This window comes from Lissotriton helveticus, chromosome 11, assembly GCF_964261635.1.
Source record: "Lissotriton helveticus chromosome 11, aLisHel1.1, whole genome shotgun sequence".
Taxonomy (NCBI): Eukaryota; Metazoa; Chordata; class Amphibia; order Caudata; family Salamandridae; genus Lissotriton; species Lissotriton helveticus.
The window spans coordinates 487,641,973-487,714,061 of NC_136072.1; the positions used below are offsets into that span (position 1 = coordinate 487,641,973).

The window sequence follows — 72,089 nt, forward strand, 5'->3', positions numbered from 1 at the left end:
GCCCCAGGCAGCCACTGGATCTAGCACCCACTTTTTTCGTAACTAGCATTGAAGGGCCCGTGAGGAAGGGCCCACTTCTAGCCACTCCGGGGAGGGTGGGTGCCTTAAGGACTGAGCCCCGCGGGGGGCCGGCTGAGGAGGCTCCAGTTTTTAGGATTCTTAGCTGGAACATCGCAGGCATCACTAGAAAGTTGGATATCTCTGACTGGAATTCGTTAGTGGAGGCTTATTGAATCTGCATATTCCAAGAAACTTGGAGCAAGGAGCCCTGCCATAAGGTGGGGTACTCATCGTTTTTTAAACCAGCAGTTCCTCCCTCTTCAGGGAAGGGTCGCCCCTCAGGAGGTCTCCTTATATGAGTTGATGTCACGCTTGGGTGCCAAATTGTGCAGCACGAGACTAATTCCCCTGACCTTCTTAGCATTTCACTTAAGGGGCCTAGGAGAGGGCTTACCCTGGATATTTTTAACATCTATGCTAGGGGCACGAAAGGAGGATCCCAGTCCCCCATAGTTGCAGGCCTGGAGGATCTTCTTAGGCAGTGCCCTGATAGATCACATGTCCTGGTCGCCAGGGACTTTAACTGCACGTTCCAGCCCCTGGCGACGGAGGACATCCTGGACACTGTCAATGAAGGTGCTAAGAGAGGAATACCTACCTTAACTATCCCGCCTATCCGGAGGTGGTCCCAACGGGTTGTACAACTTAACTCCCTGGCCCTGGAATTTGGTCTGAGGGCAGCGAATGGGAGGACGACCTCAGATCCCTCCGGAGCCCATACTTACAATAGGCCAAATCACACGTCGAGAATAAACTATATTCTCCTCGACTTTAAGCTCTGGACTTTTGTCTATGATATGGTACTCCTTCCCTCAGCCAACAGCGACCATAACCCTCTCTCTTTGGCTCTGCTCCCCTTGTGGGGTGGGGAGCAGGGAGTGCACATGCTGCTAAACTAGGCTCCTACCTCAGAAGTACGTACCTCTAAATGTGGGAGGCGCTTGAAATGGAGCAAAGTAGCTATGGATGGGGAGAAAATGATAGCTATGGGGGCTCTTCTAGCAGCTTCTCTGTCTACTCTGGATTCGTCCACCCTGACGAATAGTGAAGTGTCAGGTCTCTTTTGTAATACAATCAAGGCCTTGGCTAATCTCTTCCTACTTCCAAATAGGGACCTCCCAGCAGATGGAGTTAACAGATCCAAGAACCAACCAGGCTGGTTCACCAAGAAATGTAGGGAGAAAAAATCTGCCCTGATTTCAGCTGTTAAAGGCAAATCCCCGGTGGAGATCAGGCTTGCTAGGAAGGAGTACAAACAGACCATCAATGCAGCAAAGAAAGAATGGGAGGACAGGTACTGGACTGACCTAATGGAAGCAAGTGAAGGTAGAGATGCTAGAGGGTTCTGTAATTTGATAAGGACAAGGAACAGACCCGATTGCACCCTTATCATGTGTAATATTCTAGCCCACAGCTGGTACAATCACTTCCTGTCCCTCTATACCTCTATGGAGGGGCATACCCAGATGAACACCCACAGTGGTCTCTCGTCAGTTGACTCCTCGGGGGACACATTGGGTGATCCCTTTACCCCAAGAGAGGTCGAAAGCGTAATAAATTCGCTGGTGCCCCTCAAAGCAGCTGGGCCTGACGGGATACCGGGCGATCTGTTGCGCGCTAACATGAAGGAGTGGGGGAAGCTGGATTCATCCTTGCTTAATGCTATTAATAATGGTGCACCTGTCCCAGAATCCTGGAAAGGGGCGGAGGTCGTCCCGATATTCAAAAAGGGGTGTTGGGACGACCCAGCCAATTATAGGCCCATAAGCCTAATTGACTCAACCCAAAAGGTAGCGGGGAAAGTAATTCTGTGGAGGGTCCTCCAGTGGATAGACGAGAACGACATCCTATCGGACCTTCAAACCGGATTCCGTTCCGGAGCAGGGACCATAGAACAGGCCTTCAGACTGGTTCTTCTCTACTGGAAGGTGGTGGTGCTGGGCAAGGGCAGTTTTTATTTGGCCTTTATAGACCTGAAGACTGCCTTTGACCTAGTACCGCGGGAGGGGTTGTGGAGAGTCTTGTCTGAGATGGGGTTGCCCCCGTATATCCTGTCCCTTTTGGTCAGGCTACACGCTGATAATTTTGCACAGGTGCGGTGGGGCAAGCATGACGAAAAAACCGGCAGGATCCCAGTAGAAAGGGGCGTCCGCCAGGGATGTGTGCTTGTCCCCACTCTATTCTCTCATTATGTGAATGGAGTGGTGGAGCATCTGCTAAAACATCCTGCAGATGCACCCTCCCTGGCGGGCAAGCGCATCCCCACCTTGCTTTTTGCCGACGACACCCTCCTCATGGATCACTGAAATATTATCGACGGTCACATTATCGACTTGCAAAAATATCGTTGATTAATTATCGACTACAAAATTATCGACTTTCTATACTTATTACAGCAACTACAAAAATATCGAGTAAAAAATATCGAGTACTTACAATATCGAGTACATAAATATCGCATTAATAAATGTCGACTACAAATATATCGTTATTCATGAAATTACCCCTAAAACTTGTGGAAAAGTAAATTTTGCCATGTTCTGTGTCCCTACGTGTCATCCATCATATGTTCTGTGTGCATGATTAAATATGCATATGCATTCCCTATGTTCGATTAATGACGCAATTACAGTTGTGTCCACCTCTAGTATGTCAGTTTCCAGTTCTCGTGAATACTACGAATATCAGGCCTATGTAAAGCTACGTTGCCACGTTTCTCAGTGTGCACGTTATTTCATTGTAAAGTCCCCGTTTCTAGGCCTCAGAAGGGCCTGGACACCAGATTCAGCTCCTGTCTCCTGTCTCCTGAAGCCTCGCTGAGGAGCGATACAGCCCCCACCTGTATCCTCGACCCTTCACTTACTTCCTGCCTCGCAGTGCCCGGCTCAGCCTGGCTCTGCCTCTGAGTCTGCCAAGAGTATGTTATGATTCCAGTTATCAGTTCAGTCCTCCTTCTCTGCATTCCTAAAGCTACTGAATCGCATCAATAGTTTCCGTCATTGTCTAGCCTTTACGTCTCCATGTAAGAGAAATACTGCATTTAATGGTCATTTAATATTCTTCATCACGCACTACATGTAGAATAATGCATGCTCCAGTCTTAGAGTCCGTTAGCCTCTCCCCTCCTGACTCTTAGTTCATATCAACATGTTCTCTAAACATCAGATACTAGATACTGCTTAGGTACATGTCGCCCTGACTCTCCAGACTTCAGTCTCTGCTCCTAGCACAGAGTTCGAAGCCCCCAGCTTCTCCTAGTAATACGTCATTGCCAGCTTGCGCGCACCATCAGGTTAGAGGTCCCGGCTCCTCAGGTAGCCCCCTCCATGGTTTCCGCCCTATTCATGACATATTCTGTTACGTTTGCATCACATGTCTATGTATACGCCCTGTTACACCTCTTTTCACCCTTATCTTTCGCGACTGCTATTGACCACACCCACTGCTCCGCCTATCGTATGTATTGTAATGCAACTATTTTAGTATATATGATCGTGTATTGTTATTAAATGTGAGCGCGCTCATCCCAGATCCAGCCCCAGCAGCTGCTGGGCCCTGCCATCCTATTCCTATGCAGGTTGTCCTGTTCCTGTCTTTATGCTGTATTAAACCTGCAAAACTCCTACTACCTCGAATCTTGACTCTTATTTATTGAGCTATCTGTTATTCATTTATTTATCCAAAAATAGAGGTATTATTTATTTATTTACCACATAATGGCGCCCGAATAGGGACTTGCCCTTTCCCCACGCGCCGGTGAAGCCACGCCGGCCCCCTGACCCTCTGCAGCCGTGACGGAACCATACCGTGCACGTGCAGATATTTCTGCTTCAAGTATCCCTCAGGCCCACGGAGGAGACGGAGGAGGCGGTCCAGCATCCAGACGAGGCGGTGGAGGAACGCGGCGAGTCCCGACCAGAGCCCAAGCCGAGAGTCCAAGGTCCGAGGTATCCGGAGGCCCACCCGTAACAGAAGTCCGAAGTTCGTCCGTCCGACGTCGAAGCAGTCCAGTCCAGTCCGAGGCCTTCCGTTCTTGCTGCCCGGTGAGTACCGTTGCTGGGGTAGTATCTAGACAGGGTCAATCTGATTGACTCTGGTCCGTGGGTTGGTGGTACACAGTCCCACAAACGAAGTGTCCACTTCGGTGGATGCGGGTCCTGACGTGTCTCTGTATGAGACCGGTAAGTTTCGTACTGTTTCAGCAGTGCATCTAGTTTCTGTTCTAGTCAGTTCTGTTCTCGAGAAAATTCATGTATTCTGTTTTCCGTATTCCAGGTAGTATTCTGTTCGAACTGTTATTTTGAATGTTCTTCATGTATCTTGATGTCGTGGAATGAGTGTGAAGTAGTTATCGTGTTTATTGTGTATTGTATTGTGTCTAGATTACAGTCCAGTCATGCCCTTGTTTTCTAAGTTACGTCAGTTAAAAACTAGAAAGGGTCTGCTGGAAGCAGCAGTTCCAGTTCCGCCTAGGGACAGTCCAGGTCATTTCATGTATCAGAAGCATGGCATAAGTGCCATATTATATCTAGATTTATGGGTAGAGTATACCAAACAGTTAGAAGAAAAGTATAGATGGCCCGTATCGGGTACATGGGATGCCGAGTGCATCATGCGAGTAGAGGAAGCATTATGGAAAAAGAAAGCCAGACAGTCACAGAAAGATGCCATTGAGTTATGGCGCAAAGAAGCTCATAAAAGAACCGAAAAAGAAATCAGAAAGTCAGAATTAAGTAGAGAATCCTTGGAACGAGCCCAAGAAAGGGAATTAATCGAGATTGGTGAACGAGTTAAAACCGAACAGTCAGACAGACAGAGGCATGCTCTTATTAAGGGTATGTATCCTCTCCTTGCCGAGGGCCTGCCAAAAGCGACCCCAGAGGCATCCAGTAATTTCCCGCCACCATTAGTTCCGACCAAGCTACGTCACAAACCGACCGCAGCTGATATTTTTATTTCGTCCTATTTGGACGACACAGTCCCAGAATATGCAAATCCTGTTCGCGCTCCGCCAGTCCCTGTAAATCAGGCACTTCCCGTTCCTCCAGACACCGGGGTACCCCTTGCAGTACCTGTTACGGTCCCCCCGGTCCAGCCCGCCATACCAGTTCAGCCCGCATTTCAATTTCCTGCCACACTAGTACGAAGAGGATCAGTCGACGATTCTAGTTTAGGGGCCGCAGGAGGAGGTCCTCCTCAAACCCCGCCGCCACATAAGCGTTTAACGTCAGCCGAATTACATGCACAAGCGTCACAGCGTACGCCCCGACATCAGTCTGTAGCAGAAATAAGAAAAGCCCTTAACGAATGTGGCTATGATCCAGTCCCAGGCGAGGATAGTATGGTTTTATATTCATTACGCGTAAGAAAGGTGACCGAGTATCTAGTCACCCTACCAGATATGAAAGAAGATCTAGACAGAATATATCGTTTCATCCGTACAGGGAATGATCCAGAAAGTATTAGTGATGTCATGTGCCAAAGAAAAGCTGAAGTCCAGCTCATGCTATTAAAGTTTCTGATTAATTGTCTAATACGAGAACAAGATTATCCGACCAAAGATCAAGCCGAAATGAGAACCCTGACAAAGTGGAGTGATAATATAGCCGAGGGTAAGCACAGACCCATCAGTGCTATGGAAAGTATGTATAAGAAGATTCGTAAAGAAATAATAAGGATACACGAACAACGTAAAGCAGCACAAGTAAGCGAGAAAGAAAGTAACTCTGATACTGAAGAGGTAGAGGACGAGAATCCCGACAGAATAGCGTATGTAGGAAAATCTAGATTTCCAGATCGCCATTTACGCCTAGAACACAAGTCTATTTTTCATCATCCAGCACCAGAACAAGGTTCTCTAGAACAAGTATTTCAAGCTACCGATCACATTCTGAAATCACGAATCGGTTATAGTGAGTTAAGTACTATGCATGAACAAGAACTAGTCCGATCAGCAGTCCGATGGATTACTGATTCTACCACTTTTCCAGACGAAATAGTGGCACAAATGTTTCTGAAAATGCCCCCAGCCGAGCAACGACTGGCGGGTATGTATATGATCCAGCACCTCATTACATTGTATGAGGGTCAACATTCTGATCCAGGTCCGTTACACGATGTCCTGAATGAGTTACTCCAGTATAAATGGAAAGGTTTAGGTACCGATTTAATTAGTGTCATTCTAGAACAGCGTCACAAATATAGAACGTTTTTGAACCCGTATTTTGTTCATGTCTCACCCCCAGAAAGTAAACCATTCCACATGGACAGACAGAATCCGTTACGAGAAGTCCACCCAGTTAGAGGAACGGGTGGCGAACTAGAACGAGTGTTTGTTTACACTCCGATTACAAAGATGGAACTCCTAGAGATGAAAAAATTAATCCCCTGTCATGATAAAGATCCAGCAGGGTTCCATCGAGAATTAAAAGACATGCTCCGTATGGGAGAATACACGTATCCAGATATAATTAAAGGTTCTGTTGCCCGCAGGGGTGTATGAAAAGCTCAAGGAAAAAGAATGGGAGGTGGGAGAGAAAAAGATCGATTGGGCAGTTCTAGAAGCCGAAGATAAGGCACGAGTACCAGGTACCGGTCTTGGAGCGAAATGTAAAGAATTACCAGAATTATTAATACAAGTTTTACCTAGATTATTGACAACTAGAAAGGAAGACTGGGATGCAATCTCAGCCTGTAAACAGAAACAAGACGAAGATATTAGTGATTATTATTCCAGATTTGAGAAATGTTTTAGCATCAACAGTGGCCTCAAGACAAGTAGTGAGTCATACCCTCATCTTTTTGTTACTAAATTAGTCGAGAATTCAAGCCCACAAATTAAAAATCGAGTTTTGAAAGTCGAAAGTACCTGGCAAGCTAATACCCCGTCCCAGATGTTACAAATGCTCCAATACCACCAGAATAGAATCAGAGAAGAGCAAGAACACGAGAGAAAGCGTATGAAAGACACGAAAATGAAAGTACTAGTTGCACAATCCGTTCCTCAAGACAGTCAGAAGAGGGGTCCGAATCAAGCCAGTCATCCTGCAGCTCCCGTTAAAGGGAACTGCAATTATTGTAAACAGCCAGGTCATTTTATAAACGAGTGTGCAGTTCTGAAACACAACATAGCTACTGGTAAGACTAAAGAAAGACCACGTCCGCCTAGACAAGAACAAGTTTCACAGATTCCTCAGCCACAGAATGCACCACAGACAGTTACAGCTCCGCAGCCTATCGCTGCAACACAGCATGTTACACAGCAGATGTACCAATATGCACAGTCCGAGTATCCAGAGTATCAGCCATATTCATGAAACAGCCTAGAGAGGGAGGTAGGCTTGCCTCTCATCGAGATACCTGTAGATCAAGAAGGTCCCTATGTTCACAGTCAAGTATTAGGGAAAGACAGAAAGTTTTTGATTGATACAGGGGCAAGTAGGACCACAATTAGCCACGCCGAAGTTCCAGGGGCTCCGCTCTCAGGCTCAAGAAATGTTTCCCTTGGATTTTCAGGAAAACCTATCGTAAATGAGATATCAAAGCCAGTTACTCTAGAAGTAGGTCCATTGTCCCGCACTACTGATCTGTTACTTACTAAGTCATGTCCAGAAAATCTGTTAGGCATTAAAACACTGAAAGAATTAGGTGCAGTTATATACTGTTCCCCAGAGGGAATACGTCTGTTCCTGCGTGACTTTAAGGGTCACTATGTATTACGAGATTTTGATCCCAGATTGTCTAATGTTCCGCAGCATTTATGGGCGCAAGGTCCAACTGATGTAGGTTACATGCAAATCACACCCCATCGTGTGACTCTCAAGCCAGGTGTAGTGTTACCACGAATCAGACAGTACAGATTGCCACCTGAGGCTGTAGCAGCCTTATCCAAAATTATTGACGAGCTCATCGCTCAAGGAGTGGTTGTAGAAACTGACTCCAATGTATGCAATTCTCCGATCATTCCAGTCATGAAACGTACTGATCCAAATGCACCCCCAGTATATCGATTAGTGATTGACCTACGAGAGCTTAATAAATGTATTATTCCCCAGTACCCAGTTGTCCCAGACATCTCTTCCCTATTGACAGCCATCGATTCCGAAGCCACGTTCTTTACTGTAATTGACCTCAAGAACGCATTTTTCAGTGTTCCCATTCATCCAGACAGCCAGTTTCTTTTCGGATTTTGTTTAAATGGAAGGAGCTATATGTTCACACGAGCTCCTCAAGGTTTCACAGAAAGTCCTAGTATTTACAGTCAAGCACTTAAGAGACAACTAGACAACATTCACATGCCAACTGACACTGCCCTGCTCCAGTATGTCGATGATCTACTGATCACAGCCCGTTCTGAACGTGCTTGCGAGCGAGCATCCCTTACAGTCTTGTATTTCCTAGCCGAGATGGGACACAAGGTGTCCCCTTCGAAGCTTCAATTCTGTGTCCAGCAAGTGGTCTACTTAGGACACTTACTGTCCAAGAGGGGTAGGCAGTTGACACCTGACCGTATTCAATTAATAGCGAGTCTTCCTCAGCCCAAGACCCAGAAGGAGGTACGTGCTTTTATTGGCCTTACTTCTTATTGCAGACAATGGATTCCTCAGTATGCATTTCTAGCCAAGCCACTGATACAGTTAACGACACAGGAGGCAGCCGTATCGACTGTCCTCCCTTGGACATCTGAACACACACTCAGTTTCAATGAGTTAAAGAAAGCCCTATGTCAAGCTCCAGTTCTAGCGACACCGAACTACAGTAAGCCTTTTACACTTTTCGTCACTGAACGTGAAGGTACAGCATTATCTGTTCTAACACAAGATCAAGCAGGACAATACAAGCCATGTGCTTATTTTTCGAGCACATTAGATCCTGTAGCCCAGGCTCTGCCTGCGTGCCTCAAGTCAGTTGCAGCCACAGCACTAGCTATCAGACAAAGTGATTCCATAGTATTAGGACACTCCCTGACAGTACAGGTTCCACACTCCGTGGAAGTTCTTTTAAACCGAACACAAACTCAGCACTTGACAATTGCACGTTTAACAGGTTATGAATTGACACTGTTTCAGCCACACATAGAAATCAGACGCTGCAACATCCTGAATCCTGCTACACTGTTACCGTCAGTTACTTCGAATTCCGCCACACACGATTGTGTGGAAATAGTTAACATCATGACAAAGCCAAGACAAGATTTGATAGATATTCCATTTCCAGATCCAGACCTGACACTTTATGTGGATGGTTCATGTATGAGAACAAGTACAGGAGAACTAGTCGCCGCGTATGCAGTGACTACTGACACTGAAGTTATTGAAACACACCGTATTGACACCCTGTCCGCTCAAGCAGCAGAGCTAGTTGCTCTGACACAAGCCTGCATACACGCCAAGAACCGGAAAGTTAATGTTTACACAGATTCACGCTACGCATTTGGAGTCGTACACGACTTTGGAGTGCTCTGGCAGGAGAGAGGTTTCATGACGTCTCATGGAACCAAGATTCAGCATGGTCTCCTTATTCAAGCTCTGTTAGATGCCATACATTTACCGTCGTCCATTGCTATCATGAAATGTAAAGCACATACGAAAGTTACTGACACCATTTCCCAAGGTAATGATCTAGCAGATCGCACAGCCAAGCTTACAGCTCAGACACCAGACATTCCAGTAAATAAGACACCGACACACACTCCAGATCCGACTACATATATGACAGTTAAAGACCCTACTCAAGATGTCATAGATATCCAGTTACATGCTACTCCCGATGAAATCAAGAAATGGTCTGAACAAGGAGGGGTACAGACAGATCAGGGATGGGTGACGAAGGGAAAAGCCACATGGTTTCTCCCCGACTCTATGGTTCAAGTCATTATCAATACCGCACATAGTCCAGCACATTTAGGAGAAAAAGCTATGTTAGACAGTATCCAGAACATTTGGTTCAACAAGCATTTACGAGCTGCAGCCAAGCAGAAAGTCCGTACCTGTATGATATGTTGTCAGTTTAATCCAGGTAAAAGTGTCCCGGTGGAACAAGGGGGATTCCAGCCCCCTGACCACCCTTTTGAAGTCCTCCAGATGGATTATATTCAGATGGAGCGATGTCGAGGTTTCAAGTATGTCCTTGTAGTTGTATGCGCTCTGTCCAGGTGGACAGAAGCATATCCAGTCCCAGATTACACCGCCGCGACCACTGCCAAGCAGCTGGTTCGTGAGTTCTTCCCCCGTTATGGACTCCCTAGAGTCGTATATTCTGACAACGGCCAGCCATTCTCATCTGAGTTGATGAAGCACGTTTCCCTATTGTTAGGATACCAGTGGAAGTTCCATTGTGTACGCCATCCTGAAGCAGCCGGTCTCGTAGAGAGACATAACCAGACTCTGAAAATTCGCATCGCCAAAGTATGTAAAGAGAAAGGTGTAGACTGGCTAGTAGCTCTGCCAGTTGCTCTGTTCTACATGCGCATGGTCGCACATTCCAGATCAGGTCTGTCCCCGTATGAGGTCGTATTCGGCCGCCCCCCTAACATGTGGGGTACACCCAGACCCCGAAGTATTACCGATGTTTCAAGTAATATGCTGACAGATTACCTAGCTTCCTTGATGTCTGCCCTCAACTCTTGTCGTTCACAGGTTGCCGCCGCATTTCCAGACAATACCGAGGTGGCACCGCATGAAATCGTTCCAGGATCCATGGTCTTGGTTCGTAATTTTGACCGCTCAAGTCCGCTAGAGCCTCGCTGGAAGGAGCCCCGACAGGTCCTCCTCGCCACCCGTACAGCCGTGAAGTTGGAGGGTCGCAAAGGCTGGGTGCACCTTTCGCACGTAAAGAAGTTTTACGGACTCAAACCCGTCTCAAAGAACATTTCCCAGGATTTGAAGGATTGCCAAAATATTGTTCTCAAGGACTGTCCCGCAAAAGACATTGCTACAAACCCTCCCCTGTTAGAGAAAACTCCGCAACAGGAGTATAAGTTGAAACTCCGGTCTAGTAAAATAAGTCAGCCAGTTTGATTGTCTAAGTCCTCCCCTAGGTGAAACGGTTAGACTGTTTCTGACATGTATAAAATAGACCCCCATAGTGAGAGAGTTAGTCAAAACTCAATTCGATGTATCGTTTTTCTATGTTTCATATTATTTCTCAGTATTATGATTTCCTGCACCAGTTATGCATTTTACCTGTATTTCCCAGTTTCTCATGTAAATAAGTCTTCCAATGCTACAGTAGAGCACACGTTTAGTGATCTACCTCCTCATGAACTCTCTTACCGCCTCGCTATGCGAAATAATTCTTTCATCCGCATGTTACATTATTCACACCAGACCAGCAATGCCACTAATTGTTGGGTATGTGGTCGACTCCCCCCTTTCCAGACACCGAAGGGAGTTCTGCCACTCTTTCCTTATCCATTTTCACATAATGGTTCGTGTGGAGCATGGTCCACGTTAATGTCATCCTCAACAGATATGTCTTTTCTTAACAGTACATGTTTTCCAGACAAGCAAGGTCTTCCCCACAGAACCGGGTTAGACCTAGAAAATGAAGTGTATAATTTAGGTAATTATTCTTCGAATTTCATGGTCCTGAATGTTCAGTCTGATACTACTCCAGACTTACCTGCAATTTCAGTACTACCAGTCAAAGGCGAATTATGTGTTAGAAATAATGGTTCCGTACATGTAGGACATAGTGATTGTACTACTATTGTCAAATATAGTGACAGTGGGAAATCTATTTTCAAAGCTTCACGTCATTCTTATTTTATTTGTGGTCAAACTGCATATGTTCGTCTGCCCCTCGATTGGGAGGGAACCTGTTACATTGCCTTCCTACTGCCACCAGTTTTCCTAGCCCCATCTGATTATCATAGAAACACACATCTAGTACACATTAGACATAGAAGGGAGATCGAGTCCCCAATTGTCGATTATACTGAAACTGCTCTAGAACAGTATACAGATTTCAATAGAGGTTTCTTCTTCTTTATAGGACCTATCCAGAATAGTAAGCTAATCCGTAGGTTAACAAGAACCCTTGAAGTAGTAGTCAATGAGACTGCCTCTGCTCTAGGTAACTTAACCGAAGAGCAATCTGCTATGAGATTTGTCGTTTTACAGAATCGTCTCGTCCTTGACGTCATACTGGCCGATAGGGGCGGGGCCTGTAGAGTCATCGGATCTAGTTGCTGCATTTTCATTCCAAATAACGCGCCGTCTGTTTATTCAGCTATAACCAGACTCCATAAAATTGCCCATCTGTTACACCAAGATCCAGGCACCTGGACATGGTCCGGTTGGTTCTGGAATATAATTTCCGCTTGGGGATGGAAAGTCTTATCCTTTCTAGGTATTGCAGTAGCGATCATATTCAGCTGCTGCCTCTGTGTACAATGTGGCCCTGCGATTTGCGGCATTTGTGCTACATCATGTATTCCTAGTCCCAAGCCCCATTCTAGATCCCGTTCCAGGATAATTCGAGACGAGCAAATGATACTGTATGAAATGATAGATGGTATCATGAATATTGATGTTTCCTGATGAAACGTAGTGACAAGGAGGGAATGTGGAAAAGTAAATTTTGCCATGTTCTGTGTCCCTACGTGTCATCCATCATATGTTCTGTGTGCATGATTAAATATGCATATGCATTCCCTATGTTCGATTAATGACGCAATTACAGTTGTGTCCACCTCTAGTATGTCAGTTTCCAGTTCTCGTGAATACTACGAATATCAGGCCTATGTAAAGCTACGTTGCCACGTTTCTCAGTGTGCACGTTATTTCATTGTAAAGTCCCCGTTTCTAGGCCTCAGAAGGGCCTGGACACCAGATTCAGCTCCTGTCTCCTGTCTCCTGAAGCCTCGCTGAGGAGCGATACAGCCCCCACCTGTATCCTCGACCCTTCACTTACTTCCTGCCTCGCAGTGCCCGGCTCAGCCTGGCTCTGCCTCTGAGTCTGCCAAGAGTATGTTATGATTCCAGTTATCAGTTCAGTCCTCCTTCTCTGCATTCCTAAAGCTACTGAATCGCATCAATAGTTTCCGTCATTGTCTAGCCTTTACGTCTCCATGTAAGAGAAATACTGCATTTAATGGTCATTTAATATTCTTCATCACGCACTACATGTAGAATAATGCATGCTCCAGTCTTAGAGTCCGTTAGCCTCTCCCCTCCTGACTCTTAGTTCATATCAACATGTTCTCTAAACATCAGATACTAGATACTGCTTAGGTACATGTCGCCCTGACTCTCCAGACTTCAGTCTCTGCTCCTAGCACAGAGTTCGAAGCCCCCAGCTTCTCCTAGTAATACGTCATTGCCAGCTTGCGCGCACCATCAGGTTAGAGGTCCCGGCTCCTCAGGTAGCCCCCTCCATGGTTTCCGCCCTATTCATGACATATTCTGTTACGTTTGCATCACATGTCTATGTATACGCCCTGTTACACCTCTTTTCACCCTTATCTTTCGCGACTGCTATTGACCACACCCACTGCTCCGCCTATCGTATGTATTGTAATGCAACTATTTTAGTATATATGATCGTGTATTGTTATTAAATGTGAGCGCGCTCATCCCAGATCCAGCCCCAGCAGCTGCTGGGCCCTGCCATCCTATTCCTATGCAGGTTGTCCTGTTCCTGTCTTTATGCTGTATTAAACCTGCAAAACTCCTACTACCTCGAATCTTGACTCTTATTTATTGAGCTATCTGTTATTCATTTATTTATCCAAAAATAGAGGTATTATTTATTTATTTACCACAAACTACAAAAATATCGACTAATAAAATATAGAGTACACAAATATCGTAAAAACAAAAATATCGAGTTCTTTTTTGTACCCTTTCATATCTAAAATCCCATATTATTCGTCTATAAAAGTCATTGCTTTCTACAAAAAACATTTTACATATAATACCTGTAACTTGTGTAACATTCTTATTTATCTACATTTGCTATACATTCTATTAAATGTGTTCTATCATTTTAAAAATATTCTTTATATTTAAATAACATTTTCATGACTTTTTTCCACTTACACATCTATTTTATTTTACAACTAACCTGCTTTAATGCGGAAATCACCACATACCACCATTCTCACATCAACAAACACACCAATTAATCCAAAAAAAATTCAAACTACCCTATAAAATCCTTCCTTTCATCCTACAACCAATCAAATCAAAGCACACTAAATACACATACTATAAAAAGGATACATGCATTCTACCATTTGCTGCTTCTAACTCTATAGAAAGAAGATGCCAACACAAAGATTTTGTTCCTGAACAAACATCTTTAAAGATCCAGCTCACAAACTAATTATTCAAGTAAGTTACAGTGCATTATTTAGAAATCTAAATTATTAGTCTACTATTTTACTTATATCTCCTAACTCTTGCACTTATTTAATTTTTATCTCCCCCTACATTTCTGATAGAAACTACTACAAATTAATTCCTAATACATGCTCCTATTTCTTCACCTGGAAAATCAGATAGTAAGTATATATTAATGCTCTATTATACACCAACTGCTGTTTTTAAACACTATTTCACAAGATTCATACTTTATTTTAAACATTTTATTCACAGATATTCTGAGATTTTGGTTTTTGAACACTACAAATGTATAAAACTGCACTAATTAAATATGTAAGTATATATGTTTTTGTTCATAAACACCCAATATTGAAAAAGCTATTTTCTAAAGAACATATCTTGCATATTACATCTTCCCTACAGATCGAATAAAAACATCCTACATCAACTATACCAAAAGACAAGACTACCCTTGTAAAAAAAGTAAATATACTTGTCATTTGTCTAAAACGTCCGAAAAATTAACGAAAAATATGTTCTTAACACCATGTTATGTATTTCATATTTCCTCTACAGATATTGTGAATACATCATACATCTATTCTACCTACAGCAAACCAAACGACTTATTTACAAGTTAGTATATTTTTAAATATTTGCAATTTCCCAACGGTTCCAAATATTTTTTAGAATATTTTACATGTATTTATTCTATCTTCTCTACAGATCTGAACTTTACTACCTTGATGTATTCCAGCAAATACTACAACTCAACTATTTAAACAAGTAAGTATATGTAATGTTCACATCAAATGTAGTACTAAGCAAAATGTAAAACTGCTTTTTCCTAGGAAAAACGTTTGTTATGTGTAAACATAAACTTAGCATTTCTATATTTTTATACCAACAGTAAATAAAGAAATACATACAAGAAAATCCTTCAAAATACAGTTCTGCATTTCTGATTACTACTTTTAGTAACTGTAAGAATAAATACATCAGTAATTATGTTAGCACCACAAACTGAAATATAGGTTTATTGATGTTGTTTCTTTCTACTCTTTCCTAGAACAAATAAAACAAAATGACAGAGGGTGCAGAATTTGTTATGTCGCAGAAAAATAAATTACTTTTATGTTATATGGGATATGTTTATAATCAGGAAAGACAAAGTGGTAGAAAAGTTTTCTGGAAATGTACAAAATATTACTCAAACAAATGTTATGGAAGGGCTACTACTGAGGAAACTAATGTGTTATCTACCAGGGAACACAATCATCCCCCCAATGTCACAGAAATTGAAGTAAGAGATGCTTTAGAAAGTATCAAAACTGCTAGCAGACAAAGTAATAAACCAACAACACAAATCCTTAAAGAAGAACTGTTAAAAGTCCCAGCCCATGCTTCAGGTCAACTACCTTCTATAGACTCTCTAAAACGCACTATTGCATACACTAAAAGACGCACTTCCACAACCCCACCCAACCCTACTACTTTTGATGAAATTATTATTTCACCAGAAATGTCCATCACACACAATAAAGACAAATTTATCCTTTTTGACAATGAAAGCAGTACAAGCAGAATCATAATGTTTGCAACTGCAAGTAATTTAAGAAAAATCCAACAGTGTCCCCAATGGATGATGGATGGAACATTTAAACCATGCCCAAAACCTTTTTATCAACTATATTCCATCCACGGTTTATACCATAACTATAACATCCCTTTCATTTACTGTTTGCTACCAAACAAACAGCAAAGCACTTACACAGAAATATTAAATGTTCTCAAAAATGAAATCAATAATTATTTTCCAGAAAAAATAATTATTGATTTTGAATTAGCTATGATTAATAGCATTTTGAGAACATTTCCCCACACAGCAATCCAGGGTTGCTACTACCATTTCAATCAGAGCATATGGAGACATCTCCAGAAATCAACTTTAAGTATTCTATACTCAACAGATAGCACCTTTGCCTATCAAATTAAAAAATTGATAGCACTGGCCTACGTTCCTGTTACCGATGTAGCGGAACACTATAATTTATTAATTGACAGCACATATTACAAGAGGAATGAAGATAAACTAACCCCATTACTGGACTATTTTGAAGATACTTGGGTGGGAAGGTTGCACAGATCTGGACATCGACGCCAACCCAAATTCCAAATCCCTTGGTGGAATGTCTATCTTAGTACTTTAAACCAAGAGGCAAAAACAAACAACAGCGTAGAAGGGTGGCATAATGCTTTCCAAGCTACCACAAGCAGAACCAGACCCACATTCCATAACCTACTAGAAGCTTTGAAAAAAGAACAAAGCTATCAAGAACTAAGAATGGAACAATCTGTGACCCAAATTGGTCCAAAACTAAGTAAACAAACTAAACAAATGTTCCGACTACTGCAATGTCAAGTCACACTATATCCTACAACTAGAGGATTAGAATATCTGTCAATAATAGCTAAAAGCCTAATCTAAAAAATTCCCAAAAATATACTAATGTCCTCTGACAATAATTGTAGATATACAAATCATAACCATTTCTACACAATTATAAATAATACATATTTGTGTAACAAACTTATGAAAAATGTGGGCATTATTTCTGAACAAATATGCAATATTTATAATTACATCACACATACACATTACATAAAGATCAACATTTCCCACCCAATACAAAAAGTACTTTAAATACTTACAAATTGTGTAGATGAAAAAGACGTAATGAAGCAAAAATCAATCCATACAATCCATTGCAAAGTAGTCCAATTCCAATAAGGGAAACCATCAAAAACCCGAAAATTGTAAAAAAATAAAATAAACGCTCCAGGAAATGCCGAAAACAGTAGTGTGGACACTTTAGTATTTAAAGTGATATACACACAACTTTTAGAAAACGGTCACGCATATCAATGTATCTATCCAAAACGAAACGCTCCAAAAACCCGAAAAAATGTACAAAATAAATAAAATCCGCTCCTGGCAAACCCGAAAATAGGAGATACACGTCAAAATAAAACCATAATAAGTCATACATTAGTATCTCCGAAAAAAAACACGCTTCCTTCCATGTAGTTTTCATGCGAGGAACCGGAACCTGTTAAAAAAACATACATTACGAAACCCACCCACAAATAACCCATTACATTAGTAAATACACTTACAATAAACATTAACCATGTAAGAAGCCATTTCCTAACACTTAAAATAACACTAGAACTAAAACATACACGACGCATCTATAACGACGACATTTCACCTAAACGTTACATAAACAAATCATACATACACACAAAAACACTACACACTTCGAATATACCCTCAAACATTACCACTCAGTTATAAATTGTATATAAAATTAACCTTACCTCTCTCCACATGAAGCAACTCCCAACCGCGAGCTTCTCCAGTCCTGAATGAAGCGCAATAACCTTACGCGGTAAATAAGTAGTCCCCTTAAACCATTTTACAATAGGTATCATAGAAAATACAATGTTATAGTATAAAAATATAATACATACACATTGTTATTGTAACAAATTAATACATTATACTCATTATAATTTAAAATGTTGAAAAAATATAATTGTATTTAATATTAGTTAATATATAATAATTATTATATATTAATAATATTAAAAAATAATGTAACATTTGAAATAATATATGTAAATATTTTTTGTTTTTGTACATTTATAGGAATAAAATTGTGTTTGTTCATAACTAACCTTTATAATTGTTTATGTAAATAATTAATAATAATAAATAATAATATAACTTATTTATTATTATTAATTAAAAAATTATAACCATTTACTATATAAATAATGCCCTAAAATAATGTTTATTTATTTGTCTGAATGTATGTTTTTCTAAAAAGAAGAGATACATTTTAATTTTATAAATTAATAATAATAATAATAAATGTATTTGTTATTATTTTTATTAATTATTAAAAAATGTATTATAATAATTTCGAATTATTATAAAAGTATATAATTGCATAAATAATCTTTTGCTAATACAAGATATTATTTTAAAACATTGTATTCCCCTTTACAGTTATAAAATTAAGAACATAATATATGTATATGTTTGATTTAAAAACAACATTGTGTGAAAAAGGTTGTAAAAAATTTCTTCATTTGTATTTCCATATGTTGAGCTAATATAATATTAGTCATGTTACTTAAAAAAAATGTCAATTTCCAAATAAAATATTTAATATTATTAATATATAATATTGATATAATTAAATATAAATGGAAGAAGCTTAAAAAAAACTTGTATTTTATTTATTTAAATATAAATACTTGTTACTCCAAGTTAATGTTGTTAAATATTTTTATTTACATAAAAAATGTTGTGAAATAATTTTGTTTGACAAATTAAAAGATGTACATAAATGTTAATGTGTTAATCTGCAAATAGTAAATTTCCAAAAAATATTATATTATTTTTAATTGTGATTGTATTGTAATAAAAAAAAATGTAAAATTTGTAAGAAAGTATTGTGAAAACATCCATGTTGCATTATTTTGTAATATAATAACAGGGTAATGCACAATTATATCCAAATGTGCTGGAAAGTGACCAATTAATAATTGCTATTCCTACTTCACTCACACTATTATGATAGAAGTTGCAGGACACTGAGCAATTATTATTTACAATTCCTACTCAAGTGAAACTAATATCAGTAAAGGTGCTGGATACTGACCATGTATAAATTAGAATAGCTACTTTAGTATAATGTTATTGTTTAAAAAGTTGTCAAAAAATTATATATATTGTATTATATTAATTAACATATATATTTAGGATATTTTGTGCTGAGTAGTACAAAAAAATGTTATTAGCATTAAAATTTACAACTTTTTGTCACAAAAATTAAATCAAATATTTTTAATATTTTTATTATATTTTAGCACACTTTATATATACACAAAACTGACCCTGAACCCAAAAAATACCCCTTGAACCAAAAACTAAAAACTGACCCTCAACCCAAAAAATACCCCTTTACCCAAGAACTGAAAACTAACCCAGAACCCAAAAAAAATCTTAACACAAGAACCTAAAACTGACCCTGAACCCTAAAAAATACCCCTTAATCCAAAATCCCAAAACTGACCCTGAACCCTAAAAATACCCCTTTACCCAAAAACTGAAAACTGACCCAGAACCCAAAAAATACCCCAGAACCCAAGAACTGAAAACTGACCCAGAACCTTAAAAACACTCCTTAACCCAAGAACTTAAAACTGACCCTGAACCCCAAAAAATACCCCTTTATCCAAAATCCCAAAACTGACCCTGATCCCTAAAAATACCCCTTTACCTAAAAACTGAAAACTGACCCTGAACTCAAAATAAACCCCTTAACCAAATAACTGAAAACTGACCCAGAATTCTGAAAAAATCACTTTTACCCAAAAACTAAAAACTGACCCTGAACCCACAATATACCCCTTTACCCAAGAACTGAAAACTAACCCAGAACCCTAAAAAAAACCTTAACACAAGAACTTAAAACTGACCCTGAACTCTAAAAAATACCCCTTAATCCAAAATCCCAAAACTGACCCTGAACCCTAAAAATACCCCTTTACCCAAAAACTGAAAACTGACCCAGAACCCAAAAAATACCCCAGAACCCAAGAACTGAAAACTGACCCAGAACCTTAAAAACACTCCTTAACCCAAGAACTTAAAACTGACCCTGAACCCCAAAAAATACCCCTTTATCCAAAATCCCAAAACTGACCCTGATCCCTAAAAATACCCCTTTACCTAAAAACTGAAAACTGACCCTGAACTCAAAATAAACCCCTTAACCAAATAACTGAAAACTGACCCAGAATTCTGAAAAAATCACTTTTACCCAAAAACTAAAAACTGACCCTGAACCCACAATATACCCCTTTACCCAAGAACTGAAAACTAACCCAGAACCCTAAAAAAAACCTTAACACAAGAACTTAAAACTGACCCTGAACCCTAAAAAATACCCCTTAATCCAAAATCCCAAAACTGACCCTGAACCCTAAAAATACCCCTTTACCCAAAAACTGAAAACTGACCCAGAACGCAAAAAATACCCCTTTACCCAAGAACTGAAAACTGACCCAGAACCCTAAAAACACTCCTTAACCCAAGAACTTAAAACTGACCCTGAACCCCAAAAAATACCCCTTTATCCAAATTCCCAAAACTGACCCTGATACCTAAAAATACCCCTTTACCTAAAAACTGAAAACTGACCCTGAACTCAAAATAAACCCCTTAACCAAATAACTGAAAACTGACCCAGAATTCTCAAAAAATCACCTATACCCCAAAACTAAAAACTGACCCTGAACCCACAATATACCCCTTTACCCAAGAACTGAAAACTTACACAGAACCCAAAAAATACCCCTTTACCCATAAACTGAAAACTGACCCTGAACCCAAAATAAACCCCTTAACCAAAGAACTGAAAACTGACCCAGAAGTCTGAAAAAACACCTTCACCCAAAAAATAAAAACTGACCCTGAACCCACAATATACCCCTTTGCCCAAGAACTGAAAACTGACCCAGAACCTTTAAAAAACCCCTTCACAAAATAACTGAAAAGTGACACAGAACTTAAAAATAACTCCTTTACACATAAACTGAAAACTGACCCTGAACCCTATAAATACCCCTTTAGCCAAATACCCAAAACTGACCCAGAACAAAAATAACTCCTTTACACATAAACTGAAAACTGACCCTGAACCCTATAAATACCCCTTTAGCCAAATACCCAAAAGTGACCCTGAACCATACAAATAGTCCTTTACCAAAAATTATTCATTATTATATAATTACCAATTAATTATTAATTAACAATAACAAACAAATAAATATATTTGCACATTAGCTGTAATGAATATAATGTAATTAATAATAATATATTTGACCAATTTATTAATTAACAATATTTAAATTTAAAATAGAGAAATATGACTCAAAATATTGATAAAATAATACATATTATTAATTAATTACCAATTATTAACTAATAATAAATATGTCCAAAATAGTAATTTGTATTTTACTAATTAGTATAAATAATTTACCAAATATGTACTAATTAAAATTCATTACAAACATATATTATTTATTTAATAATTTTAAATTACTCCTGACCCTTATCCCCTATTAACACAACATCCCACTCCTAAACATTAAGTACAATTTATCTCAATAACATAAAACATTTATATATTAGCACAATATCTGTAAAGAAATAATTTTAATAATTATAAAACATTAGTTCCACAATAATTGAATGAAATATACAAAATATACTATATATAACTATAACTCAAAATAATTTCATTAAATGATTAATAAAAATAACGTACAAAATATTTAGTAATTAAAATTGTACCAAATTATATAAAATAATTAACAAAATATTAATTTTTTATAATTAATTAACTAATGAATATAAATTAATGAGTTAATTAATTAACTAATTAATATTAATGATTTACCCTTGCATAATAATAATTGCTAAAAACTATGTACCACAATATACTAATTAATTAACTAATTAAGTTTATTTATTTAATTAATTAACTAATTATCAATAATTAATTACCAATTAATTAATTATACTAAACATGTTAAAGACATATAATAATAAATTATTTATTTTAAATTACTCCCCACCCTTATCCCCTATTAACTCTACATCCCGCTCCTAAACATTAAGTATAATTTATAATAATATTAATAAAAAAATAATAATTATTAATTATTTAACCAATAATTAATAAAAACAAATGAGTACAAAATTATACTAATTAATTAACTAATTAATATTATTTAGTTAATTAATTAACTAATTATCAATAATTAATTACAAATTAATTAATTATTCAAAATAATTTACAAACATATATTAATTAATTATTTATTTTAAATTACTCCCCACCCTTATCCCCTATTAACCCAACATCCCGCTCCTAAACATTAACTACAATATATAATAATATTAATTTAAAAAATAATTATTATTAATTAATTACCAATTAATTATTAATAAAAAATTAATACAAAAGTATACTAATTATTTTACTAATTAATATTAATTAGTAAATTAATTAACCAATTATCCATAATTAATTACCAATTAATTAATTATACAAAATATTTCCCAAACATATATTAATTAATAATTTAATTTAAATTACTCCCCACCCTTATCCCCTATTAACCCAACATCCCGCTCCTAAACATTAACTACAATTTATAATAATATTAATGAAAAAATTAATTTCTACATTTTTTCTACATATTATCGATATTTTTTACTTTAACTATATATCGATATTTATTCTTCTCGATATTTTTGAGTAGATATTTTTGTAAACGATATTTTTTGCCATTATTTTATTCGATATTTTTTCCAACTATATTTTTTTTATCGATATTTTATTATTATCGATATTATTGACTCGATATTTTGTCAATTCGATATTCTTTAGTCGATATTATGTCTAGTTACCCCTCCTCATTTCAAAGACCCCCGTGGGCTTGCAGAGTCTCCTAAATAGCTACCAGGAGTTTTGCTCACAAAGGGGCTTGATAATTAACACCAATAAAACAAAGTACCTGGTCTTGAACCCGCCCCAAAAAATGGCCCGCCCCCCCGGTGCTGTATTCCGTGCTCCTGGAGAGGGTGTCTGAATTTGATTATTTAGGCATCCGTCTCTCGGATTCAATGCATTGGAACTCGCACATTCAAAAGATGCTATTGAGCCACAAAAGGGTGGGCGGCGTACTACTCAAGGAGCAACGCTCCTCTACATTTCCCCAGTCTTGGAGATCTACAAAGCTAGAGGAGTTAGCGCTGCTTTGTATGGGGCGGAACTGTGGGGTACGTGTAATCTTGAAGTGTTAGCCAGATCAGAGAGTACATTTCTGAAAGACCTGATGGCTCTCCCACAGAGCACCCCAACAGTACCCATGCTAATGGATCTGGGTTGTAGATCGATCAAGGATCAACCCCAAATTCGCCCCTTGCTGCTCTGGGCGCGACTGTGGCATGTGCCCGAGTTGGCCTCATATGCAGAGGCCTTGGCAGAGGTCATGCCATTGGAGGGCTGGTCCAAGATCGAGTAGCTGAGGGATGTGAAACGGCTGCTAGGAGCTTTAGGCCTTGAGGATGCTTGGGAAGCTAGGACCGCCCCCCCTAAAGCTGTTCTTAAGAAGCTCTACTGGAGCTGGATCTTTTGTAACAACTCCACTGATGTGAAACATTGTAAATCCACTGATGATTTTGTGAAGATGAAGGATGTGGTGGCCTATGAACCTTATCTCGACATTATTTCCAACCCAATAGATAGGGCTTTGTATTTTAAATTTAGAGTGCGGACACTACCCGTAGGCGAATTTACTGCGCGTTGGAAACTTTCCCACCTGTACTCTCCTTCCTGTGCGACCTGCCCATCATGCGTAGAGTCGGTCGCCCACATCTTCTTCGAATGTCCAGCACATGCATTGCCGAGGCGGAGTTGGCTCAAACCCTTATGTAGACAATTAGGTACCCGCAGTATAGAGAGGCGCTTCGTATTTTAAAATCCGACACACGCACCTTGGTTGTTTGCGGTGTGTCTAAGTTTTTTAAATGGTCATGGTTAATTTGTTTGAAAAGGCTTTCCTTGGCTATTTATTGCTTGTATTATCTGTTTTTATAAGATTTTATCTGTGTAAATAGAATGTGACTGTTCTTATTGTTTTTTAAAATTGTTGTATTTCTGCTTTTATGATATTTTATATATCGAAATAAAGCCGTTCATTCATTCATTCGTTAACCTGCATGCTACATGGCGCTGCAGCCAGTTAACCACGGGGTACACGCGTCTGTGTTACCCCTAGCCTGACTAAGATCCTGCGGGTGAGATGTCTAAAATGGTGCCACACAACACCACAGCGCCCTCCTGAAGAAACCTACAGCGGACCCCACCGATCTCAAAAACTTCCACCCCATCTCGCTCCTCCCTTTTCCTGCTAAAGTCATCGAGAAGATCGTCAACAGACAGCTGACCGCCTTCCTCGAGACGAACGGATCCCTCGACCCCTCGCAGTCCGGCTTCAGAGCCAACCACAGCACCGAGACCGCCCTCATCGCAGCCACCGACGACATCCGGACCCTGCTCGACAAGGGGGAACAGTGGCCCTCATCCTCCTGGACCTCTCCGCTGCGTTCGACACGGTCTGCCACCGCACCCTAGTCCAGCGCCTCAGCAACATCGGCATCCAAGAGAAGGCACTGGAGTGGATCATCTCGTTCCTCGCCGGAAGAACACAAAGAGTCCGCCTCCCCCCGTTTCGCTCCGAGGCCACCAAAGTCATCTGCGGCGTCCCGCAAGGATCTTCACTCAGCCCCACCCTCTTCAACATCTACATGAAACCTCTCGCAGCCATCGCACGCCAGCACAACCTCAACATCATCTCTTACGCCGACGACACCCAGCTGATCCTCTCCCTCACCAGAGACCCCGACACCGCCTGAACCTGCCTACACGAAGGGATGAAAGACGTCGCCGAGTGGATGAAGGACAGCCGCCTGAAACTGAACTCGGACAAGACGGAAGTCCTCATCCTGGGATCTTCGCCCTCCACCTGGGACGACTCCTGGTGGCCGCCAGCCCTGGGCACCGCACCCAAGCCAACCGACCACGCACGCAACCTGGGCTTCATCCTGGTCCCCTCCCTCTCGATGACCAGACAAGTCAACGCCGTCTCCTCATCGTGCTTCAACACCCTGCGTATGCTTCGCAAGATCTTCCGCTGGATCCCGACCGAGACCAGGAAGACTGTCACCCAGGCACTCGTCACCAGCCGACTGGACTACGGAAACGCCCTCTACGCCGGAACCACAGCCAAGCTACAGAAAAGACTCCAGCGCATCCAGAACGCCTCCGCCCGACTCATCCTGGATGTCCCCCGACGCAGCCACATCTCCAGCCACCTGAGGAATCTGCACTGGCTCCCCGTCGACAAGAGGATCACGTTCCGGCTCCTCACCCACGCACACAAGTCTCTCCACGACCTGGGCCCCAAGTACCTCAACGACCGCCTGACCTTCTACACGCCCACTCGCCAGCTACGGTCCACCAGCCTCGCCCTCGCAGCCGTACCACGCATCCGAAGAGCCACCGCCGGAGGAAGATCCTTCTCTTACCTGGCTGCCAAGACTTGGAACTCCCTCCCCATCCACCTTCGGCTGACCCAGGACCATCTCGCCTTCAGGAAACAACTCAAGACCTGGCTGTTCGAGCAGTACCATACCCCTCCCCCCAAGCGCCTTGAGACCCTCCCGGGTGAGTAGTGCGCTATACAAATGGCATGATTGATTGATTGATTGGAATGGTGATAGGTGTCATGCCACTCATCTTCACGTGCATGAGGAACCCGCACGGACAGTGCGTGTTCTGACTTAAATGGTAGAGGGCTGGTCCGGGCCGATTACCATGTAGAATACATCTGTGCACCCGAGTGCCATATTGCAAGTTAGGTGACATACATTTGCCTCTATATATAAAAATGGTACCCCTAAATCTGCTCAGACCTTTGCTTTTAAACTAAATGATTCACTACTAACATTAGCAAGACTGAGGTATGTTTTTTGGATTTAGTAGTCTTTATAAAGGACAACAAAATACATACTAAAACATATAAAAAACAGACAGCTGGAAACTTACTTCTGCATTCTGGGAGTTTCCACCCAGTTAAATTAAACAAAGCATACCTTTTTGCAGAACATCTGCAAATGATCAGAAATTGCAATGATAAGGGTACTTTAGAAGAGGTGCAAGGTGAACTACAAATGAAGTGCAAAGGAAGAGGCTATACAAAAGCAGCCCTAAAACAGGCAACGGAGAAGGCTGAGAAAGTGTCAAGAGAGTCCCTGCTCTTTGCCCAAGATAAGAAGAAAAAAAGACAAGCGGAGGCAAAGGACAGCGATACACCCAGGATGATAACAGGGTATAATCTGTATCACCAGAAAGGAAGACAGATCTTGACGAGGCACTGGCATTTAGTCAAGAGTGACTCGACAATAGGAAGTACGGTGAACAGTAAGCTAACACTCACTTTCAGGAGAGCAACTATGCGCCAGAGCTAGTAGTGACTAGTCCAGAGGTGCAAAATGTAAAGACATGGTTAAAAGGGAGCCCAGGATTTTGGAAATGTCAAAAATGCAAGGCGTGGAAGTGTGGTGTGCATAAAAAAGAAGTTTGTTCACCACTTTGGAAAAATCCTGTGAAGATACCTAAGACCTACATATTTAGAAGTGATTATGTAGTGTATGTACTGCAATGTCCCTGCCCAAAAATATACGTGGGAAGCACCATACATATGGTTCTTGTAAGAATATTACAACAGCTAAGGGCAATCAAAAATGATGACAAAAGTTATCCAATTGCCTGTCACGTACTGTCACAGCCTTGGACCCTCATGGTCGTATGTTGCTCGTTATGATCCACCTCTCGATACCACCACGGTCTGGTTTAGTATACAGACTCCATGGAATGATCAAGCGGGGGAAGGGAAGGATGGGGAACGCGGGGAGGAAGACCTGTAAAACAATAACAATCAGGTAATGCACAATAATTACACCCAACCTGGATTCCACTATAAGACCACAGATGCTAATACTCTGTCTATATACCTGTAAAGAAAAATTATTTTGTTCTCTAGTCAGCATATATTGGTAATCATGTTGCTGTGCATATCGAACGAAATGAAACAACACATTTAATAATAGATTGCACTGATTCACCTGTATCTCTCTCCAGGCTCTCCTGTAACCTACCCAAGGATATGCTGTGCAAGGCTTTATAGGGATGCAGGGCTGACTTGAGTAATTTGCAGGTTCCCCTGTAGCATAACAATATAAAGAGGGCCCCAGGCATAGGCGTGTTAAAAGACAGTGCAGGAAAATACTATGCTCCGATATAGCAGAACAGAATTGTGAACCAGCTTCAAAGTTATCAAGCTTCTAACTTTGAAAACCCAAAGTGCTTCTAATGCATCTCAGAAAGTCAATAAAGCACAGCCTGTTTGGAATCAGCCTCACTCTCCACGTGAGTAATGAAAATCAAAACAAACACAATGTACCAATGCTCTATTTCACCGTATGTGCTGCAGACTCCCAGGAAGTTTGATATAGAGCAAAATCACAAGAGTACTACTAGGAACACTTATGCTCCTAAGTCCTGCTTGGAAAAAGTAAACAATGAACTCTCTCACGGGTATTCCACTCCGCAAGGGGATAACTCCAGAAGCGGGAAGGATGGCAGCCGCCTCCCTTTGGTTCGGCAATGGAATTGTCAGGCACTCAAACCAACCTGCTTGCTGTCAGATAAACAAACGGGTCTTTCGTTTCCGCTCTCCCGCAAGAACCTGGAAAGTGGTTCAGCCAACGGGATAGTGGTAGAATCAAAATAGAAAGCCAAAAGTATACCGCATCCGCTGAGCGACTTGGAATAGATTCAAAGAAAAGCGGTGCAATATTGCACCCTTAATAGACCTCGAGGACACAGCGTCTCAGCGGGAAGAGCAACCGGCAACCCGCTGCTCCCTCTGCAAGGACTAAGTAACACCCTCCTGGAAGCACGACAATGTCATCGACATGAGCAGCGCTAGGAGTCATGGGATTTGTGGTTCCAGTCCCGTACGTGTGCCTCGTCAGTGTCTTCCCTGATGGAACCTGACACGTACATGAACACCACGAAGGCAGATGTGAAAGTGTGCGGTACTTTGTCATAGATTCAGTACCAAAGAATAGGAGGGGAGGAGATAGGGAGCACAAATTAAGGCAGTTAGAAGCCAGGTATATTGTTCTCCTGAACACCAAAATCCCCACAGGTCTGAAAGCAGACAAAGAGCTTTACACACACATATAGTGTAGACACAGGGGAAGATCTTTACGTTCTCGTATATAAGAATAACCAATTTAAAAATAGGATGTGAAAGCTTACATTACATAGATTTTGCACGCTCAGTATGCACTAATATAGGGCACTAGAGCACTTTATCATTTTTAAGCAATTGAGGTGGTAATAAGATTACCAATATATATATATTTGCAAGTCCTTCATCTGTGGTATTATCTATAAAAAGTATTTTCTCAGAATATTGAAATTGAAGGTTGTGAGAAAACTAATACTATGGCACTAGCAATTTGTGATTGAGCTAAAAGAAAGAGCCTACAACAATTGCTAAATTGAAAAGATTATTTGACAGTTTAAGGCAATAGAAGAATATTGAAGAAAAATGCGGTTTGAATTGTACTTGCACATATGACAAATATGAATTGCAGGAAGTTTATTTACATTTTTATTAATTCTTAATCATTATTGTAAGTCAAAATAATTCATGTATGTATGAGAATGTATACACACTTGAACATTTAAGCACTTTAATACAACAAAGAACTTTATTGAGATAACAATTGTATTAAGGTGAAAGAAAATAGTTGTAATTATGTTTACCATCTCCATGATGAAGGCGTGAAAAAACTGAGTGACTGGTATTTAAATAGTAATCATGTGATCCTCTGAGTATTCTGAATATTGTGAACAAGGCAGCGGAGACTGTCGAAACGCGTTAAGCCATAGACACCACATTGTGAATCCAATAAAGTTGGCTATTTTAAAAGTGATCCCCAGTGATGTTGGTCCCAGTTTTTGGAGTGAAGCCGGAGTATACTAACATATATACCGATAACACAAAATCTTTGAAAAATAAACCATTCTAATTAAATTAAAAAAGTAAACAGCTTAGCATTTTCAAAAAATATTTTACACATTAAAAACAATAATTATTATAAATATTAATAATTTTAAATAAACAAAAACATAATATCAGAATAAGAATCAGAATATACTTTATTCAAGTTCAAGTCATATTAAAATCATAAAGGCCACAGTTAAAACATTCATAACAGTTTAGTGATACATTATACAAAATGATCTCTTTAAAAGAACTTCCATCTATTATTATTTTTGCAATTACAATTTTTCTCACACAACCTAAGCATATTGGACCATTGATATACTTTATGCACTTGTAAAATAGGGGCCATTACCTAGTAATACTCTTTCTTTTATTCATTATATTTTTGAAATGGCCAGTCATGATCGTCATACAATAAACATTTTCAATTAATTGCATATATAAAAAGGCCGGTCGACATTTCCTCCAACCCCCTTGTTTTAAAAAAGGCAGAATCCATCTAGCTCTTTCATCAGAATATATTTTACAAAAGAGAATCAATCACATGAATGGTTGATTGCTTTGAGATATTTTCACATGGGCAATAACACAATTTTCTGGACCAATCATTGACGGAGGGAATACTGACCAGGTGCTGAAAACAGTCAAACCTAAATCTTGTAAGGAGGTATCTATCGTACCCTCCTTGCACCAAACCAAATAGGGCTGGATACGATAGGTTGCCAGTGTCTATTGATGCTGAATCACCGTGCATTTATTCATCTCCTGTGCAGCTCTTAGAGACTCTAAGGGGCAGATTTATGAAGGCCTTGCGCCGCCGGTGCGTCACTTTTTCCCATGTTAAAAATGACGCACCGGTGGCGCAAGGCCTTCATAAATCTGCCCCTAAATGTGTCATACAGTGAAGTTTAAAATCTTTCCTAGAAATAGACCTTATGGTTTCTGGAGAGTTATAAAAATCATAACGATTAATATCCAATAAGAATTTTCAAATATAATTCAGCCAGTTAATCCTACATACGAGGTCCATTTTCATTGTATCCTTAATGATGTCTCTATTTAATCCTGTGCATGTAGATGGCCAAGCTCGATGCCATAATATTAGAGGTTGCATTCTGATCATATCCGAAATATATGGAATCGCCAGTTCACTATGACAATTAAAAACTGGGGAACTCTGTGGGACTGCTAAAATAAATCTTAAAAAGGTATTTTCAACTAATTGCATTGAAAGACATCATAAAAACCCCAGATCCCTGCCCCAAACATTGCAATACTTATGCCCTTGGCCTGATAGATTTTGAGGAGAATCTCTGGGAGCCTTTTGCCCATTTTGTTTGCAAAACTGATCACTGCCGCTATTGACCTCTTAAAAAAGAGACTCCTACTCCTAATCGCGGCTCCCCAGGAGCCAGTACAAAACACCCAGGTAAGAGAACGTACTTGTTGACTCTATCCTGTCTTTCCCAACTGGCAAACTACTACCTTTGCTTATTCCCTTCCCACATGTCATTACAAATCTTTTTTTGACATTTAGGGCCCCATTAGGATAGCGGGCGGAAAACCACCCCGCCCGCCATGGATGCGGGAAACAACCGCCCGCCATGGAGGCGGTGCAACCGGCAGACAAATTAGGATCGACCGCCACTGGAGACCGACCGCGGCGGTAGCGGTGAAAATGAAACCGCCCGACGTGTGCGGTGATGACAAAACTCCGACCGCGGCGGTCGGAAAAGCAGCTGGAAATACAAAACCGCCCACAGGGAAAGCGGAGACACCGCACAGAAAATTAGGATATCCCCGAGGGTGGCGCGGGCGGAACGGCAGGCACCGACCGCCGCGGTCGAAGGCAGGATTGCATGGGATAAATGACGGACAAGCACCAGCAAAGTCACCGCAGCGGACGAACATGAAATCCATGGCGGTCGATGTCAAAGCACCGCAGCAATGCCAAATACTGCATAAACAAAGTAGCCCAGCCACAAATACATACAACACACACACACAGATACAGAAATGGCAAATAAATACACAATACTACATAACCACACCCACAACACACCTGACAACCACTATCCAATTGGACACACCCACACAGCTGAGTACAAATCCACACCCTCCACTCACCACAATCCTTTGCATCTTCCCAGAACAGAAGGCCACACACCACATCTGAGAGGAGAGGCAAAATCGCACACAACACCCACCCACCCACCACCACCATCAACACCACCATCACACCATCACAATCAAACCCCCAGCACAGAACACACCTCATCACCACACCCCTGCACCCACACACCCCTGCACCCACAAACACCTCAACACCCCCACACCATGACATCACCAAAAATGCCAAAATTCACAGAGAGTGAGTTGACAGTCATGGTCAACGAGATTGTGAGAGTAGAACCACAACTATTTGGGAACCTAGTCCAACAGACACCATTAGCCACCAGGACACAAATGTGGGAAAGGATTGTCCAAAGGGTGAATGCAGTTGGGGCCACCCCAAGATCCAAGAAGGAGATCATGAAGCGGTGGCATGATCTCAAGAGGGTTGTCAAGGAGAAGAGGAGCAAGAACTGGAATCTGGCAAACGTGACTGGCAGTGGCCCTCCCATCCCACTGAAGACATTCACACCATGGGAGGAGAAGGTGCTTGCTATCCTGCTACCTGAGAGTTACACAGGAGTAGCCGGGGAGCGGAGGCTGGTAAGTACAGACATATGTTTAAGACCACATTGACTTTTACCTCCTTGCAATACCCAACCACCAATACACTGTCCATCCCTAACCAACATGTAGCCACCCATTCTGCTGAGGATGCCTGTATGGGGCCGGAATGTCAGTACAACAACTCCCACCATAGCCCCTGTCCCACAGCCCAGCAGCATGGAGGCCTCCCCCACCCAGGAGCAAGTGTCAGCCATTGCACTGTTTAACAAACAAACTTACAGGTAGGTAGCCATCTTCACTTGGAGGGTGTTTGTGGGGGTGAGGCCTGTACCACTACTCCCAGCATGCCCCCTGGCCCACAGCTCAGCAGCATGGAGGCCTCCCCCACCCAGGAGCAAGTGTCAGCCATTGCACTGTTTAACAAACAAACTTACAGGTAGGTAGCCATCTTCACTTGGAGGGTGTTTGTGGGGGTGAGGCCTGTACCACTACTCCCAGCATGCCCCCTGGCCCACAGCTCAGCAGCATGGAGGCCTCCCCCACCCAGGAGCAAGTGTCAGCCATTGCACTGTTTAACAAACAAACTTACAGGTAGGTAGCCATCTTCACTTGGAGGGTGTTTGTGGGGGTGAGGCCTGTACCACTACTCCCAGCATGCCCCCTGGCCCACAGCTCAGCAGCATGGAGGCCTCCCCCACCCAGGAGCAAGTGTCAGCCATTGCACTGTTTAACAAACAAACTTACAGGTAGGTAGCCATCTTCACTTGGAGTGTGTTTGTGGGGGTGAGGCCTGTACCACTACTCCCAGCATGCCCCCTGGCCCACAGCTCAGCAGCATGGAGGCCTCCCCCACCCAGGAGCAAGTGTCAGCCATTGCACTGTTTAACAAACAAACTTACAGGTAGGTAGCCATCTTCACTTGGAGGGTGTTTGTGGGGGTGAGGCCTGTACCACTACTCCCAGCATGCCCCCTGGCCCACAGCCCAGCAGCATGGAGGCCTCCCCCACCCAGGAGCAAGTGTCAGCCATTGCACTGTTTAACAAACAAACTTACAGGTAGGTAGCCATCTTCACTTGGAGGGTGTTTGTGGGGGTGAGGCCTGTACCACTACTCCCAGCATGCCCCCTGGCCCACAGCTCAGCAGCATGGAGGCCTCCCCCACCCAGGAGCAAGTGTCAGCCATTGCACTGTTTAACAAACAAACTTACAGGTAGGTAGCCATCTTCACTTGGAGGGTGTTTGTGGGGGTGAGGCCTGTACCACTACTCCCAGCATGCCCCCTGGCCCACAGCTCAGCAGCATGGAGGCCTCCCCCACCCAGGAGCAAGTGTCAGCCATTGCACTGTTTAACAAACAAACTTACAGGTAGGTAGCCATCTTCACTTGGAGTGTGTTTGTGGGGGTGAGGCCTGTACCACTACTCCCAGCATGCCCCCTGGCCCACAGCTCAGCAGCATGGAGGCCTCCCCCACCCAGGAGCAAGTGTCAGCCATTGCACTGTTTAACAAACAAACTTACAGGTAGGTAGCCATCTTCACTTGGAGGGTGTTTGTGGGGGTGAGGCCTGTACCACTACTCCCAGCATGCCCCCTGGCCCACAGCCCAGCAGCATGGAGGCCTCCCCCACCCAGGAGCAAGTGTCAGCCATTGCACTGTTTAACAAACAAACTTACAGGTAGGTAGCCATCTTCACTTGGAGGGTGTTTGTGGGGGTGAGGCCTGTACCACTACTCCCAGCATGCCCCCTGGCCCACAGCCCAGCAGCATGGAGGCCTCCCCCACCCAGGAGCAAGTGTCAGCCATTGCACTGTTTAACAAACAAACTTACAGGTAGGTAGCCATCTTCACTTGGAGGGTGTTTGTGGGGGTGAGGCCTGTACCACTACTCCCAGCATGCCCCCTGGCCCACAGCTCAGCAGCATGGAGGCCTCCCCCACCCAGGAGCAAGTGTCAGCCATTGCACTGTTTAACAAACAAACTTACAGGTAGGTAGCCATCTTCACTTGGAGGGTGTTTGTGGGGGTGAGGCCTGTACCACTACTCCCAGCATGCCCCCTGGCCCACAGCTCAGCAGCATGGAGGCCTCCCCCACCCAGGAGCAAGTGTCAGCCATTGCACTGTTTAACAAAGAAACTTACAGGTAGGTAGCCATCTTCACTTGGAGGGTGTTTGTGGGGGTGAGGGTGGGAGGCCTGTACCACTACTCCCAACATGCCCCCTGGCCCACAGCCCAGCAGCATGGAGGCCTCCCCCACCCAGGAGCAAGTGTCAGCCATTGCACTGTTTAACAAACAAACTTACAGGTAGGTAGCCATCTTCACTTGGAGGGTGTTTGTGGGGGTGAGGCCTGTACCACTACTCCCAGCATGCCCCCTGGCCCACAGCTCAGCAGCATGGAGGCCTCCCCCACCCAGGAGCAAGTGTCAGCCATTGCACTGTTTAACAAACAAACTTACAGGTAGGTAGCCATCTTCACTTGGAGGGTGTTTGTGGGGGTGAGGCCTGTACCACTACTCCCAGCATGCCCCCTGGCCCACAGCTCAGCAGCATGGAGGCCTCCCCCACCCAGGAGCAAGTGTCAGCCATTGCACTGTTTAACAAACAAACTTACAGGTAGGTAGCCATCTTCACTTGGAGGGTGTTTGTGGGGGTGAGGGTGGGAGGCCTGTACCACTACTCCCAACATGCCCCCTGGCCCACAGCCCAGCAGCATGGAGGCTTCCCCCACCCAGGAGAAAGTGTCAGCCATTATACCCTGCACGCTCACCTTACAGGTATGTAACTACCGTTTATCTTCATGAAGTGTGTGTGTATTAATCTATTTACTATTGTACAAAATGCATAGACAATCAACCTTTAGGACACCATGATCTAACTATCCACTATGTAATGTAACACGATGTTGCCATGATTTGTACAACTGATGAAAGCACAATGCACTAGTGTACAGACAGCTGATGATACACAGATGACACAAACACTGACCACTCCCCATCTACTCCACAGGTGATGAAGAACTCACTGCTGGGGACAACACCAACGACCTGCAGAGCCAGTCTCCACCTCCGGCACATGGACTCACTGATGCAGACTCCCAGGACAGTTTGGACGATGAGCTCCATGCCGGCCCATCCGGTGTTCCACACACCCAGAGGTCCCGGGCCCCCATCCTCCCCACCACCACCTCTGCTGCAACGACAACGCAGCAGACCCCTGCTGTCACGGCCTCTGCCTCCACCGCAACCACCACCGCAGCCACTGCCACCAACACCACCACTACCACCAGTACCACCTGCAGCACCCTCCCTGTCCCTAGGGATGACCAGCCCACACCAACAACTGTGGAGGGCAGGGAGCCAGTGCGTGGCGCACCAGTGGCGAGGGAAGAGGTCCGTGGCAGCAGAGCAGGTGGGAGGGCCAGGGCCAACACCAGACCTCGGGAGGAGTGGACACCATCCCTGGACCACTTCACCAGAGTTGTGGATGCCTACCAAGAGGTCCAGGGACAAAGTGGCCGGTCGGATGAATTTTTCAGGGAGCTCATCCTGCTGATGAGGTCCATCGATAACCGCCTGGGACAGATGGTGGACCTCATGGGCCAGCAAGTGGCGTTGCAGAGGGACAGGCCTGTGTCCCAACCATCACCGCCGTCCCCTCCTGTTGTGCAGCAGGATGACAGTCCACCATCCTCCCCTGCGCCAACAGAGAGGGGCGAGTCCTCTGACGCCGCTGGCCATTCAGCAGGCCCCCCACCGCCAAAAAGATCTAGGGGGCGTCCGAAGAAGAGCCTGGGAGTCTCTGGAAGCCAAGCACCTGCCACACGCCAGTCACGGAGCCAGCCTTGAAGACAATCCTCTCCCCAACTGCATTGACTCTTTTGGACTATCTTTCCCCACATTGCCTTGGCAATGGCACCTGTCTGTTGGACTGGGTCACCACATTCATGTGGTGTCTACTCTTGCATCTCAGCGACCATGACTGTCAACTCACTGCTCATTCCCCACCTTCCTGTAAATATTCACGCACAATTCACATGTCCACCCCGTAAATAAAATACCTTACAATCCAGATTTTGTGTAGTGAATTCTTTAGTGCATTATATACAATGATGATAATGTCCATGATATGTAAACATGATGTACAGTATGCAGGGCAGGAACACGCTGGAGCACCTAGGGAGACACAACAGAACTACAGTCACTGGTCTCATCGTGGCAAAACACACAGATCACTGATCCACAAATATCCTAATTATCACAGGTATCCTACACAGTGTCTATCTGATATGCTTTAATGCCGTCCATAATACATCTCCGGACGTAACGTCCATTCCAACAATACCATACATAGGTGACAGAACATGTGGCTATTGGGAACATCTGCGCATATCCATTCACAACATTAGCTAACACACTAGACTATGTAGACGTTGTAACTCGTCACACACCTTCAAGTGAAGTAGCGTTGGATTAGCTGCTGCCGTTGGTCAACTCCTTCCTCCTCTCCACTCTCCTCATCACTGGATTCAGGTCCCTGAGCAGGTTGTGGCCTTGGTTCCTCACCGTCGTCCAGGAGCAGGGGGACCCCCTTGTGGATGGCCAGGTTGTGTAGCATACAGCATGCCACAAAGATCTTGCACACCTTCCCAGGCGAGTATGCAAGTGCGCCTCCAGTCCTGTCAAGGCACCGGAACCTTGCCTTCAGCAGCCCAAAAGTACGTTCAATTACCCGTCGTGTCCTGCCATGGGCCTCATTGTAGCGGATCTCTGCAGGTGTCTGGGGATTACGGAGTGGGCTCAACAGCCATGGCCTACTGGGATAAGCAGAGTCCCCTGTGAATAAAAAACACACATTGCAATGTTGTACGGCCACAGTAAAGGCAGTGACACACAGCACGTGATAGCAGTTGTGTAACTCACCCACAATCCAGGCACGTTCGGGATGCAGATTCTCCATCATCCGTGGCACCATGCTGTTCCTCATGATGAAAGAGTCATGTGCCGAACCGGGATACTTAGCACACACATGTGAAATTGTCATGTCTGCAAGGCACACCACCTGCATATTCATGGAGTGGTAGTGTTTCCGGTTTCGATAAATGTGCTCCGTCGCCTGCGGTGCCACCAGAGCCACATGGGTGCAATCGATCGCACCGACTACATGTGGGATGTGCCCAAGTGGATAGAAGTCCCCCTTAACGGCAGCCAATTCACGTCCCCGGGGGAAATGGATGTAGCGATTCCGATAGATCATCATGGCCTCGAGTACATCCCTCAGCACCATGCTGAACATGGGCTGCGACATTCCCCCAGCGTTAGCCACGGTCTCCTGGAAGGAACCCGTCGCAAAGAAGTGTAGTGCTGCCATTACCTTGTGGGTGGGTGTGAATGCCGTAGGATAGTGACGGCGAGGCTGCAGGTGGGGCTCCAATAGATCACACAAGATCTTCAATGTCGGTCTGTCCAACCGGAATTTCCTGATGATTGCCTCATTCTCCATGTCCTCAAGCACAATCAACTGACGTAGGAGATTTGGCCTCCTCCTAGTTTAGGATTAAAAACAATAGGTCAATGACAAGCATCATGAGATGGCCATAGCACAAAGCATCAATGATGTAATGGGAAAACAACAAGGGCCAGAGAGATGCATGGCACATCTGGTTACATGGCTGCCCAATAGCTACACACAGAGGGCAGGCCTCTCCAGTGACAATACCCAAGTGACAATAATGTGGATACAATGATTGAACTAGTGACATGCGCAGACATGGAGCTACAAGAGCCACTAATCTAATGTGACTTAACATGTCTGTCATACCCATCTGCCGTACCTGCCAGACCTCAATGCATCATGTACATTGTGGAAGCATTCATCAACACAATGATCACAATAGCAGGGACACTTCTGGTTGTGTGCATGATCAGTTCTGAATGCACAAGTCAGGTACGATACAATGCAGTGCCCCCAGCCCGGTCAAGGGCTGCACTGACCAACAACACATTAAACCTCACTACATCTATGTAGAGCACCTGACGTCTGGCAATCATCACCCATCAAAAGCCTTACTAAAATGGCACAAACACATGCTAAAGTGGCTCAGACTGAACATGCGTCCTCCTGTGGATGCAATGGCTCTGTGGCATCGTGTGTACAATGATGTGCCCTACACCATGTAGCTGCATGGAACTTATACATTGTCCATGATTGACATACACAGCAATGTGTACGAAAATGCCAGAACCTACCGCCGGTCCCCAGCGGTGTGACCCCAGCACCACCATCTACCCAGCCAAGGTAGCCATTGGCACATGGACTGGTGTCCATGCCGCTGGCTAGGCTCCGCCGCATCAGTCGCGGTACCTACCGCCGGTCCCCAGCGGTGTGACCCCAGCACCACCATCTACCCAGCCAAGGTAGCCATTGGCACATGGACTGGTGTCCATGCCGCTGGCTAGGCTCCGCCGCATCAGTCGCGGTACCTACCGCCGGTCCCCTGCAGTGTGACCCCAGCACCACCATCTACCCAGCCAAGGTAGCCATTGGCACATGGACTGGTGTCCATGCCGCTGGCTAGGCTCCGCCGCATCAGTCGCGGTACCTACCGCCGGTCCCCAGCGGTGTGACCCCAGCACCACCATCTACCCAGCCAAGGTAGCCATTGGCACATGGACTGGTGTCCATGCCGCTGGCTAGGCTCCGCCGCATCAGTCGCGGTACCTACCGCCGGACCCCAGCGGAGCGTCACCGCCATGGTGCATTGCATACAGCCAATGGCATGGGCGTTCAATGTGGCATGATGCAGATTTGAAAAATGCGGAAGCGGCGCGCCGCCGCCGCGGAGCCGGTCATTGGATGCTTTTGAATGATGCACCATCGCGGTAGCGCACCCCGGACACCCGCGGTGCGTCACCGCCATGGTGCATTGCATACAGCCAATGGCATGGGTGTTCAATGTGGCATGATGCAGATTTGAAAAATGCGGAAGCGGCGCGCCGCCGCCGCGGAGCCGGTAATTGGATGCTTTTGAATAAGGCTGACCCAGACAACCAATTGTAGCACCTTATCAGCTTCCTAACGACCCCATGGGCCTATAAATCTGTGGGAGTGAGCCACAAATTCCCACTGCTCACAGAGCCTGCTGCCTGGGACCCTCTCCTGCTGCTCACAGAGCATGCTGCCTGAGACCCTCTCCTGCTGCTCACAGAGCCTGCTGCCTGAGACCCTCTCCTGCTGCTCACAGAGCCTGCTGCCTGGGACCCTCTCCTGCTGCTGCCTGAGACCCTCTCCTGCTGCTCACAGAGCCTGCTGCCTGAGACCCTCTCCTGCTGCTCACAGAGCCTGCTGCCTGGGACCCTCTCCTGCTGCTGCCTGAGACCCTCTCCTGCTGCTCACAGAGCCTGCTGCCTGGGACACCTCACAACTCACTTCCGCCACAGGTCTGCCATATCCACAGGGATGTCAAGAACAGATAAGATCCGTGCCAGTCCATTCACGAGTGAGGAGCTGGATGTCCTTGTGAACGAGGTGCTGGCACAGTACCCACGGCTGTTTGGTGTAGGGAGCAGTAGGGCAGGGTGGTGTCAGACGTGTATTCATGATGCAGCTGTATGTTATTTTGGATGCGTGGTGCAGACAAACACTGACAGACAAGATGTTTGCAGGTGGTGGGAGTGTGTGTTTTGCATTATGACTCAGTCCTAGGCCTATACTTGTATGTGTGAGTGGGATGTGCTACTTTTTGGGGCAGACATGACCAACGGTTGTTTGCCTTGTAGCTGGTTGGACAGTGTCCGCTTGTGATGTAATTTCAGGGTGCCCCTGTAGTCATAGTCAGTGTGCCCCACAGAGTAGGTTCAGTGGCTGCCCTTCCAAAGTTTGTCCATCAGCCAACTTACATGCTACAGTTGCTGCACACTGATTAGTGGATATGCCACATCAATGCCCTGTACAATTTATGATTTACACAGTGCTGTCGATGCATTTGTGTTGAATCATCATTCTTCAGTGTGATAATCATGGAGACTACGAAGCTCAATGTGTGCATGCATTCACTAATGTTTATGCCATGCAGAGTGGCCTTGTGAGGGTACCCCCAGTTCTGGAGGGAGGGAGGTCACTGTGCGTCCAGATTCAGTGTCTGGCTGCTGTACTGATAGATGCTGACATATGACATTGTGTAAATGTTCATTAGTCCTTCTTTACTCTCATACCTGCAGCTCAAAGTACACCAACGTAAGGCTGTCTGGAGGGCCATAGCAGCAAAGGTGCGAGCCCTGGGGGTATCAAACAGACGACACACACACTGTCACAAGAGGTGGGACGACATCAGCCGGCTGGCTAAGCAAGTGGCAGAGATGAACTTGGGGATGGTACCACGCACAGGGCGTGTGGCACGCCGCACCATGACTCCGCTGATGGCACGCATACTGGCAGTGACCTATCCAGACCTGGATGCACGTCTGAAGGGGCTTCAGCAGCAAGACAGAGATGGTGAGTATCCGGGGAGGGATAGTTTGTCTGGGAGTGGATGCATGTGTAGAGTGCCTGTGTCTGCGGTGACACATGTGATGTGCCTGTGCTGCCATGCTGTGATATGTGATGTGAGTGGCAACTGTGATGTGTGTCTGTATGAGGCATTGGCCCACCATGGCCTTACTCTGCAGCTCCTGGCTGCAGTTTTCTGTCCTTGACATATATTTTGTTGTCCACATGGTCACTCTTCTTTGTGATGGTGGGTGGAGTCCCTATTATGCAGTACAGCTGTGTCCACTTAATGAGTGTTACACCATGTCAGTCTACTTTGCATGCACCTGCATGGTAGTGGCCCACACATCTGACAACAATGTGAACCCACATTGGCACATGGTGATTGTAATGGCCTATTTGACAATGTGGCATGTGTAGACAAAACAGGTGTGTGTATTCCCCTCTGGATCCCTTTAGGCTCTGGAAGTGGTGATGTTAGTTGTGGCTACATCATGTCCATGGGGCAGGTCCATGTGGGCTGGGGGAACACCATCCATGGGCAGGGTGTAGTGCTGTGTGTCATCGACATTGGTCCACTCCTGCCTGTTTGTCCGCATGACAGGCACAGTTGTGGTGTAACTGGTGTGTAGCTGCACAATGATTTGAGGGTGTGGTGGTTACCATGTAGCTCTAGGCCTCTCATGTGCTGCATTGCTCTGATATCGTGTGACCAGACTATGACACTTATACAACCATGTTTCTGTCGCTAATGCAGATTCGGAAGACACCACGGCGGAACATGATCCTGAAAGTGGTGGCGAGACCAGCACGACAGCGGCAGCAGAGCAGGGTGAGACGGAGCAAAGTGACACTGACCACACCAGCGCTGATGAGGGTGACAGGAGTATGCATGAGGAATCTGTGGCTGAGACACAGAGTACCACTTCATCTGATGGCAGGGGGGATGAGTCCCTGTTAGCAGCCACAGGGGATGGGGACTCTGCTGCTGCATCTGACTACCAACGGCCACTGCCCACCCTCCCATCCACTTCCTCTGGGGCTGGCCGTATCCGTGTCACTAAGAGGGGACGTGTGACATTCACACATGGCACCGCAGCACCTGCACCTGTCCCCCCTGCTGCCCTCAGTGCAGAGTGCGTAGAGCTCCTGCGGCAACTTTGCGTGGGCCAGACCGCCCTGCTGAATGCCTTCAGTGCCCACGATTACAAAATAGGGCAGGTTCTGGCATTCATGGAGGGCATACACTCTGACGTGGGTGGCCTACATCGTACACTCCTGTCATTGTCAGGTACAGTGACGTCAGCCCTCCAACATGCCCCCTTTGCAGCTCAGGTGCCTGTGACGTCCACCCAGTCAGTGGCCACATCAGATGACAGTGAGCACTTGGGACATACATCAAGTAAACGTTACAACACTAGGAGCACAGCTCAGACCCAAAGCAAACAATCCCGTCCACAGACTCCATCCCCAAAGAAGGGCAGGGACCCCCCAATATGCACAGACAAGGTGAAGTCACAGAAGAGCAAGGCCAGAAGAGCATTGTGTCAGACATCAGGCTCACATGCTGCTGAGCCATCACCAGATATTGACTCTGCTATGCCCACAGAGGATGTGTGGGATGTCATGACTACACCTGGGGAGAACACAGGGACACACCCACCTACCACATCAACCCCAGAACAAAGTACATCGAGGCAGGTGGAGGGAAGCCCTGTTGTGACCAGCCCAGTCATTGTGGCAGTGGAGACCCCTGTCGTGACCAGCCCAGTCATTGTGGCAGTGGAGACCCCTGTCGTGACCAACCCAGTCATTGTGGCAAAGAAGGGCAGTGTAGTGGCCATCCCTGGCAAGAAGGGACAGGAGGGCAGTGTAGTGGCCATCCTTGGCAAGAAGGGACAGGAGGGCAGTGTAGTGGCCATCCCTGGCAAGAAGGGACAGGAGGGCAGTGTAGTGGCCATCCCTGGCAAGAAGGGACAGGAGGGCAGTGTAGTGGCCATCCCTGGCAAGAAGGGACAGGAGGGCAGTGTAGTGGCCATCCCTGGCAAGAAGGGACAGGAGGGCAGTGTAGTGGCCATCCCTGGCAAGAAGGGACAGGAGGGCAGTGTAGTGGCCATCCCTGGCAAGAAGGGACAGGAGGGCAGTGTAGTGGCCATCCTTGGCAAGAAGGGACAGGAGGGCAGTGTAGACACCACCCCTGGGGTAAGTGGGAAGGTGGTCACTGTGGGGGATACACCTTCCAGAGAGGCTAAAGTGGTCCGGAGGCGTAGCCAGCACAAGCGTACTGCAGGATCAAGCACTTCTCCAGAGGGAGTGGCAGTGTCTGCCCCTGAAGTGGAACAGTTGGGGGGTGTGCAGGTGGTGTCAACGCCACTTCCCATCAACCCCATGACAGGGAAGCAAATTCATATTCCAAAGAAGTGGAAGGGCACCCCTCCGACCTCTCCCACCCACACTGTGTCAAGGGCGTGCATTACTCCACCTCCACGTGCCACGGTGCCACCTGGTCCGCACAGCCCTCCACCTTGCAGGCCCTCTGTTATAGCCACACCACATGTCCCTCTGTCACACCAGTCAAGTCGACCTGCAGTCCCTGACACACAGCCAGGTTCCACTCCACATGACAGCCAGGAGTGAGTTGTCAACACCCTCAGACGCCTGTGCCACACATAGGTGTGCTACAGTACACCATTGTTAGCGATGTGGGTGTGTTCCTGGGCCTGTTGCTCTGATGTGCTGTACCCTGCCAAGGACACTGGGCCTGTTGCTCTGATGTGCTGTACCCTGCCCTGCCAAGGACACTGGGCCTGTTGCTCTGATGTGCTGTACCCTGCCAAGGACTCTGGGCCTGTTGCTCTGATGTGCTGTACCCTGCCAAGGACTCTGGGCCTGTTGCTCTGATGTGCTCTCCCCTGCCCTGCCAAGGACTCTGGGCCTGTTGCTCTGATGTGCTGTACCCTGCCCTGCCAAGGACACTGGGCCTGTTGCTCTGATGTGCTGTACCCTGCCCTGCCAAGGACTCTGGGCCTGTTGCTCTGATGTGCTGTACCCTGCCAAGGACTCTGGGCCTGTTGCTCTGACGTGCTCTCCCCTGCCCTGCCAAGGACTCTGGGCCTGTTGCTCTGATGTGCTCTCCCCTGCCCTGCCAAGGACACTGGGCCTGTTGCTCTGATGTGCTGTACCCTGCCCTGCCAAGGACACTGGGCCTGTTGCTCTGATGTGCTGTACCCTGCCAAGGACTCTGGGCCTGTTGCTCTGATGTGCTCTCCCCTGCCCTGCCAAGGACTCTGGGCCTGTTGCTCTGATGTGCTCTCCCCTGCCCTGCCAAGGACACTGGGCCTGTTGCTCTGATGTGCTGTACCCTGCCAAGGACTCTGGGCCTGTTGCTCTGATGTGCTGTACCCTGCCAAGGACTCTGGGCCTGTTGCTCTGATGTGCTCTCCCCTGCCCTGCCAAGGACACTGGGCCTGTTGCTCTGATGTGCTGTACCCTGCCCTGCCAAGGACTCTGGGCCTGTTGCTCTGATGTGCTGTATCCTGCCCTGCCAAGGACACTGGGCCTGTTGCTCTGATGTGCTGTACCCTGCCCTGCCAAGGACTCTGGGCCTGTTGCTCTGATGTGCTCTCCCCTGCCCTGCCAAGGACACTGGGCCTGTTGCTCTGATGTTCTGTACCCTGCCAAGGACTCTGGGCCTGTTGCTCTGATGTGCTGTACCCTGCCAAGGACACTGGGCCTGTTGCTCTGATGTGCTCTCCCCTGCCCTGCCAAGGACACTGGGCCTGTTGCTCTGATGTGCTGTACCCTGCCAAGGACTCTGGGCCTGTTGCTCTGATGTGCTCTCCCCTGCCCTGCCAAGGACACTGGGCCTGTTGCTCTGATGTGCTGTACCCTGCCAAGGACTCTGGGCCTGTTGCTCTGATGTGCTGTACCCTGCCAAGGACTCTGGGCCTGTTGCTCTGATGTGCTGTACCCTGCCCTGCCAAGGACTCTGGGCCTGTTGCTCTGATGTGCTGTACCCTGCCCTGCCAAGGACACTGGGCCTGTTGCTCTGATGTGCTGTACCCTGCCCTGCCAAGGACTCTGGGCCTGTTGCTCTGATGTGCTCTCCCCTGCCCTGCCAAGGACACTGGGCCTGTTGCTCTGATGTGCTGTACCCTGCCAAGGACTCTGGGCCTGTTGCTCTGATGTGCTGTACCCTGCCAAGGACACTGGGCCTGTTGCTCTGATGTGCTCTCCCCTGCCCTGCCAAGGACACTGGGCCTGTTGCTCTGATGTGCTGTACCCTGCCAAGGACTCTGGGCCTGTTGCTCTGATGTGCTCTCCCCTGCCCTGCCAAGGACACTGGGCCTGTTGCTCTGATGTGCTGTACCCTGCCAAGGACTCTGGGCCTGTTGCTCTGATGTGCTGTACCCTGCCAAGGACTCTGGGCCTGTTGCTCTGATGTGCTGTACCCTGCCCTGCCAAGGACACTGGGCCTGTTGCTCTGATGTGCTGTACCCTGCCCTGCCAAGGACTTTGCACTTCCCGATTGTGATTCACCAGTGCATAGTCTATGGCATTTGCACATGATTTTGAGACTTGCTGGTGTCTACTTATGTTGTGTAGCTACATCTGTGCAATATGTGAATAAATACAGTACATTATGGTGTGTTTTCTCTGTCTCCTTACTGATTAAAGTCATTTTCTTGTTTGACTGAGTTCCATGGTCTATTTTGTACATCACCATTGCAAGGTTCTATGTGCCCATATGATTTTTAGACAGGGGGACAGGGTGTTCAGTCCATTGTGGCCCTGCTGATGTTGTACTCTGTGATGGTTATTTGGCAGGCCATGCAGTTTTCGTGTGGGTGAATTGCTATTGCTGCATACACTGTTCACAGGTCACCTTGGGGGACACTGGCAGCACAGGGTGTGCAGCTGTGCTGTGGTGTAGTCGATGTTTATGATGTGATGAGGTGTGTGTTTCCCTTTCTGTGTGCCCTGGCGTGTATGTGTATGGTCGTCTTGTGTTGGCCCTTGGTCCTGGTGGCATGGCTTACATGGCATGTGTGTGGCAGAGGTGTGCAGTGTGAAGGGTGTTAGTTTGTAGTGTATGTATGTGTGCCCCTGTATGGTGTGAGACACACATGTGTCAGGCAGGAGTTGTATGCCTGTTGTATGTTTTGTCTTGCCCTGTGTGGATGTTTGTATACAATTGTGTGGGCTGTGGGGAGTGCACTGGTGTTGTGTGTCCGTTGTCAGGCAATCCTGCTGTGCCTTTGTCCCTGGTTGTGTGTCGCAGTGTGTGTGTATTGTGCTTGTTGTTACAGTGCTTGTTGATGTGCAAGGGGGTGCACGGGATAGGCACCTGGCCTGTGACTACTTCGGGTGGTGTGCAGTGTTGGTCGGGGTGGTGTGTCGCTGTGATGTTTGGAAAGTGTCCATGCCTTGGTGTTGCCCTGCCTTCTGCATAGTGCGCATGTGTTGACCGCGGCGGTGAGGTGTCCGTGACCGTGACGTTGCTGCAGGTTGGCCGACGTTGTGTGTTCCGGATGCCGTGGGGTGCCTTGTTCTGAGGTGGGTGATGTGTGGGTGCCCATGTGGATGTGTTGTGCCCCCCAGCAGGATGCCAGTGTGGTGCTTGGGACCTGTGTCGGCATGTGTGTTGTGTGGTGTATATGTGTAGTGACGTACCTGCGGCGGCGTCCGCGGCGGCCCATCTGGCGATAGTGTTGCAGCAGGTACATGACCGGATGCATGTGGAGGGCTGGGTCCATGGGGTTCATGTCGGGTCTCGGCGTGCGTGCTCCGCTGTAGACTTTCCGCCTGCTAGAGCTGTGCAGTGTCTCCGGTGCGGTGCGTCAGCTTGTTTGGCCCATCCTAATTTGTCGAGCGGGGCGGACGTCATCGGCCGCGGCGTAGGGTCTCGATTGGCTGCAGCCGGCGCGGTGGCGGGCGCACCTTGATGGCGGAGCGCGGCGCTCCGCGGCGGACGGGAAATGACCTGTGTTTACATATCCTAATGTGGCGGACGTGAATTCCACTGCTAGCGGGCGGAAAAAGCTGTTTTTTCCGCCCCGCCATCGTTGCGGTAGTGCCACCGCCCGACATCCTAATGGACCCCTAAGTTTTGAGCCTTGGTTATCCATAAAACTGATATACGATGTAAGGGCTCTCTGGAGACCCAACTGCATTCTGGCCATGAGCACCGCAACATCCGCGTAGAGAAGATAAACTATCGGCTTATTGTTAATCCATGGTGGGTCTCTCGCCCCGGCCACCAGTTCCTCCTCTAAAGCATTGGTATATAAGGAGAAGAGGAACGGGGCCAGGACACAGTCTTGTCTCAAAAACCTATCCACACGGAATGACCCCGTACATTCTCCCCTTAACCCGTATCTCCCCTTTGCGCTGGCCCCCGATTATATTTGCATTAAAACTTGCACAAGGGTTGTGTCGACTTTTAGAGTCTATTGTGAATAACACAATCGAATGCGGCCGTGAGGTCTACGAAGGCCACGTAGAGCTTGCCTTCCTTAGCTTGTGTGTATTTCCCTATTAAAAGACTGAGATTTATTACCTCCTCGTTAGCCCCCAACCCCTGTTAAAAACCATATTGGACCACACTCAGGATGTTATCATCCTCTGCTCATATTTGTAGTTTATTCAGGACAATCCTGCCTGCTACCTTCACCAAGCATCTAAAAGAGATCTTGGTCGGTAGCAGGCAGGGTTGTTCCGATCCCCTTTTTTTAAAATTGGTATGATCACTGATTCTGACCAGGACCCAATAAAACCCCTTGCACAGCAGGCTTCTAAAACCCGGATTAACAATGCAGACCATAATGTTGGGATGGATTTAAATAGATCCATCAGGCCAACATCGGGACCCGGTGCCATACCTCCTTTACTGGCATTGATATCCGCTAGCACCTCCTCATGCATATTATGCATCTCCATAGGCAAAAAACTACCAACATCTTCCCAATGGTCTAATTCGGGATCAAAAAATGTCCTGCCTTCTCCTTACAGCTGTATACATTTGAAAAGGAGTCGATCAATGATTTCTCATCAATTGCAACCTCAATCTTGGCTCCATTGTAGTTTGAAAATAACGGGGCATTTACTGCCTGCCAGAATGAGGTGCAGTCCTTGCGTAGGGGTGCTTCATAAAGAGGGTCCCACACTTGGTTTTTAAGTTCTTTCTTTCGTGCTTTTCTGGCAAGGTTATAGGCCCTCCTACTTACTCTAATTTCCCCCTGATCTCTCACAGTTCTATGGAGAAAAACATGTCAGCCTTGTGTAAGTCTTGGTACAGTTAGAATCAAACCAGCCTTTTTCCTTTATTGGGGCTCCCTTACTCTGTGCTGTGAGCAAGTTTTGGACCACAGTAGTGATATGAGCAAATGCCTTTATAGTGGTATCAAAAGCAGTATTGTCTTGTAAACACACTACTATATTATTGTATGCTTTAGTAATGAAATGTTTATTGAGCACCTCTGGGTCCTTCTTGCCCCATCGCACGGAGTATCCATTTTGACGATCTACGGCAATATTTTGGGTCCATGCCAAACTCTTATTATTAAAAGGAAAGCCCCTTTTAGGGAGTATTATATTAAGACTTATGGGCAGGTGATCACTCAGCGCATTATAATGTGTTCTAAATGTGTCAATCCAGGTGGCATAATGATTTGGAATGATTATAAAATCAATTATAGATTCACAACCTCTACCAATAAATGTATAATCAAAATCCACCCGAGGGGAGCACAGCAGATTCGCGAAACCCATGTGAGGCCATTAAATCATTAAACTTCTCACCCCTATTGGTATGAGCAAAATGAGTCATCGGTTTGTTCTCTTCAATAACTACCCCACACTACCCGAATCCAGCTTGAGAGCATATGTTTGTATTAAAATCACCTACCCAAATTGTGATCATATCAAAGCCTTTTACGGCTCCTATTATGTCCATTTCCTCACTAAGTGACTTTAAAATATCCCCTAATTTTACCTTCTCTGTATTATTATAAAAATTAACAATGGACACAACTATATTACAATTAAATAGATAGTCACAATTTGATAAAATGTTATACATTTACCAATTTCAATTCTTAAAGCCCCCAGTAAATTTAAGATACAGACACATATCCCTTCTTTGTGTCTCCCATGGTTTGACCGTATTTCTGGGGTATGGTAGGTCTTATACCCATCAATATTGACTTCATCCAGAAGCCAGATCTTCTGGAAACATAGGATATCAAAACTGCGGATGAAGTCTACCCAGATGGAATTTTTCACCTTGGTTTGCAAGCCAGCACTATTCCAAAAGAGTACGTGATATCAATGGATACACTATCAGTTGGATTAATGCTGTACAGACTTTTCAAGGCCTGCCTCATAACCTCCGTCCTCCTAGGGCTACTGTCTATTCTTTCATTGTTAATATCAATGGGGAGCGATCCATCCATTCCCACCCCACCGCTCATTAACTCGCTCCGGTCAATAATGAGTTCCCTGGAATGAAGTGTTGGACTTCTCTCCTGGGTAGTTTGGTGTATTAATATTTCCTCATCAGTACATTGATCAATACTATCAATAATATAACATTGAACATTATAAAATACATTACAAAATATGAAATGTAATACATATACTATTCCTACTACAATTTATGCATAACTACGCAAATTATTATAGTAAATACATAAAAAATATTCTACTCCCACTTCACGCAGTGCAAAAATAATAAAACTGGGTAAACTTTACAAATCTCCCTCCAGTAAATGCAGCAGTAGTGAAAGTGTTGGATTGTGGATAGGCAAAATGTACTATTCCCACTCCAATTAGTACAACAATAGGAAAAGTGTTGGATTGCAGAGGGGTACGATTTGCTATTACCACTCCAATGAGTGCAATAGTAGAGAAAGTGTTGGATTGTGGAGGGATACAATGTACTATTCCCACTCCAAAAATAACATTATTTCAAAAACACTATATATATATATATGCAAATACCTAAAAATATATTTGATATAAAAAATGTAAAAAAATGAAAACATATTACAATGTTAAATACATATCTCAAAAAACGACATATATTATAATTAAAATTCAAAATCATTTTCATACAAATAGGTATTTTCATTTAGAAATTATTTTACAAAAAAATATGCATTAGATACATTTAATTTAGTTACTTCCCACCCTAAAACCATGCAAACCTCACAACCTGCACCGAAAACGTAACTTTAAAAAAGCAGCAATATTACTATATTTATCAACAAACTAATTATCATTAAATATTAATTACTAATTAAATATAAATAATTTACTTCCCACTGTATACCCCCACAAAACACACAACACATTCATAAAATTTTGCAGAAAATTATTTACACAATTAACATAAGTAATTATCAATTTAATCATTAATGTTAGTTAAAAATAAATAATTAATTTCTTAAAGTGAGTTTACCACCCACCCCATAGCCCTACAAAACCCACAACCAAACATAAAAAATTAAATCATTGCACAAGTAACATAATTAATTATCAATCAAACAAATATTATTAATTAAAAACAAAGGGCCTTATTACGATGTCAGCTCAACACCGTTGTGGAATCGGAACCCACCAACCTCCTGTCAGGGTTCCCGACCACAGCATTACAATGAGACTGCACATGGTGTAGTCGCATACTCCCATTTCTCTATGGGAGCTTGTGCGGCAGCCATAAACTGGCCATAGCACAAGCTCCAATAGACAAAAAGGGAGAATCTGTTAATTCCTGCACTGTGTGGCAAGCACAGTGCAAGGATTAACAGGACCCCCTCGGCCCTCAACCGTAGGCTACAGGGTGAAGGGGGCCCTGCTGGGGCCCCCAAAGTTGTCCTCCGACAGGCTTTCCATGTCAGAAAGCCCGACATGGAAAGCCTGTTGGAAACCAACATTGTAATCCCTTCAACGGAAACGCCGTCCATGGGGATTACGTGCAGGTCCCAACTGGCCGACTTGCTCCTTGAGGCTGTTGGAATCCAGCTCGTATGACCGGCCAGTTTCACTTTCGACCACCAGCATCGTAATGCGGCTGTCGAAAGTAAAACCCCTATGAAACTCAGAAAGCCTCCGACCTGTGGTTGGAGCCTTTCCAGGTCTCATCGTAATGAAACACTAAATATAAATGTATTAAAATAAATGAACTCCCCACCCTTTGCTCCTATAAACCCCACAACCCACACCTAAAATTAAACTTACAAAAAAAGGAATTACACAATTAAAAAAATGAATAGTTACTTCAATTAGTTATTATTAATTAATTATTTATTCGATCCGTTAAAAGAGATTACAGATCATAAAAGCACAAAAATATAAAAAATACATATATAAAAATAAGCATCATATTACAAAGAATCAAATTCATACAAATACAGCTTAAAAAACAGAGCATATAAAAAAATTCAGTGACTACCACACTACTTGGTACTCATTAACACCCGTGAATAAGTGAATAACATTTAAAAATGATATGGTCCAGCAAATACGTAGTGATATTTTTTCTTCTTCTTAGACAGGCCAATAAAAAGGAAGCTATTGTGAAGCACGTGAATGGGTCATCAAGTTTTTTTTTAAATAATAAGGCGGTGGCATTGCCAAATTTTCAGTTTCTTTATAAGTGGGAATATAAATCTTAAACGTTCCGTCTCATGGTAACCACAAAAAAAGGATTAATGAAGTTCAGACTGCTCTGCTATCTGGTCACGGAGGCATGGTGACGGGTCACTGTTTCTGTACCTCTATGCCGGGAAACCCAACATCAGGGAATTCGATTTTATCTGAATCTTAACAGGATAAATCTGTCTTGGGCATTTCCTATCTCTGAAGATATTGATAGTCACCCTCCAGGATCGGTGGAACTAGTTGGTACAACATCACTGTTTTCTTTAGGCTATTTTCTCTCTGTCGCTCATAGGCCACTATTGAGAAAAAGATAGACCTATTGCTTCAAGATTGTTTTGCACATACTTGGGGTATTAAATAGTTCTTCCAGACCCAGAGCAGCCAGATTTATCCTCACATACTGGAGTCATAGGATTTTCCGTGCATTGTCATTTCAAAATTGAATAGTATTTAACACTTTTAGCCCAAATTTACTGGGGAGAAAAGGGCTGGAAAGATTCAACCAGGACTAAATATTGTTATATAATCTTAGAAGAGGGTGTAAGGTTAGAAAGGGACTTTGTGTCAGGTGACTGCCCCAACAGGCCATGAAGAATCACATCACCTACTGCGGCTGGAGTATAGCTGAAGGCATTCAGTCATCACTTGCTGAGCTTTTTGGCCATACTACAGTGTGCAGCTAAGAATAGAAGACTTGTTATTATACTAAACATAGAGCCTTTTTCCTCAAACAGATATTCAGGTTTACACCATCTGAAACTCAAACTAGACTTTCTCTCTGGTCTTACAATAAGCTTAGTAAGTAACACAATAGGGTGGGTTTGCTATAAAACATACTGTCAATATGAATAAATAATTATTGTTGTTAATGCTTTTCATAAACATTGCAGTCACCATTCTTTTTGTCTTTATTATAATTCCACTCCTATTGTGTACAGTAGGATAGGACTTTTATTTCAAAATAAACAATTAAAATATATTTGTTGTTTTCTTAGTGTTTGAAGTGTGGTGTTATTTAATGAAAGAGGGTCTGGGTTCAACTAACTATCCCTGTGAGATCTTTTAGGATTAATTGTTACCTGAAACACATCCTACTCAAATATTGCTCAGTGGGTTATGGTGTGGTTGGAATCCAACAAGTTTTCTGACTCGGGTTGGCACATTGACTAAGCCCTTATTGCTAGGAGGTCTATAAATCCCAATTCTGGGATATGCTCTGGAGGATGATCTAGAAAATCACTGCCCTGTTCCACCATGCCTCAGAAATGCAGGATCAGGTGCTGAACTAGATGTATTCACCACTGCCACATCCACCTGCAAACACTTTCCAGCACCTAACTCCACAAATAATCTGTTCAGATCTCTAAAAGAGTATTTAATCAGTACATTTGGGGCATACATCAAGCCAACAAGCAGTGACTCATTCTGTACCATACATTTCACAAAACAAATCTTCCTTCCTCATTGATCAGAACTCTGGGAGTACAGGCTGCCAGCTTTTTGAGTATGAGTATAGCCACCCCCTCCTTTCTTATAGTGTGAGGTGTTATCTGATGCTGTATCTAGCTCTGATTCCAGAACTGAAAATGATATGACCACTTCCTTTTATTTAACTTTTAGCTCTCCCCGATTCACTGGGGGACAGATGCATTTTTTTGTAGTAGACCACACCTCTTGGAGATTATTGGGCAAATAGGTCATTCACATTCAGGGGCCATATTGATAGGACTTTCAGTTGGGTAAGCATATTTCACTTCCAGTGTAGGCAACCAGAATCTTTTGTCTCGTGTACAAGGAGTTTTCCGGAAGTACCCTTAGACATAGCGGAAGTGTTACCAGGTGGATATTTGAGTAAGGATGGCAGGAGTGGTGGTGCTGTAATTTTATAGCAAGTGTGAGCAAACACCAGTGATAATACTGGATAGGAATGAGTAGAACATCTTTGCAGCAGTATGGATTGTAACAGTAAGAAAAGGTAAAGGAAGAGTGCTTAAGTTGCGAGCTTAAGTAAACAATTAATTTTACACAGGCAGATTTCACAGTTGTCTCCCTCATAGGGCTGACTTTTAGAGGAAATGCTCATGCAAGGACATCAACCTTGACATTCACAGATAGGGAAGGCATGGAGAAGTGTATAATGTGGCAATCTTTCAATGATATTTATTGGTGGTTTTTAGGGTGACCTAGATTTGGCTCTATTTCTGGGTTACATTTACAATAAGTATTGAGCTGATGATGGTTCTATCCATTTATCTCCCACTTTCCCCTTCAGCTTGGAAGCTGAATTTGCATTCCAGGAAGTCATCAGTGGGGCTGGGTCCATTGCTTTTTCCAAAAGAGTCCTGACATCATTCTAAGTCAGTAGAATCTCTCTTCCAAACTTCCAAATAACTTTGATGCCTTTTTTTATTATAATTTCTCTATTGGCATTTTCAGTTGATCCATACAGAATGCTGTAGTTATACATGCATACAAAGTATGAGAACTATATTTAACAGGTAATTTTTAACAACTGTCTTGTGCATGAGCTTGTTGTACTTCCACATTGTCAAAAATATAAATTGAAGCCTTGTTCATCTTCTTGTAACCTAGCAACATATATCAGCGAGTCTAGGTGCTCTAACAGCAACCAGCAGGGTAAAAAAGGGGAGACATTTCACTTATAGACAATAAAGGCTGGTAATAATGACAGGCACATCATTCAACAGTAATTAGACACTCTGAACCCAGTAGATGCTAGCTGTTGCTTTGGATCCGTAGAAGAGCTATATAATTGATCGTAATTAATTCACTTTTGATGAGGAAGATGGATGGTTGGAATAAATAAATTCAAGTTGAACATAGAATATTTGATGACTCATCTTTGATACTATCGTCTGGGATCCACTCAATTAAAACGCAAAGCCTTACTAGAGATGATAGACCCACCTGATTTTGAGTGTTTACTTACAACCCTGATGAAGTCCGTCTAGGACAAAACTCGTTGGCTGGGCTGAATCAATGTTTACATCTACAAAACGAATAGAAATGAATCAATATTTTTCCATATAGATTCTGTGACTCCTGTGTATTACTAATGTACACTCCAGTAATTGTGAGTTGGATAATTTATGTATTTGGTCTATATTATTTTATGATGTCTGGGCATCACCAATGATGGAAATGTGACGTTTCCAAAAAAGATTAATGATATTATCAATGATAACACAGATGTAGATAATAGACACTCCTGTCCTGTATGTGCTCAACAGAAATTAGGGTTACAATAGCAGTTAGTCATTAATAACAGTTAATGCATCTACTGCACTGGTTCATGCTGATTAACACCTCTCATTTACTGAGTTAGAAGATAGGTGGTTAGTGGTTCCCATGTATCTCGGGGTGTGGAGCTGGGCGGCAAAAGCTCAGTGTGTGTAAGGAGTTGATCTTTACAGAATATTAAATCTTGGAGTCAATCTTTGAATTTAGGGGCTCCTCCCCTTTCCCATCAACATGCAACCCTGCTTTTAGCTAAGAGGAGAAATAATTAAACATATCATTGGTATCCCGCTTCTACATCCCCTGTGAAGCCTAATATTGCAATCAATGGCGTGAGTGTAAATGTTTGATAAATTATCAGTGTGAGTGCCCCTTCACTTCCTTCCAGTAATTTTGTATTTGTGGACAGTCCATGCAAGGTGCAAGAAGTTTGCTCCCTCCATTGTGCAACATGTACATTTATCATTTTGGAGAAGTTTATAGCATTGTAGTTTATCCAGTGTGTAGGATAGTCTATCTAGAAATTTATAATGGATAATGCATAGTCTACTGCTTGATGCTATGCGCCCTGCCTGCTGACAGCAGTATAATCATTTTGTGTCTGTGAGGGGGGTACCCAGCTCCGGTTCCCAGCACCCCCTGGAACCTTCTTCCAATGCCAGTCTTTCCCATTATGTCTCGTGGTAAAGGAGAGATACTAGGTGCTTAGGACCATCAGAGGTCAGTAGCATATGTAATGTGTCATGGGTAGGAGGTTCTCATGTGAGTTAGGGGTGGAAGCCTTTATCTCAATTCTCAGTCTAATATATAAAAAAAACATCCAGTGGTGATTGCTTCCCATCTGCAAACATGATGTCTCAGTCTATAAATATTCCATCCTTATACTGATCACCCCAAGCCGTGGTGCCAGCCCTGAGCAGCATTTTATGACACACACGCTCCCGGGTAACTGGCACTAAGGTCTGGTAGCCCAGTGGGAGGAGGGGGGAGTACAGTAAAGGTGTATATGTCCTTTTCTCAAATTTGTCCCATGCTGTGCAGTGGACGCAACAGTAGAGTTAGTGGGGGCAGAGGCGGATGAGTTGGGCCCCAAGTAAGCAATAGATTGGATTGGGGACATGTAGCCCGGTTTTATGGCGAAATGTGGCATGTATGGGACTGGCCTGTACCAATATATTGCATAGTGTACTTGTGCACAGAGATAATGAAGCTCCATATCTGGGGCTTCAATGCCTTCCTTTTCAAATGGTAGCGTGAGAATCTCCAACTTTACGCGGGGTTACTTACCCACCCAAGCCAGGCGGATCAGCTACATTCCAAGCTTGGCACAGAACTGTCTCCCTGGTGAGTGTGGAATGTTAAGAAGCAGGTATAAACATTTTAGCAATATGACCATTTTTATAAGGGACAATTGTGCCAATAGCGATGGTGATATCCTTTGGGTTATACTGTCAATTACGCTGGTTAGGGTCTTTCCATACTTAGCACGTAGGCATGTGTGTTGATCTCGTGCCACCTCTATGCCGAAGTTCTCAAGGTCCATCATAGTTAGTAATCCAGATGAAATCTCTGAGTGTTATCAGTTAGTGGAAAAATATGAGATTTTGACCAATTGATATGAATACCCAACTGCCCCACAAATTTGACAATTTCCCAGGGAACTCTATTTAGACTCTCTCGAGGATCACAGAGATACATTGTAATGTCATCCGCTTAAAGTGATATTACCAGATGACGCAAGGGATATCTCAGTACATATTGAGGGTGATATTGTCAGAGCTTAGCTGCCAGGGGCTTCACTGCCAGAACAAAAAGCAAGGGTGATGGCTGGCAGCCCTTCTGTGTTCCCTGTGTGATATAGAATGTTGTGGTGCACATTTCAATTATTTGCACTTTGGCTGATAGTTTGGAGTATAGGGGGGCGATCCATGTCAGAAACCCAGCCGGAAGCCCATGCGACGAAGCGCCGTCATGGGGTAGTCCCATTCCAATGTGTCAAAAGCCTTAGTGATATCAAGAAAGAAAATAAATCTGGGTCTATATCTAGCAGCAATGTAAATAAGGTGTGCACATTTATGCGACATGAATCACCAAGGTATGAATCTTGAATGATTGGGCAGGACCAACGACACCATCAGGAGGCGCTGCTTGTTCACCAGCACCTTAGCCAGTATTTCTGCATACAATTAATGAGTGACAAGGGGCAATAGGAGTTGCAGAGTGTAGCCTGGTTGTCAGGTTTAAGGAAAGCAATAATCAAGAGCTCTCTCATAGATGGCGGACGTTCTCCCTCCAGCCTAGCTTCGTAATATCCTTCTTTTAGGAATGGTGTTAGGATGCCTCTATAAGATTTAAATAAGTCTAGGGGGAACCTGTCAGGGCCTGGGGCCTTGTCTGATTGTCGGTGCATTATGGCTTCTTTAATCTCATCCTCTTCTATGTCAACCAATAGAAATTCATTTTGTGCGTCGCCCAGAAACCCCAATGCCATGTCTTCCAAAAATGCAGCCACATCCACTTCGATCGTATGTAACAAGCTGTAAAATGGTGTTATACGTGAAGTCTTAGAGGCTCTAAATATTTTAAGCCAAATTTTGTCCCTAAAATGAACAGGGAAGGATATAGAAAGGTCAGTTTCCCTTAGTAATTAAGAAGAGTTTTTCAATCGTACAGTAGTAGGGGATAGTAAAAGTTTATATAAATGAGCAGCTTTGGGAATAGAATTAGTAGCAATACTTTGTAATGGTGTCATGGATGAGATTTATGCAATATCAGGAGGAAACAAATTGGTCAATAAAAAAAGTGAAGAGCAGATGATATTTGGTTGTATTCCTGTAAAAAAGAGATTGGTAGATTATATTGTGATTGTAGTTGGGGGAAAGGTATAATAGAGTTATGCTTTACAAGTTGATGAACAAACATAATACCCTTCTCCCTCCAATGTTTGAAATAAAATGATTGACATAAAACTCAATAGACTAATTACACCGCATAGAAGAGGCTAAAAAACATTGATAAAAATAAAAACTCGTAAAAAATATTACATGCATCAAATGTTAGGTATACGATAGAATTAGAGTTTTGAAGATAAATGAACAATCAGACATATAAACTACTTCAGTAAATGAAAACATTTTCAGTAAAGAGTGTTCAAATACAATTCATCATGGCATGGGAGAATCCTGAAAGTCCTTAGTTTGAGTATAAATGTGTTGAATTAAAAAAGCAGAATAATATAACTTAAAATCAGGAAAAAAAAACACCTCCTTCATTCTTTGAATGTTTACATTTAGACAAGGCAATACATGAGTGTTAATATTCCAGAGAAATTTGGTATGAAGAGAATTAATCTTAGAGAAATAGTAAATGTATATTTTTAAAAGGTAATATAAACAATATAAAAAGGACACGTGGTAGAATTATCATCTCGATGGAATCTAATCGACCCCACCATAATAGATGAAGGGGAGACCTTGATGAGAGCAATTTCTGAATTTTAAGTTTTAAAGGACTCAAATTATGGCTAACAATGCTGGAAATAGTAAGTATTTAATTTTGGAAGGAAACCTTGTAAAATAAGTGTCAGCAAACATATATTGATAACATGAGGTATTTCATGGTAGAACTTCAGTTTTCGAGACGTTTAGTTAATGACCAGAGATACTAGAATATAAGTTGATCTCTTGTAAAAAAGGATTTAAAGAGGAAAGGGGTTAGACATATATAGGACTTATATATATAAAATATCATCAGCAAAGCCGATAACTTGGTTTCAAGTGAGTTGTGTTTAAAACCAGACAAATGTGTTTTACAACAAATACGTTCAGGAAGTTTTCTAAACTGTGAGGTAAAAGCAAAGGGGAAAGGGTTCAGCCTTGTCTCGTACCTCTGTGTAGATTAAAGTATGGGGGAAAGCATCCATTAACAAACACACTGTCATGGGCGGCAGAGTACAATAATTTAATAAAAGAAATAAAATTAGGGACAAAGTCAAGTGGGAAACATATATTGCCAATGATATAGTTTAATGCCTTTTCAGCGTCAACACATAGAGCCTCCAGGAGAGAGTGATATTTCTTGCCAAATTGAAGAATATTGAGGAACATTCTGGCATTGATCGGAGCTAGTCTACCCTTAATAAAACCAGATTGATCAGATTTGACAATTAGGAGAACAACTTTTTCAAAGCAGGATGCTAAGATTTTGGCAAATATTTTGCAGTCATAGTTAATTAATTAATCAGAATGATACTTTTACAGAGGGCATGATCTTTGTTGGTTTTAGGTATATTGACAATTAGTACTTTCTAAAAGTATCCAGTAGCTTTGGAATCTAAAAAAATAAAGAATTGAAAAGTTCAAGTAATTTGGGGGCATAAAATGAAAAAAAAGCAGAAAGTAATTCAATCGAAAATGCATCTGGGCCCTGGGCTCTAGCTTTATGTTAGGAATTTAATAGCCTCTTAAATATCCTGAAGAGTTAAGTCAGCTTCTAATGATTTACATTTAACAGGGAATGAAAGGAGGATTAGGAAGACCATTATAAAAGTCTGAATATCCTGCTCTGAAGGTTTGGTATCTTCTGAATATAATGATTCATAATTATCTTGGAAGGTTTTAGAAATGTCAGCATCTGGGGAAGCAATGTTGTTAGAGAGTTCATTATGAATAGGTCCAATATTTTTACATTCAGATTTGATTTTTAAACAATTAGCCAGCATTTTGACCACTTTATTTTGACCTCCTTGATACTTTGATTTTACTTTAAGTAGAATAGTGCAGGCATCAATGATAGCAAATTTATTGAGTGTTGACTTGGCTTTAACCATTAGTGTAAAATAAAGGTAGATTTAGAGATGAAATAGGTATACTCCAGTGTTTTAATTTGCTGTAATAACGAGGTATATTGGGAATTTGCTACCCTTTTCTGTTTAGCTGAATACGCTATATTAAAGGCCTGGAAGGAAGCCTTCAAAGCATCTCAGTTGATAGGAACGGAGGCTTAAATAGGACTCGTGAAGGATACCTCAAAAGAATATAAAACGGGTGCATAATCTAAGATAAAAATTGAGCCAATTTCTGCTGATTGAATGGAGGGAAGTAAAGACTTAAGGCCTGATTACGATGTTGGTTGTGATCTGACCAACATCTGCCTCTGTATTGTGCCCAACTCATTATGATGTGGTGTCGAATGTGGCGGTTGGAGGCAGCATGCAAAGGGACCGACCGAAGTTGTTCCAAGGGACTCAAAGAGCCCGTCACACAGAGTTCGGAATATAATCCCCACAATAAGGTTGGTGCCTTCTCAGGCACCACCATAGGGATTAAGATGTCCCTTTCAGTCTGCCTTTCTATGGAAGTCCTACCCTTTACAAGTTCTACTATGGGGTCTGTGGGGCACCTATGGTGTCCCCCTAAACATCCTTGCACCATATGGCAGGCACTACATGGTGCCTGCTACACGGTGCATGGGTTTTTTGAATGCGTACATTTTCTATTAAGGCAGGTGCTGCAACCCGCAGCACAAGCTTCAATAGAAAATATACACTTTGCAACCGCTGTAAGGTGGTTGCATCATAATAGTGGATGTGGGACCACTGAGTCCTGGTCAGGCTGTCCTGTTTCCTCTACGATGTCTGTCGGACACCTATCCAACCAACATCGTGACTAGGGCCTTAGTAACTAACATCTAACCAATTCTAGACACAGTATGATGTACAGAAGAGAAAGAACTAAAAAATCACGAGTATCAGGATTACACGTTTTCCAAACATCAAATAATGGATGACTGGGAATGGCCTATTGAAATGCCTTGTGAGATCTATTAGGGTTACATTCATATTTGGATTTCTATCAGTAAAGGATTTAACCACTTAATAAAATCACCTGCTACAATAATATTAAGAATGTCAATTAAGGCTAGTTTTATTTTAATATTATTCCAAAAGTCAGAATCAGGTTGGACTGGACCATAGATATTAAATAAAGAGATCCGCTAGTTCTGAATAATATTAGTAGCCAGTACCCCGCGCAAATCATTGTTCCCATCATTGTCCCATTGAGTTAATATAATTTGTGCCTGTAACATTTTATGAAACAGAATGGCGACACCACCTTTACATTTAAAAGCTGGAGGATAAACAACCTGGCCAACCCATTGCTTTTTACCTTAAGCAATTCTACATCATTACAGTCAGTTACCTGCAAAAAAGTAACACATGGATTTAGCTTTGACAGATGAGAAAGTACCTTCCATGAGACAAAGTTAAACATACTGGGAATTAAGAGTAAGGGAACAGAAACATGGATGACAAGGTGCAAAAACCATGAAGGGAAACAAAAAGACACCATATATTAACATATATAACATATAGCAAAACAAGCATGATAAGAATAGAAAGCAAAAAAACACTCACAGAAAAAGAGAAAGGAAAAATAAGGGGGTAGAAAAAAAGAGAAAGGGGATGGACAGTAAAGTGAAGAGACAAATCAAGGAGAGATATCCAGATCTGAAGCAAAGTGTATGGAAAATGAGCATGAGATATGCCAACACATAGAGCAAGAGAAACAGAAGAGGGATACAAATAGGAATTATAAACAACAGCCATAAATACTCATGCCTAAAGAAAGAGAAAAGGTGAGAAAGACAACCTAATAAAGTTATTAAAAGCACTGGACAGACATATCCATAGAGTGAGATGAGATCATTTGAATAAACAATTTTAGTTTAACAGGATCATCAAAGGATCATGTGGTGCCCTCATAGGTGATTTTACCTGGGCAGGGATGAAAAATGCCATAGCAAATGTTCATCTGTCTCATTTAAGGAAAAAGGGTAAGGAATTAATTTCATCTGGTGTTCGTGGAATTGGAAAGGTCTTGAGAGACAAAAATATTGTGGTAGGACTATATGAGAGGGTGTTTTTCTTTTGTTGCCTTCAAAACACGCATCAGGTCTATGAATTCCAAAAATTGCATTCTAAAACTCCTGGGTCTATTTGACTGGGGCTGGGATCGATCCAGATGATGCGTTCATTGAAGATTCAAAGGTGGAGTGTTGGGAAAATCCAACAGTTCAGGCAAGAATTTTTTTCAAGAAAGCAAGTAGATTCGGCCCCTCAAGGTTTTCTGGCAAACCATATAAATTGAAAATATTACACCTGTTTCTGTTTTCAAGATCCTCAGTGTGAAGTTTAAGATGGTGGATTTCTTGTTCTAGCAAAGGAATCTTAGTAGCAGCATCTTGGCGATCATTTATACGTTGTTCCATGTCAAATGTTTTACCCTCCACAGCAATCCACCAATCTTCAATTTCTTGAAGTTTTTCGTTAGTGGCACTCATAAAAGGTTTCAGAACACTCACCTCATTAAGTATGTTATCCAAAACAGGATTACAGAAAGACATAATGGTGACGGGGATAATTTTTACCCCTTTTAGATTTCGCACCAAAGGAAGAGGGTTTAGAAGCAGCAAGAAGATTGCTGGCCATTTTAACGTAGTGCATAGAGCGATGAGGAATTTTTTTATGTGATCTAATCTTACCCATACACTATGATGACAGAGTCTAAATATATGTTGGTAATATAACACAAAGAACAGGCACTTCCAAGATACAAATATTTGATAATATCAGAAAGTTCAATTTACGATTGTAGCCCAATGACCAAAGGTGGCACCTGCTATTATTTAATCCAGCGCAGAAATATAAGACCTGAGGCGAACAAATTGAGCAATTATTAAACAAAAAGAGGAGAAACAAAATAGAAATGTATCAGAAGAAAGTTAGTCCATTATTTATATGTGATAGGAAGGTTTCCACAAGAGATGTTAAAATACAGGAGGCATTTCCAAAAAGGGAGTAAAAAGAAGATAAAAATTAGGAAGATTGAGCAGCATGCAGACAAAATGGTCGCCGTTCATTTGGAAATAATTTTCCACAGGTGCAGATGAAAAATATATAATGAAGCAACCCTCATAAAAGATATGAGTGAGGGTAATTGCTGCAATAGCTTATATTTCTGAAAGAAGCATGTTTAGGATGGGTGCTGAAGAAAGAGCGACACAAGGTGTCAGAAAGATGGTATTGCGAGGGGCACACTAATGAAATGGGGCCGCACGCATCTGACTGGAACTAGCCGCTGCAGCACTGGGATGAAGGAAAAGCTCCAGCAAGGCCAATTGCAGGCTCAAAATGCTACAGAGATGACATGTAGCTTTCGTAGAGGTCCCGACATAGAGAAATGGCAGAAAGTTGCTGTTCGGTACAAAAGGGGGTGCTGATGGATGGAGCATCAGAACCAATCAAACACTCACACCCAGTCAAAATATCTGGGTTTGATCCATCAACGTTGTGAGTGTTTGATTGGTTCAGATGCTCAGTCCATCACCACCCCCTTTTGTACCATAGAGATGACATGTAGCATTCGTAGAGGTCCCGACATAGAGAAATGGCAGAAAGTGGCTGTAGAGGCACTGCAAAAGAGCTCAGCAACACCTCATATATTTGTCAGGCATGAACTGCATGTAAAAACTTTTAAGTACAGAAATTCTAGTTTTTCTTCTCTTTATGAATATTTAGACTTTCTTCGGTGTTTATGGACCAGCAATTGCAACCCTTCTATACTGGTGGATTCATGCAAATATTAGCCTTTCTATTGGAGCAACACAATTTAGGCTCCACCTTTACACGTTGCAGAAGCGCAATATTTACTTGCACTTAGCACTATATATTCAGTGTGCCTTAACTTCATTAACATGAAGTGAAACATTCAAGTGTATGTCTGGAGTATATTCACTGTAGAAAACTAGAGACACATGAATGTGTTCATAATAATGTTCAGCTTAATCATGAAATATGTAGTTCTCACATATATTTACACTCATGTTTCAAGTCATATTACATTAGTTGAAAGTGCATTGCATATGTAACCATGAACTCATTCATTTCCATTTGCATTTATTCTTGCAACATTTATTTTGAAGCTGTACATGCACAAATAGACATGTATTCAACGTGCACATTACAAATGAATAACTAAAGTTAGCTTAGCTTGGCCTATTTCTGAACATGTAATATATTTCTGCTTGCTCTGCCTTTTCTTTTCCTTTGCAGGTGTGCTTTCGTGAGTTCATAGCTAGAGAAAGGAGCAATATATATTAGAGATAGTGTGACCTGTGAAGAGAAATCTTGGCAAGAATGGGACTATTTAATGAACCGAATAAGCCTCCTATTCATCGCATATAAGGAACAGGGGGAAACTCAAAGTTGCCAAAGCTATCCAAGTTCTTTTGGATGGAAAAGTCTGATGATGTTGCAATTGTACCTGTGGAGTTGACCACCATTGATCATTGGAGGGGTGGTGAGAGATATGACTTATGATGGGGTATCTGCATGCTTTAATTAGTGTTCACATTGTTAGCAGTTAGAGAAGACCCTTTTGGACGTTAAGAGGTACAGACCTCTCTGCTTCTCTTTTATTCTAGCATGAGTGTGGCTGTATGCTAACACTTATATGCTTGTTTTAGAAGACTTCTATTGAAGTCTTCTCCATGCTGATACTTTCAAGTATTTCAAAATTCCCCTGAGACATTTTATTTCAAGCTATCCTTATAGAGCCTGACTAGATGACTTTAGAATGTATTCATGTTTAGGAAGACAGAGCGGGGAATCTTGAAAGAACTCCAATTTCATATTCTTGGCATCTGTATTGTTCAGATTGTTGTTATTTTTATGCTATCAAGTCGGAATTGGCTTTGACGCCTTCATTTGTTTTTCATAATTCTTTGCATTTACAACATGTTCTTAATTTTTTTAATTTACTGGAATGAATATTAACTTGTAATAAACCACATACGTTTAGTTACTGATTCCTGGTCCTTATTGTGTGGCCAAATGGGTCACAGGAATATTAACTTGTTTATTTGAATATTGACTCACTTTTTCTCTGTCAACCCAAAAGATCTATCATGTGAGAAACAGTAATCGCTGTCTGTGAGCTCCTGACATCTAAGTGGCCTGTTCAGATTTTCTGATTAATGAAACCAGTTGCCTTATTGTAGAGTCTTCAGAAGGGTTCTTACTAAATCTCCTAATGTAGATGACCAATCAATCAGAGGAGGGATCATGGTGGACCTCCAGATGCAACTGATCTACTCCTGACTGGTGGAGGGGCTGCAATTAAGCATTCTACCTCAGGGTTTTAATCCATATTGGGTTAACACTAAGGACCAGAATTACAAAGGTGTCACACAACACAGTGCACAACCCAAAGTTGCTGTGACGGTTGTGTGACAGGGAGATAGCAGAAGAGTGCCTTATCTACAGATATGACACTCTCCTCCTCTCTCCCTAGCTCTGTCACAGAGTTTTGCTGCAGAGCACCACACACACAACTTTGCACCATAGTACAAAGGTGTGTGTGTGTAAGACTAGCATAGGTTTTGTACTGGGAGGATATCAGGGGCAGCGCCTCAGTAGTGGCGAGGGAGTATCGCCCCACTTAGTCAGTCAGCAAAAAAATAAAATGATAAAACAGTTATATGATTTTTTCCCCAGACTGAGTGAGCCAGAGAGTCTTGGGCAGGGCGGGGTCATGGCAGGGAGGAGAAGTGATAGGTGCATTGTAAAGTGTGCATGACATTTGGCCGGCAATCTTAGGCAGCCCAACAGACATGCACACTTAGCAGACCCTCCAGGATTTTGCGATTTTGCGATTTGCAAAAAAAACGTGGAATCGGCAGTTTTGTAAATGCACTGAGCGGAGATTTCACGTCCCACGTGTCCTCTTGTCCTTTCAAGGGAACTTTGTCTTTTCCTGGATGATCAGTCCCATTGTAAGTGGATTTCTGGGTGTCAAATTGCAGCTTGGTTTGCCGCCCATCTGCTTTCCCCATTCTGATGAGTGACAGTGTATGTAGGTATCCTGATTCCCAGTGGGTCTCACTGACAGCCGCTGCAATTGTTGAGTTCCCTATTTGACCACAGTTTCCAGGGGTTTCAGTACACCAGAGTCCCGCCTCACCTACATGGTCCAGTGTGAGGGCCTAGGCAGATACTAGTGGAGGGCACAAGCTAAGTGTAACGGCCAGTGATTAACTGTCACACAAGTCCCAGGCACTGCTCAGCTCCAGCACAAGGGTTACATCTGCTTTCCTTGCATAATGGTTGACGTTTGAACGTAGAGGTCAGATCCGTGGTGTGCGGAGTTATTGAGAGGGAAGTAGCGTGTCCATTTGTTGCCTCGCATATGCTGTCTCAGCCATTAGTGTTCTTTAGTGCATGCGGGTACTGAGTGGTATAGGAAGGATGGGCAAAGTATCTATGTCTTGGCCTAATATGGCAATGACCTTCGGGGTATCACGTGAAGTTTTAGTATCTTACCTCTTCTTTATTGCATATAGGTGCGCGCTGCCATGGATCTTTACACTTTGGGGAGCCCACTGATAGGTAGTCCAGCATGGCAATGAGTCAGGTTCCTACCGCAGTCTGGCAGCCCCCCGGCTACAGCAGGTCCTTTCCAGGCTCTCAGGCCATCACATGTTCCATTTTATGTTCCTAGGCCGCAGATCCGCTCTATCTGCCTGATGGCGCAGAGCCCTCCCCAGGCCTTCTACAAGATGTGCTGTGTCACATGCGGGCAGTGAGTGGTGTAGGAACGATGGGCAATTTAACTCCGCTATCCGGTAGCTATATCACAGTCTGATATGCATTGGCACACGGTACCTCACCGTGCACTTTCAATGTCTCACCTCTTCGGTGTTGCATGCAGGTACATGCTGCCCTAGGCCTTTATGCTATGGGGAGCACTCTGTATGCAAAGCAGTTGAGAAGTAAGTCAGGCTCCCTCCACAGTCCGCCAGGCCCTCAGCTGCAGTCAGGCCACCTCCAGGCTCTCGGGCTGTCCAGTCTGCTCGATGGTGCCAGGCCCTCCGTCAGGCCTCCTTCAAGGTGCACTGCTACACATCCAGGGATAACTGTGCTTAAGGGCAGGGAAGAGTGCCTGCCTCCCAGTCTCACTTCTGTGGCATATGTGAGCATGCCCTGTCAAGCGGCGCGCTCTCTAAGCACGCAAGTCCAGGGATCCGCAGCCTCCGAACGGCCGCAGCCAGGGTGGTGAGGCCTCACTGATCGCCAACAGTAGTTTCTCAGCCCCTTCACTGGCAGCAGTTGTATGCACCGCCTTACGGTGTTTCACTGCCTCAGTAGCAGGACAATCCCATGGGCAGGTCTCTCAGTGCCGCCGGTTGCCAAGTGTGCTTCTATCTCTGTCGTGGAGGCCGGCAGCTGCTGCATTGCTGCTTTCTGCTTCCCTGCTGGTCTAAGCTCTGGGAAATGCACCAGTTTCAAAGTTCATATAATCATGATGTCTAAGGTATTGATATGGTGCTCGATGAGTACATCTGCGCAGGATTTTGATGGATAGAAGCCCTGAACTGCAGGAGCTTCACATACGTGTGCCTATCTTGTATGTCAGCTCTCTAGCGCACCCCAAATAACATTGATGCTTGAACAGAAAGTACCTCTGTAATCTGAGAGTTTCAAATCCTGAATTTTTACAATTGGTGTAGCCTGAGGTAATGCTGTGTAAACTGAAAAGTTGCTCTGATGTCTGAAAACTGGTCCCATGTAGACATGAGGGGCAGTTTTAAGATCTGAGCCTATAGGATTCATGTAATCTACAGAATTGCTATCTTAGAACTGAGTCTATGTAATTTGCTGTTCCGTGCAGAGCTTACCCGAATGTGAAAGATAGGTGCAACATGAGAAATGTTATGCATTGTTATAGTACAACATTTACAGATCTTGTTAATTGTTGTTTCTTTACATGACCTTTTTGCAGCATTGTTTAAACAGTGTGCACCTTTAGGTAGTTTTAGTTTGAGGTCTATAGAACATGAGGGGCAGCTCTGTTTAAGATACAGTGCATATAAGATATGTGCCTACCCAAAAGGTAGCACTGTTGCCTGGAACCTTATTCTGTAAATCCTTTGTGTCTAAAAGTATAGTTATTTTTCATGAAACACTATCCTACAGGATCTCAATACCCTGAGGATTGATCTCTCAACTGTAGCTGGAGCATGTCTGACCAGGAATTTGTGGGGAAACTCTGAAGTCCAAGCCAATAAAATGGCTATAATAAGAGGAATGCAGTCTTAGGGCTCAGCATGTACACTATGTATACATACCATGTGGACCTGCTATGTGATTCATGCGTCATTACATTTTATTATATGAAGGAAACATTTGGTGTCTGAAGCCTGTCCCAGCTGCAACGCGGTAAATCAAATGCTCATATGTCTGGATTTTCTTACCCAGGAAATTGATCTATCTGAACATTACATATGTTTGCCTTGTATAATTTGAGTACTATCTATATTTTTTCCCAATTTAGAGCCTGTAACAACTTTGGTTTTTCTTATTGATAAATATTTTTTATTGAAGAATAAAAAAATGAACACTAGTAATATATACATAATGAATATATAACATTGACAATAAAGCCTATAAACTAATACAATTGGTCAGGACATTTAGGTACAAACTAATAATGTTTCTTTATATAAAAAACAGCAGGGAGAAAGAAAAAGTAAAAAAGGGGAGAAAAGAAAATAAAAATAAAAAAGAAAGAAGGAAAAGTAAAAGAGAAGGATATAAAAAGATAAAGGGAGAAGAAGAAAAATAACAACTTGGGGCCCGATGTAGGTAAATCCCATTTACCGATTTTGAAATACCGAATTTTACCGATTCGGTATTTCAAAATCGGTAAATGGGATGTAGGTCCCAACATCTGGATTCGTTACCGAATCCTTAACAATTCTTTAATTACCGATTCGGTAAATACCGAATCGGTAATGCCCATTCATTCCTATGGGCTTTGAAGCCCATAGGAATGATTAGGCATTACCGATTCGGTATTTACCGAATCGGTAATTAAAGAATTCACAAGGGTGCAGGGGGTGTCACTTTGACACCCTCTAGCACCCCCAAAACGGGCATGTGTGCAATGTGGCACACAGACATGCCCTAAGGGCACGTCTGTCTGTCACATGGCACATGTGTACATGCACAGATGTGCATGTACACAGGAATCGGTTTTTTACCATGGATTTGTATTCCATGGTAAAATACCGATTCTGTAAGCCATGTGCTGATGGAACATAGGCTACCTACATTGCATTTTCGGTAATTTTACCGAATCGTTATCATTACCGAATCGGTAAATTTACCGATTCGGTAATGATAACGAATCGGTAAAATTACCGAAAATGTGCCCCTACATCTCGATAGCCCTTTACCGATCGGAAACGGCCGAAAATCGGTATTTTCGGCCGATTCCGATCGGTAAAGGGCTACCTACATCGGGCCCTAAGTTACATCCGAATGAGAGGATAAATATGTAGTAAAGGGTAATCTGATTTTGTCTTCTGATGAACTCATAAAGAAGACACATTGGCTTTTCTGTGTTTGTCACAAATAAAATTCCACAATGTTGATATAGGTAACTTATAAGTATCCTGCCAACAGGAAAGTATAACTTTAAATGCAAAGTGCAATAAAAAGATCAAGGTGAAAGAGGTTCGCAGTCAGGTGCCAAAGACCCAAAGAAAATATTCTGAATTGATAACTGAATATTAAACTGAAAATTATTCAGACATTTAGATCATATAACTTTCCAGAAACTACACACATGAGGGCAGGAATAAAGTAAATTAGTGATAGTATCAGTAGAGGTGGAACAAGACCAGCATAATGGAGAGGAAGTTGGAGCAAATGTAGATATTCATTCAGGGGTAATAACAGCTCTATTATAAAAATCAATAAAAATTGTGTTATACGTGTAGTCTTAGAGGCTCTAAAATTTTTAAGCCAAATTTTGTCCCTAAGATGAACAGGGAAGGATATAGAAAGGTCAGTTTCCCTTAGTAATTAAGAAGAGTTTTTCAATCGTACAGCAGTAGGGGATAGTAAAAGTTTATATAAATGAGCAGCTTTGGGAATAGAATTAGTAGCAATACTTTGTAATGGTGTCATGGATGAGATTTATGCAATATCAGGAGGAAACAAATTGGTAAATAAAAAAAGTGAAGAGCAGATGATATTTGGTTGTATTCCTGTAAAAAGGAGATTGGTAGATTATATTGTGATTGTAGTTGGGGGAAAGGTATAATAGAGTTATGCTTTACAAGTTGATGAACAAACATAATACCCTTCTCCCTCCAATGTTTGAAATAAAACGATTGACATAAAACTTAATAAACTAATTACACCGCATAGAAGAGGCTAAAAAACATTGATAAAAATGAAAACTCGTAAAAAATATTGCATGCATCAAATGTTAGGTATACGATAGAATTAGAGTTTTGAAGATAAATGAACAATCAGACATATAAACTACTTCAGTAAATGAAAACATTTTCAGTAAAGAGTGTTCAAATACAATTCATCATGGCATGGGAGAATCCTGAAAGTCCTTAGTTTGAGTATAAATTTGTTGAATTAAAAAAGCAGAATAATATAACTTAAAATCAGGAAAACAAACACCTCCTTCATTCTTTGAATGTTTACATTTAGACAAGGCAATACATGAGTGTTAATATTCCAGAGAAATTTGGTATGAAGAGAATTAATCTTAGAGAAATAGTAAATGTATATTTTTAAAAGTTAATATAAACAATATAAAAAGGACAAGTGGTAGAATTATCATCTTGATGGAATCTAATCGACCCCACCATAATAGATGAAGGGGAGACCATGATGAGAGCAATTTCTGAATTTTAAGTTTTAAAGGACTCAAATTATGGCTAACAATGCTGGAAATAGTAAGTATTTAATTTTGGAAGGAAACCTTGTAAAATAAGTGTCAGCAAACATATATTGATAACATGAGGTATTTCATGGTAGAACTTCAGTTTTCGAGACGTTTAGTTAATGACCAGAGATACTAAAATATAAGTTGATCTCTTGTAAAAAAGGATTTAAAGAGGAAAGGGGTTAGACATATATAGGACTTATATATATAAAATATTCTCAGCAAAGCCGATAACTTGGTTTCAAGTGAGTTGTGTTTAAAACCAGACAAATGTGTTTTACAACAAATACGTTCAGGAAGTTTTCTAAACTGTGAGGTAAAAGCAAAGGGGAAAGCCTTGTCTCGTACCTCTGTGTAGATTAAAGTATGGGGGAAAGCATCCATTAACAAACACACTGTCATGGGCGGCAGAGTACAATAATTTATTAAAAGAAATAAAATTAGGGACAAAGTCAAGTGGGAAACATATATTGCCAATGATATAGTTTAATGCCTTTCCAGCGTCAACACATAGGACCTCCAGGGGAGAGTGATATTTCTTGCCAAATTGAAGAATATTGAAGAACATTCTGGCATTGTTCGCAGCTATTCTACCCTTAATAAAACCAGATTGATCAGATTTGACAATTAGGAGAACAACTTTTTCAAAGCAGGATGCTAAGATTTTGGCAAATATTTTGCAGTCATAGTTAATTAATTAATCAGAATGATACTTTTACAGAGGGCATGATCTTTGTTGGTTTTAGGTATAATAACAATTAGTACTTTCTAAAAGGATCCAGTGGCTTTGGAATCTAAAAAAATAAAGAATTGAAAAGTTCAAGTAATTTGGGGGCATACAATGAAAAAAAAGCAGAAAGTAATTCAATCGAAAATGCATCTGGGCCATGGGCTCTAGCTTTATGTTAGGAATTTAATAGCCTCTATAATATCCTGAAGAGAAGAGTTACGTCAGCTTCTAATGATTTACATTTAACAGGGAATGAAAGGAGGATTAGGAAGACCATTATAAAAGTCTGAATATCCTGCTCTGAAGGTTTGGTATCTTCTGAATATAATGATTAATAATTATCTTGGAAAGTTTTAGAAATGTCAGCATCTGGGGAAGCAATGTTGTTAGAGAGTTCATTATGAATAGGTCCTATATTTTTACATTCAGATTTGATTTTTAAACAATTAGCCAGCATTTTTACAACTTTATTTTGACCTCTATGATACTTTGATTTTACTTTAAGTAGAATAGTGCAGGCATCAATGATAGCAAATTTATTGAGTGTTGACTTGGCTTTAACCATTAGTGTAAAATAAAGGTAGATTTAGAGATGAAATAGGTATATTCCAGTGTTTTAATTTGCTGTAATAACTAGGTATATTGGGAATTTGCTACCCTTTTCTGTTTAGCTGAATACGCTGTATTAAAGGCCTGGAAGGAAGCCTTTAAAGCATCTCAGTTGATAGGAGCGGAGGCTTAAATAGGACTGTTACATTTAAAAACTCATTAATAAAAGCAGAAGCCTCTGTAATAAAAATTATTGTTGAAATTATTATTTCCAAGGCCAGTTTCACAATTAGTGAAGGATACCTCAAAAGAATATAAAACAGGAGCATAATCTAAGATAAACATTGAGCCAATTGCTGCTGATTGAATGGAGGGAAGTAAAGACTTACGGCCTGATTACGATGTTGGTTGTGATCTGACCAACATCTGCCTCTGTATTGTGCCCAACTCATTATGATGTGGTGTTGAATGTGGCGGTTGGAGGCAGCATGCAAAGGGACCGACCGAAGTTGTTCCAAGGGACTCAAAGAGCTCGTCACACAGAGTTCAGAATCTAATCCCCACAATAAGGTTGGTGCCTTCTCAGGCACCACCATAGGGATTAAGATGTCCCTTTCGGTCTGCCTTTCTATGGCAGTCCTACCCTTTACAACTTCTACTATGGGGTCTGTGGGGCACCTATGGTGTCCCCCTAAACATCCTTGCACCATATGGCAGGCACTACATGGTGCCTG

General features: G+C 43.0%; 1 protein-coding gene across 1 annotated transcript; it reads left to right on the top strand.

Annotated features, from left to right (window-relative positions):
* Window positions 1-1,022: 1,022 nt before the first annotated feature.
* LOC144790823 (uncharacterized) lies at window positions 1,023-58,366 on the top strand. Its single transcript, XM_078665497.1, has 4 exons — window positions 1,023-1,354; window positions 40,055-40,353; window positions 41,105-42,165; window positions 58,307-58,366. The coding sequence occupies exons 1-4, from the start codon at window positions 1,023-1,025 to the stop codon at window positions 58,364-58,366; spliced, it is 1,752 nt and encodes a 583-aa protein (XP_078521623.1).
* Window positions 58,367-72,089: the final 13,723 nt, after the last annotated feature.

What these genes read in the sequence shown, in the direction of transcription:
- LOC144790823 (XM_078665497.1), top strand. Translation starts at nt 1,023, where the DNA reads ATGGATGGGGAGAAAATGATAGCTATGGGGGCTCTTCTAGCAGCTTCT. An exon ending in AAGAAAGAATGGGAGGACAG is followed by an intron (nt 1,355 to 40,054) that starts GTACTGGACTGA and finishes AATGTTCATTAG; the next exon opens with TCCTTCTTTACTCTCATACC. An exon ending in TGACCAACCCAGTCATTGTG is followed by an intron (nt 42,166 to 58,306) that starts GCAAAGAAGGGC and finishes ATGCCTTTTCAG; the next exon opens with CGTCAACACATAGAGCCTCC.